Below are 72,089 nucleotides of genomic sequence, written 5' to 3'. Positions count from 1 at the left end.
AAAGGACCCCCCTCCCATTTGTCCATGTAACAAAATACATATTTTAAAATGTTTTCCCCCCCCCACCTGCTCATTGTTCGTCACCAGCTTTGCTGTGATACTGTCCTGACAAATGGTCTGTATCCTCAAAGGCGACCAATTTATTTTTGTGCATTAACAATAATCAATAAAACAGACAAAATAAGCAAATGGTGAAAACAAATATGTATAACTAAATCATATGTCTGGATAGTCACTGAAATTAAAAAAAAAGTTTTCAGCAGATGTGTAAAGCAGTATAAGAAGAGTCACATTTTTAGTATTCACAAACACTGAGCCTCACTGTATTCTGGATGTGGCTTGATTTTCTAGTTGGATAGCTATGGATTTATTCCTATATATTTGTGTCTCGAACGCATATACCTCACTGCTATGGATGAACTAGGGGAAATAGCTATTGTTTGATCAGGGAAAGCTTTCCAGGCGCCCAGCCCTTCCCAGCCCAGCGCAGAATGAGAATCGGAGATTCCCAGGCTGCTATTCAGATGAAGGCGTCAGAAGAATGCTGAAAGGCTCCCCCAAACAGGCGCGCCCCGTCTTTCTCCCGGTGCTCAGAGTCTGGCGGGCGAAGTGAAAGAGACAAGAAGACCTTCACCAAATTCAGCGCGGAAAGAAGGCGCACTGAGGGAGCGAGCGGGAGAGGGGTGGGAGATGCGATTCCCTGTTGGATCGGTGGGGTCACTGAGAAGGGCGATCCATTCCCCACTTCCCCGCCCCCGCGGAGTGCTCTGAATCCCGGCTGCCGTCGAAGAAACGTGCCGTTTGTTCCTTGCACCTCGAAAAAGGTTGTCTCCGCGGAGTCCTTTCTTTCGAGGCCAGGCCCCGAGGCACTGCTTCCGCTTACCCTCAACGCAGGCCCTGCCCAGCCCAGTTCCGAGGGCAGCAGCATCCCACTGATAGGGTCCACACGTCGGATCCGAAGTCACTTCCTTTCCAGTTTGTCCCTGGCTGTGGGCGTCAGACGTGCTCTCGCTCGCTCGCTCACTCGCTCGCTCTCACGCGCGCCTAGGGCGTCGGTGGGGCTACTCTGGGCTTAAATGTTTGCAGGATCGCCGCAATATGCCGCCGGAGTTCCTCCGATCCCGGCGAAAGTCTCCCTCCCTCGTACCGGTTTCTCTGCTTGGGCAGAGCAGGCGAGCTGTGTAGGCGAGCGGCGCCCCGAGGGAAGGCGGGGAGGACTTTTCTGCGCCCTCCAGCATAAGTGAGGCGCTTTAGGGTCCCGCTGGCTTCTACGCCGGCTTACCTTTTCCATTGACTTGGTCTGGATCGGGTGGCCTGTGTTTAAATCTATAGGGAAGGGCTCTCCGTAAGAGATAAATTAGAATAAGAATTAGTTATTGTTCCACTGCGAGGAAGCGGGAGACTAATCTTCTTCTTAGCCCACAATGCGATTCAGCCGGAATAAGCCTCACTGAATACGACGTGAGCTGCTGCCGAGTAAACGCAATTTATTTCGCGGCTTGGTGGGATATGCAGCGCGATCCTGCGCCTATTTCCTAAGTAATAAGTCCCAGTGACTTCATGAGACTGGATCCCAAGCAAGCCTCTTCATTTCCAGCACAAAGTGCTTTTAAAATGCGTGCCAAATGGTCCGGTTGTGGCTAGCCCGCGGCTCCGTCTCTAGGGGCTCATCCCTAACTTAGGCTGCTTCGGGCCTCGTTTGCTATTTGGAGAGATTTCCCACCCGTCGAAAAGAAAAGAAATTTTAGCTGATCTCAACAGCTCTGGGCAAGCAGGTTTCCTAATCTTTGCGCCCGCATCTGCGTAAAAATTGTCTGCAGTTTTCAAACCGCGAGGCGTGAATCCTTACCCAGGCGACCCTGACCGCCTTTGGAGAGCCTCGCTGGTTTAAATGGAAGAACGAAGCAGCTGCAAATACGTTGTCCGGCGACCCAACCCCATTAAACTCAGTGGGAGTGAATTGTGGATAAACGTGGACGGCAGGGATGGCCAACGTGGCGCCCGCGAGATGCTTGCTGGACTCCCAATTCCCATCAGCCCTGGTCCAGTATGGCCAAGGTGATGAAAGTTGTAGCCTAGCAATATCTGAAGGGCGCCGCGTGGCGACCTCGGATGCACAGGATCGCGCTGCCCGTCTCCCCCAAAAGCCCTGTCATTCGACGGGGCTGACTCTCCAGGGAAGTGTGCTTAACCGAACAGCGCAAGCATTTCCTCAGAAAACAGTTCCGTTGATTTCAGGGAGGCGCAAGTCGTATAGGATCGCAGACAAGTGCATAGGATCACAGCCGAAATGTACTGAACAACATGGGTTGGATCCTGCTCCAGGATGACCTTGGAGAAGAAGGAAAGTCTTCCCTGGAGGGCCCGTTGCATTTGAGATTCCTCAGCCAATAGATGGTGCGTCGTGACCATACCCCAAAGCCCAGATCACAAAATTCCCTCCAAAAAAGTTTCCTTTTCAATCTGTTCACGCCTGCGCCTGTTCCCCCTCCTGTGCCTCCGACCTCGCCACGTTCCCCACCTCGCTCTCGCCTCTGCGTGTCCTTCCCAGCAATTCCAGGTCTCTTATCTTCCAAGGAAGGTATATTGCAAAAATTAACATTACAGATGTCCTACACACTGCGAAGCCCATAAAAACGCGTTTACAACGGTGACTTTAAAAAAAAATCACCTCGAAATTTATAACTTTCAGATGGACCTTTCTGGTGCAATATGCAACCTCCATATGTTTCCTACTTTCATAATTCAATTCTTCTTTTCTTTCTTTTTTCCCCTCGGCCGTTCTTTTTCTCCCTTTGTGGGTTTCTCTCTCTCTCTCTCTCTCTCTCTCTCTCTCTCTCTCTCTCTCTCTCTCTCTCTCTCTCTCTCTCTCTCCCCCCCCCCCCCGGACAGCTGGAGCAGGTAGTGCTTCTCCAAATCGATCTCGTGTAACCCGAGAACCCGCCTTGCGCGCCGAGCGAGGCGCGCTCGCAGCAGCAACCGGCCCAGCAGAAACAAACCTCTCCCGGCCTCCGCCTCGCCAGCGCCCCGCGCGCTTCTCATCCGCGGAGGCGGCCTGGTTCTCCGGAACTCGCGCAAGGCAGCGCCGCGCACATCCAGGGATATGGGCATTGACTGAGTGCCTCCACAGAGAACTAGGGGTGTTTTTACCCAAATCGTGCTTTTCTGTTATTTTCATTTATGGACAAACACACTTTGGCGGACGGGCCCTGCCTGTTACGTTTAGAGTTTGCCACTGAAGCAAGGAACGAGAGCAGAAGTGGTACTGCGCGCTCCCGAGTTTGTACATAGCCAGAGTTGCAGTGAAGTGAAGTTTAGACTCCGGATTGGTCTTTCTAAAGGACACCACCTCTTTCTTGTTGCATACTTGTGCCACTTTTGCTCAAGGTGACGTATATGGTTCTCCTCTGCCCGTGTTATCCTCACAACAGGGGTTCTAACTAGAATAAAATATTGGGGGAGGCAGGTGAGCCCCGCCCTGCATAATCGATCAAATGACGCGGTGCACGAAGACCATTTGAATGGCAATGGCCATCAACTTTGGCTTGGGTGCAGCCCCCTCAAATATTTTATTGGGGGAGGGCGAAGACCCCCTCTGCCTCTAGGAGTTGGGTCCTATGCCTCCCGACAATCCTGCGAGGTAGGCTATGAGGCAGGGACTGTCCCAAGGTTACCCAGTGAGCCTCATAGCTGAGGGGGGATTCGATCCCTGAAGTCCTAGTCCAACATTCTAACCAAACTGGTAGCATAAGGCGCATCACTTCGGCATAAGGCGCATCACTTCGACCAGCCCACAGCTCCTTCTGGGTGAAGGCTGGTCTTCCTGTCCCAGAGTTCTGCCTTGATAGGCACCCCAATCCTAGATACGTCGGCTGAAATCATTGCATTTAGAGGAACCGGCTTCCGTAATAATAATAATAATAATAATAATAATAATATACCCGGATCCTAAAAATGGCACGGATCAGAGTGGAAATACCACCCGAATAAGAATTAGAGTACAGGTTCACCTATACCATGAGGGAGAATAAGAGTTATTATGGCCATACAGTAGTGAGTGGTTAGATAATAATAGTTTTCTTATCTAACTTTCTAAGCTATGGTTTTCCCAGTAGTGATGTATGGAGGTGAGAGCTGGACCATAAAGATGGCTGATCGCCGAAGAATTGATGCTTTTGAATTATGGTGCTGGAGGAGACTCTTGAGAGTCCCATGGACTGCAAGAAGATCAAACACACCCATTCTTAAGGAAATTAGCCCTGAGTGCTCACTGGAAGGACAGATGGTGAAGCTGAGGCTCCAATACTTTGGCCACCTCATGAGAAGAGAAGACTCCCTGGAAAAGATCCTGATGTTGGGAAAGATGGAGGGCACAAGGAGAAGGGGACGACAGAGGACGAGATGGTTGGATAGTGTTCGGGAAGCTACCAGCATGAGTTTGACCAAACTGCGGGAGGCAGTGGAGGACAGGGGTGCCTGGCGTGCTCTGGTCCATGGGGTCACGAAGTGTCGGACACGACTAAACGACTAAACAACAACAACAAATCTAACTTTCTTATCTAAGTTTTTTTATGTATTTCAGTTTGTAAATGAAGTTATATCTGGGACTTTTCACCCACGAAAATCCTACCCATGCCACAGTGTGTATGTGTGTAAACGGAAGGAAGGAAGGACGGACGCCCAACTGTGCTCGGTGGTGTTCACCTGTTTGTGGATGGGTTTAGGATCGCAGCCTTTAGAAGATACCACCACGAGGCGCTGGGATGTGACATCAAAAGCAGCAAGAAGCCCCGTTGAGGGGTGGTGAAGAAGGAGAAGGAGAAGGAGAAGCAGAAGAAGCAGCCTTTATTAGGACCAACGAAAATTGTCCCGAAACGTGGCAAGCTTCCCAGTTCTCCAAAGCTCTTCAGATGCTCCACCAAGCAGCGAGCGAGCTTGGGTGTGGCAGCTGGGAGGTCAGCTCCAAGGTGTGCACTGCAGCCCACTAACTCGGCTTCCTCCACTTTAGGCGTCCTTGGTTCCAGGAGTGCCAACCTGAATAAAATATGGGGGAGGGAGGAAGCAGGTAAGCCCCGACCAGCATAATTGATCACAAGACCCATGCACACCGTTTGAATGGCAATGCCCAACAACGGAGCGGACGAAGGGACCTCGGCCCCTAGGAGTTGGCTCCTATGCTTGATTCTGATGTCCAGAAGTAGTATTTAGGGTAGGTGCCGGTGGCTCTCCTTCGAAGCAAGCTCTTCTGGATCAACAGAGGTTCCTTTAAGGGAGGCGCATTTGATGTCAGGAGCGTTGAGCAGGAAGATACCCTGAATCCAAAACCTAGCGGAGGGGCCCGGTTTACACAGGAAGGCAAGATGGGTTTCACACTGGCGATAAAGGGAACTCTGTAGGGGAGAGGGTTGTTGCTGAGTATTCCCTAATCTAGATCTTAAAAGAGGGGGGCTCTTTGCTGAACCAGCGCCATTCACACAACCGGTGGTTCTCAGTCCTGGCTACTAAGGAGCTTGAAAGCGGTTTAAATTTGTCGTCTAAGGTCAGAACAGACTGGATCCCCTACTGAGACAACTTGTCCACCGCTTCCTTCGACTGGATTGCGGGCAGTGTCTCTGAAGAGTTCGGGGTTTGTCTGGTTGGTTCTTCTCCAGGGCAAATTTATCTTCTCAAGAGGGTCAGCCCACACCTCCGGACCCTCAAGACAGGACTTTGGGGCAGAGGGCCAAGGCCAGGGCCCCTCTCAGCGGAAAGAGCAGCACTTGCGTTTTGAAGGCAGAGAAACAAATAACACGAGATGCATTGCCAACTAAAGAGCGGAGGGCGTAAGACCACGAAGCCCAAATTTGCAAATGTCAGCGATTTCACCCTCTGTTAGAAATAAGAGATCGTATTTTGCCTTGATAGCGCTGGTGAATTTCCACCGCCAGAAGCTCTATTAATTCCATTCCTCCAGAGTTTTTATCAGCCAGGAAATGCAGGCGAGAATAAAGAGTTTATTTCCATCCTACAACCTTATCCCGGTCGCTTTGATCCTTTCCCACGGAAGGACTCCCGCGGCGCGGACGGGTCTACTTTTTGAGTTCAGAGTGTCAGGGAGGAGGCAGCCGGCCGACCTTGCAGGAGTGTAGCCTCGGAAGTCAGTCCCGGAAATTGCGAGGCGGGTTTTCCCCCCAAGTGAGAAAATCTGCCCGACAGAAGATTGCTCCTCGGCAGAAGATAGCCCAGGCGGCCAAGCCCCATTGAAGCCAGCAGGGCTTAAACATTCAAGAAGCAGGCAGGGGCTGGCTCAACCAATTGCAGCAACAAGGCACGATATTTATTATTATTATTATTATTATTATTATTATTATTATTATTATTATTATTATTATTATTACAATTATTACACCGCTCAACGCCAAAGTAGGCTCCTAGCAGATTTACAAAATTGATCAAATCTCCTCCAAACTAAAGCGAGCTTCCTGTCACCCGGCCCCACGTCCATTCTCAACAATGCCCAGGCAGAAAGATCTTGCATACTGTATTTGCCTTTTGCACGGTGGGCCTCCGCTCGGTAGAGCAGGATGAATCCCACTTGCTTGGGGAAGGGGGTTGTTTCTAAGCAAGGGTAGGAGGAATTAGGAGTCCGGGCTGATTTTGAAAGGCAAGATTCAATCCTAGAAGACATGAAATAATAAATGAGTGGTTTCTGAGCATGTGCAAAGAACCGTTCCGTCAGCAGGCACTCCGCCCCTCCTTGCCCACTCCTCTGCAGCTGAAATGGGAGAAGGGCGGCAGGGCTTGTAGTTCATTCCTGGGGACATTCCTCGCCTCGCCTCTCCTTCCTTCCTTCCTTCCTTCCTTCCTTCCTTCCTTCCTTCCTTCCCTTCCCTTCCTTCCATCATTAACGGGGAATCACCGTTTCACCTCGTTCATTTCAAGCGGAAATGGAAGCTGAAGTCCGTGTGGCTCCAAAGCCCTTGTAGGGTTTGTGCCTCGTTTAGCTGCCACATTGGGGGGCACCTGTGCCCCTTCCCTCCGGGCGGGGTCTTTGCCCCAAGCCGCGGCCAGATCCATGTTTGGGAGGAAGACGAGGACGCGCTTCTCTCGCCCCTCCCTTCTTCCTGTCTCACGTTTGTTGGGACCTACACTGCACCCCGACTCCACAAAGAAGTTAAGGGGCTCTGTTGTTGTTTAAAAAACAAAACAACAGGAAGATCCAGTAGCCCAGTCTGGGCACCAAATCCACCCGAAAAGCCTTCGCACCCATTTGCTGCTACAGTGTTTGCCATGACTTCGACGGGACGGGGCTGTGCTTTTGAGGACCCTAATGTCCTTCGCGGCTGCAGCGCCCGGTTGGACGCAGCCGCGGCCTTAAAATTCATCGGCGTCCCTCGCATAGATGTCGACGTTTCCCCTTTTTTAAGGGAAATCCCCTTATTCCGAATTGGATTCCTCGCAAGAAAAGGGGGAAGTTGACAGCTATGGTCCCTCGGAGCTCAGCGGGACGCAAACATCTGCAGGTGAGAGAACCTGCAGTGTCCATCATCAGTGCCTATCGGCCATGCCGGCGGGGGCTGACGGGAGCTGGAGGGTCACAGCAGGGCTGGGGAGATCCCGGCACAAATCCACCCCCGCTCAGCCACGAAGCTCGTCTTGGCTTGGCTTGGGGTCAACCACTGCCCGTTTCTCATTCTAATCTACAACGCACGGTTGTTGCGATGATAAACTGCGGGGGGACAGGGAGGGAAAGAGAATTGCGTGTCTTGCTTTAAGCTCTGTGGAGGGGTTGAAGAATGTGATCAGATAAACATAATAATGAATCCATCGCAACCCGGTTTAATTGGCTTCGAGGGGTTCGAGTCAGGGTGATCCCCTTGCCCTGGCCAAACGTGAGCACCTCTTTTGCCTCCTGCTGAGCCCGGGGATGCTAAGAAGCAAAACTCGCCGCCGCCTCCTTGCTGGTTGGTTGGAAGGAAGGATCTTCGGATCTTTGCGCGCGTTTCAAAGACCTCCGGGGGTCTGCCAAGAGCGTCGCTCTCTGGCCCACCGGGGCAGAGAACGGCTGAACCAAAACAACTGCCTGGATCAGAAGGCAGGGCTCCTGCCAAGAGTTACTCATTAGCGTCGGCTGGTTAGGGGGTTCGGAAGTCCCTGCGGAAATCTGCGGGACGCACCTCCACTGGAGCGCAACCTGGAGGAAGCCAGGCGACTCCTCTCCGAGTCCTGTTGCTTAGCACACACCGACTCCACCACCCGCAGAGTGCACGCAAAAGACGCGTTTTGGGGTTAGGCCCAGCCAGTGGCGTAGCATGGGGGGTGCAGGGGGGGGGGCGGCCGCACCGGGCGCAACATCTGGGGGTTAGGGTTAGGGGGCGCAAATCCACGGGTTAGGGGGAGCAAATTACTTGCCTTGCCCCGGGTGCTGACAACCCACGCTACGCCACTGGGCCCAGCGTCCTCAGGATTAGGGGCTGCCTAGGACAAAGGGCTGTGCGGAAAATCACGCTGCTGAAGCTCGCCGGCCTTTCCATGGGGCTTGCGCAGGAAGACTGACCCCGCGTGCTTTGCGCAGCAGCAGTCCTGGGATCGTTTGTTTGGGAGTGAGGGTAAGGACGCCTAGGATCGCATTCATTCCACATCTTGCAGGGCAGTGGACCTCACTCCCAGTTGAGGGTGGGCCCTTGGAAACACACACACACACACACACACACACACACACCAAGTACACCCTTGGCAAAGGGATGCTTACAAGCACTAGATTGTCTTCTGCTTATTGGACGCAGCAGGCGGTCTAAAGAGATCCAGAATGATGATCCTGAACATGGACGTATCCAAGGGAGGGGGAAAGGGAGGGGCAGCTCCCCCCCATCAATAAAAAAATATACACAGCAAACTGAGGTTCTGAATAAATGTATTGGAGGAACCAGATGTGATTCCTCTTAAGCCCGCGTATCTTATGGAGGAAACAAATCAGAGGTGATACTCTTATTCCATTTACACCGGCGTTGTAGAAACTTTCCCGGGACCCTTTTGTGATTCCCTAAACAAAAGGGAACTTTTAAACAATCTTTCGGCGTGCTTAGTATGAGTCCTGTATCTGATGCAGCCTGTGTATATAGTACTGTACTAGGAGATAAGCCGCTCGCACCACGAGTCCTGTCAAAGCCTCGGTACAGACGCTGCTTGTACTGCCTGCGATGAACGCAGCCGAAAGTTGGTTGCTGTTGCGGTTCCGATGAATTCATAGAATCATAGAATCGTAGAGTTGGAAGAGACCACAAGGGCCATCGAGTCCAACCCCCTGCCAAGCAGGAGACAATTCATCCTCGTACAGTTCTCAGATGAGACTGGAGGTGAGAAGACAAAGTTCGAGTTCACCTTTTCCTCCCTGCTCCCTCCCAGTCATGGAAGTAAATTATATTTTATTCCAACAGATTTGTTTATTAAAAAAACACAACCTCAAGTTCCAATGAACTCAAAGCGGTTTCAAAATACGCTCTCAGAGCATATGTCATTGACTCGACTGCAGGCGGGTGACAGGGGTTTGCAGATTGCGGCCTAACCCGCGGGTGGGAAGTGTGCAACGGGACTTGCTCGCGTGTAAAGCGGGTCCCGCTCAACGAGTGGGAATTAAGTTCGAGGGGGCGTCCTGCAGATGCACTCGCGTCCCTTGCCGGAGATGAAAAGCACTCGAGCGCATGTTAGATTTCACGCAGACCGCGAATCTGAAGAAGGGGGGAGGGGAGAGAGAGTCCTCAGAGGAAAAATCGTCCACCAAGAGAAACCGACCCCTCCCCTTTTTAATTTTGATTTCCAATATGTTTCTTCCAGCCTCACGATCTTTGAAGTACCTTTAAAAAAAATGTTAACATTCTACCATTGCTTTGTTGGCTGATAGTGAACGTGCAACAGGGGAAAGGAGGGGGGGAGGGAGTGGAAAAGGAGAGAGAGAGAGAGAGAGAGAGAGAGAGAGAGAGAGAGAAGCGCTAAAGAAGCAAAGGGGAAGGAGGAGGCTTAAGATTCCTCCTTGTTCCGGAGTCTGATTTGGCCCGGGAAGGCGAAAAGGAGAAAGTGTCCTGTTTTCAGAACGAGCCACGCCACGTCTCCTGTCCTCGGTTTTGCAGCAGTCTTGCGCGCTGCAGCGCTTGATAGGCACGGTCTACTCGGTCGTAAGCGCCACGGACTTCCATTGGACACACTTCCTGGACACTTGCATACAGGATTGCAACTCAGATTTAGCTCCCCGTGACAATAATTCCAGAGCAAGCTATAAAATAATAGCTTAACTCGTTCTCTCTTACTTTTACTTTTTTTTTAGCTCAACACAAAATAGACAGTACCCCTGGAAATATTTTGATTGAACTTCCATAATCAGCAGACGCTTTACCTGGGAAACACAGGAGGCAAACAAGGGGTTTGTTTTGGAACTCAGATCCCCCCCCCGCCATTAAAAAAAATCTACGCGTGTATAAGATGTATAAATAACAGAGGTAATGTCTGTCGATGGATTTCAACAACATTTACTTCCCAGCCAGTATATTTAGGATGTCAGAAAAAGGCACGTGAACGGGAAATAACATAACATCCTTCTTTTCTTTTTTTTGCGGAGGGGGAGATTTATTTCTTTTTACCAACAGGTTGGCTTCGGCTACAGTCTTGTGCCCCCTTACTTGGGACGTGACCCGAACTGAATAAAGTGGGACTGGTAAAAACCGTAGGATCGCGAGCTACACGATGCCCTTATACCGATTCTAAGCTAAACGCGTTTCATAGGAGATTTCTCGTAACGGATCAATAGTATTAGTGATGGAATCCTGTTGATAAAAGTGACTACCCTTCTTATCGAACTCATAGCAGTTCCCCTCTCAGCATTTCATCTCAGTTGTTAAGACACTCACAATAGGGGAACAGATGCAGCGTTCACAACATCTCATATCGGCGTCGCGCCGCAGTTTAAAGCTACGCGCGTCTTTGCAGGTTCGATCTGCATCAGCAGCTTAAGAGAGCAGCGGATGGGTCCTTAAAGGTATAACTCGTCCCCATCCTCTATAGCAGCCTCTGCAAGACTCTCTTAAAACGATTTTTTGGAAACATTATTTTTTGGGCAGCTCGTCTGCCTGAAACCATGAAGAGGAGAGTCCGGAGGAATGAATGACAACCTTGCTGGTACTTGCACAAATTGCTTGGTTCCTGCGCACTCTCCCAGCTTTTTTCTCAAAGGGATGCGGAGGTAGAGTTCACCTCCCGTTGCACTTGTAGAAAGCCCGGCGAATCCAAGCATCTATCATGTATTATTTTAAAGACAAGCAGGACACTGACAGACAGCTGCGGAGCACCGGGTGGAAAATCTGGGCTCCGGGAGGGAGCAAGTGACTGAAAGATCCCAGCATTTTATTTTGGCGAAACGGGACTCTCCTTAGTGGCGGCGAGAGATGCGCCAAGGTGCCTTTCGTACCACCGAGCAGCCGGATCCTGTGCGTGTGGATTTGGAAGCAAGCCTCCTTGTGTCGGAGGAGGCTGATTCCCAAATAAGTGTGCGTGGGACTGCCTGCCCCCCCCCCCCGCGCCACCTTTTCTGTTCAGGACCGCAGTGGTGAGATGCGAAGGTCTATTCTAAAGCCTTTCCCCCTTCCTTTTTGCTCAGCGCAGTTTCCTTTGAGATTCTCTACGTTCTGTCACACTAACACGCCGCATTACACGACGGGACACACTGACCTGCCTCGCTGAGTACAAGGTGCAGGGGGTCCTGCTATTTTTTTGGGGCGGGGGAGGACAGTACCCCGAAGCTTCATATCTCGGAACAAGGTGCCTCTTCAGCCCTGGAGGGCAAAGTCGGTGAAGAAGCCAGTTCAGCCTTAGTTGTTGAACGGAAATTCGCTTTAATCGTGCCCTGTCAAATGCTTTCCCCCCCTAGTAACTACACACACACACACACACACACACAGAGAGAGAGAGAGAGGTACCTCGGGTTACATACGCTTCAGGTTACAGACGCTTCAGGTTACAGACTCCGCTAACCCAGAAATAGTGCTTCAGGTTAAGAACTTTGCTTCAGGATGAGAACAGAAATCGTGCTCCGACGGCACGGTGGCAGCAGGAGGCCCCATAAGCTAAAGTGGTGCTTCAGGTTAAGAACAGTTTCAGGTTAAGAACGGACCTCCGGAACGAATTAAGTACTTAACCCGAGGTACCACTGTATCTATATAAACACGGGAATACATATGTTTCAAAGTTATTTATCTCCCACTTCTCTTTCTTCTCTCCTTTCCTGTTAAGGGGTCTTGGTAAGTCAAACAACTTTAGAGAGAGAGAGAGAGAGAGAGAGAAACAAAGTTGCGTTCAATTGACATTGCTTTCTGCCGATAGAATGTGTTTGTTACCCATTGGGCCGATAGCTGAATGGTTAAACGGGTGGAGAATTTCTTAGATGCCCTTAAACACCAGCAAGAGAGACCCAGGAAGGAAGGAAGGAAGGAAGGAAGGAAGGAAGGAAGGAAGGAAGGAAGGAAGGAAGGAAGGCTCAGAAGATGTATAATCTGTAGCCTATTTCTATTCTGTCTCTCTCTTCCTGCATAAAGCGAAGCGTTTCCTTGGCACTCGCCTGTCTGCTTAGAGTCACTTTGACTTGCTCCCAAGGAAGCGTGCACAGAATTGCAGCCTGTACAGCTAAACTCTGTTGCTGATCCCCGCTCCCCCATCTCCGGAACGGCCCTTTATTTCTCCAAGAAAATACTAATAATAATCAACCCCCCGATTTACCCCTCTGGACACAAGACAAGACCGAAGAGGAAAAGTATTTTCCCCAGGAGACCCGTTGCTGCTTTAGGTTCCAGTGGAAAGGGCAGACTGCCATTGGCAACTGCTTGCCTGGGTGACCCCAGTCGAAAAGAGCCGCCCCACCGAGACCCACCAGCGACTTCTTTTCTCTAAGACTCTCGCAGGAGCTTTAAAGCTTAGCGCTCCTTGGGCGTCAGGGCCAAACGGGCTTAAATCTATGGGGCAGGGCTTGGAGCGTAGCTTTGTTGCTTGGCTAGCAGTATTAACAGCCCGATCCATAGCATAACTTGGAGGAAGCTCCACGTTAAAAATCAGCGGCACTGACTTTTAACCAGGTTTGCTCAGGAGAGTAGTGGTTATCTATGCATGTGTGTATGTGTATAGATGGGGAGCGAATTATCACCGAAGCTTTTGAACTTCCAGAGTCCCCTTCTTGTAAACGCTGACCTCTCCAACTGCCCCGGCCGCCAAGGAAGCGACAGATGGATTTACATTTTTTGTGACACGTTAAATTCCATCCTCCAAACGTTCCCATTCGCTCTGTTGCTCGGGCTCCCGAGATGCATCGTTTTAAGAGGAGTAAGAGCAACAATAAGAACAATATTATAAACGAATAGGAGGGAAACACACGCGCCCGCATTCAACTCTCAAAAATGTGCTCGGGGAAAGGATTGCTCGCCCAAAGAGAGTAAAATAAATAACTACATCGGCACACTGTGTAAGAAAACTGCTCCTCCGCTGTGGCTTAAAAGTGGGACAAAAACTGAAACACGAATCCCTCCTAGATTAAACTATGAAGTTCATAATTCATTGTAGAATAAATTGAGTTAAAAACAACAACCCCAAAAACCGACCTAGGTTATTTCCACGGTGGGTTCCAACTGAGTGTGTTTAGGCTGTGAGATTACCTGCTCCAGAGTAATCCCATTAACAACCCTGGGGCTCCTTCGGAATGATCACTGTGTGCGAATGGCATACTCAGCCGCGTTCCAATTGAGTGTGTTTAGGCTGTGAGATTACCTGCTCCAGAGTAATCCCATTAACAACCCTGGGGCTCCTTCGGAATGATCACAGTATGCGAATGGCAAGTCATGTGTCTGAGTACCTCTAGTTCCAGGCGACCAGAATTATAACCTGCTTAGTTAAAGAACAAAGATGTCCGCCCAACTGCAAAGGTAGCCTTATCTGTCAAAGGGAGAGGTGATATTTGCTCCTGTCTCGGTCTCCTTTGGGGGAAAGGGAGGGAGAGAAATCGAATAAAGGAATCACAATAGTAAATAACAACGTAAGGCCAAGCTGGCAGCGGGGCGGGAGAGTAATAAATAAATATTTAATAAATACAGTTTGGATCTGAAAATGATTACTGGTGAAATAAATCAGGTAAGGATGTCCCAAGCTCTGCCAGGGACATCTCCCTCTCTCTGGTGTGATGATTGTACCTGGAAAAAGGCTCAGCTGAAATTAGCAGTATTTTCTTCTAAGAAAATGCATATAGGGGTGTAGAACTACCCGCCATCAAGGCACACAAGTTCACAAAGAGAGCAGAGCAGAGGAGAGAGAGATGGTTTTGAAGCCTGCTCGCAGTGTTGGGATGAAGCCCGCTTGTTGCTTATATTTTAAGAATTTTAGTGAAAAAATTAAATTGGCACTATAAACACCCTGAGCAGGAAAAGAACACACACAGACACACAAATACACATTCTAGGGCTGTTCATCCGACTGGCTTTCTCCAGAGGCGATAAACAAATAACTTTTTAAATGACAATATAACAAAAAACTTATTTTATCTTCGCTTCTGAGAATGTTCGCAAAGATAGCGTACATAATTTTGAATAAACATACCGAGGTCCACAGTTCAATTTGGAAAGTGTATACAGTGTGGTTAATTTGTATAATCTGCCCCAGGTTGTATGCTAATCGTTTGGGAAATTATCAATTGAATCGCAAAAAGGGGGGGGGGGTTAAAACAGAAAAGGTGGTGCATGGATTAATATTTATTTACCAGGCACCATCAGAAACAAATTCATATGAGATTAAAATTATATTTTAACCTTGCAGTCGGTATATTATCCGATGAATTATATCTATTATTTGATTAAAGCTTTCAGTCCTAGGTCATTAGTTAGACTCTAAGGAGGAATATATGGGGAAGGGAGACAGTGGGTGGCACTATACCCGCATTGACTTTATGGGAGTCCTAGACTCCTGGGAATATAACTGATGGAAATAAAAAGATCCTGCTTTCACTGAGGGGGAAAAATCCTTATGTTTAATTCACATTTGAAAGAATATAGGAACAACGGTCTCTGCTCTTGCGCAGGAGAATTTCCCAGTAGATGGTGCGCTACGTCTTCAGTGCTGGGGTGCAGTTTTAAACATGTCTAAAGATCCCTCTATATGGAGAATTAAATATGTAGCTCTTATTCTACACATGTGGTGTGTTTTTTACTATTAATATTTTTAAAAACTAAACGTTCACTGCTCAGTTTATGCTGGAAAGGAACAAAACAATTGTCCTTAGAAAATATATCCATAAGAATGCATTAATTATTCTCTCCGCCTCTAAATAAAAAATTTGCCATACTTTAAATAAGTTTATATCTCAGTTTATTTATTGTTTATTTTGGGGTTGGGGAGCAAAGTGAAAAACGGTTGCAAACGGCTTGCGCTATACCAGCCTGAGCTGTCTGTAATTTTGTAAAACATTCTGAGACTTCTCCTTCTGCAACATTTACACTGCTTGAGCACACATTACCCAGTCGCGGTTATTTCCATTTTACGGATGGAGAACTGAGGCTGAAAAACCAGGACTCTCCCAGAGCCACCCAACGGGTCTCCCCAAGGAGGTGGCACTAGAACCCAGCCCCCCCCCCTTTCCTCCTGATACCACCCAGATCTGAATTTCTAGATTTAGTTGATTTTTGGTTAAATGCTAGATAAATCCAGCACCTTGCCTGGAGAAAGCAAAGGGCTGTAAGAATATGAAAGAGACGGCGTTGCTTTGGGGTGCTAGGAACGGAAGAGAGGGTGGCAGGCACCCCTTAGATTGCTCCCTCGCTCCCCATCCACTTGCATAACCTTCTAAGGAAGAAGCAACCGGTTTTTTGGGGGGGAGGGTGAGGGGACCCGTAATTTCTGATTGGCCGAGGGCACCTCCTGATTGACAGCCGTTCCGGTCCTTTGGGCTCCGCCCCGTCGCCGTCCCTTTATTGACACTAATGAGCAAGTTCTTCCCACCGGTCTCCTGCCTGGAAGTGCTGACAGATCAAGGCAACAAATTTCAATTACAAGCCCTAATTTGTGTCCGCAGAGCGTTTGTTACCCATGTCAGAGCTGTTTGGCCCCTCAGACGAAGCAGAGCTTGCAGGAAGAAGAGGAGGAGGAGGGGGAGGAGGGAGAGGAGAAGAAGAAGAGAAGCGCTGCTTTTCCAAAAAGGAATAGATCGGGCTTGGGAAGAAAAGAGGAGGGAAAAGGAGAAGAGGAGGAGGAGAAGGAACCCCAAACCTCTTTGGGCTGCCTGAAGTCGGATGTAAAAGAGAAGGAGGCGACGCGAAGGCGGACGGCGCGGCCTGGAAGGAGGCGATCAGGCGCCCGGGGAAGAGTGGCGGAGGGCTCCCAGCCCGGCCCGGGCATGGCGGAGAAAAGGCGAGCGTCCCCGTGCGCCATGCTGAGCCTCAAGGCGCACGCCTTCTCGGTGGAAGCCCTCATCGGCGCCGAGAAGCAGCAGCAGCAGCAACAGGAGCAGCAGCAGCCGCCGAAGCGGAGGAAAGTGGCCGGGGAAGAGGCGCCACCGGCGGCCGCCGAAGGCGCGAGCAGCTGCGGGAAGGGCGCCGCCGAAGGCGCGGACGCTTTGGCGCCCAGCGCCGAGACGGGGCCGGCCGCGGCCGAGAGGAGCTGCGGCGTCCGGGCTCTGCCTCCCGGTGAGTGAGCGAGGTAGCGCCCCGGCCTGTGTTGTTGCGGGGTGGGGTGTGGGGTGTGGAATGCCCCTCTCGGGCTCCCCTTCTTTCCGTGAAAGCCCGTCTCCCCAGGCGCCCCGCTTCCGAAGGCTTCCCCCCTCCTCGGGGGCGATCGTACTCTCCTTGTACCCAAACCGAGCGGCCTCTCTGGGGACAGCTGTCATGGCCCAGAGCTTGCCCTGGGTACCCTGCTAAAAACCAGGAGATCTTGACTGTGCCCAAGTGTGTCCCGTCCCCCCCCCCCCCAGTTTTCCCAGGTCTGAGTGGGTGGGCGAGTGGGGGGAAAGATCAACCCGCTATTGTTTAAGAATACTTCCGATGGCGTGAGAATAACACACCCACCGTCTAACGATCGTTTTCATTATTCAGCATTAATTTTATGCACATTATCTGTCCTATGGGTTTCCTCATCTGGTTGAGTTCAATGGGACTTGATCCCAAAGAAGCGCCCAAAGGCATGCGAACACAAGAGTCCTGTGACGCTAAACCAAACGGGTTACAGTACTTGGTTTCAGACAGTGGGCACAAAATCAGGCCTGCGTAAATCTTACTGGTACCGAAAGGAATTATATACATGAGGGGTTTATCTTTAAATTACTGGTTGTGATAGGACTATTAGATGTTCTTAACTTTATCAGATAATTGCAGATGGTTTTAACCCTTATTTAGCCTGACATATATGGCTCATCCTATTTTATTTTAGAGCTAATATCCATTAATAAATCATTCAGTTTATACAAAATCCAGCCTTAACGATTTCTAGCTGACATATTTTTTATTCGTAATAGGAATGCTCAAGCACACCCACTTATGTCTTAATTGTTCTGTTTAGGTGCCAAACTAATGAACAGATACTTTAATAACATTCTCGGTCTTTTTTCCACGCTATTGTTTTCATATCTGCTTCAGCTTTAACTAATTAGAAACACAGAGGTTTTAAGTGCACCCAGAGTCAGAAGATGTTGGGTGTCTTTTATTAAATATCAAATAAACATATAGGAATAATAATTATACGGAACAATACATTCCATATAATTTGTTTCTAGTCATTCATTTTTATTATTTTGGTGCCCTCCCACAAAAAATGGAACTAAAATGACTAGTATATTATCTTAGGGATTTATTTAGCGAGAAAATGGATTAACATCCCTTATAAAAATAAAGAAACCTGTTCCTTTTATATTTAATCCATTTTATATTTAATCCATTTCAAATCCTTAGGGTTTATTTTCAAATGTGTTTTGGATTGGAATGCTTGGATATCTATTTTAGACTGCAATCCTATGCCCACTTATCTAGACGTAAATTCTATTGACCTCAGCGGGTCTTGCTCAGTAGCGTCTAGGGTCGCACGGGCAACCTGGGTGTAACCCACAGAAATCTTAAGAACGTCTCTACAGTATAGTTGAAACGCCGATTTTATTGCTACGATCATGTATACTTTTATAGCATTTGGGCCTGCGCAGTTTTGCACCTCATAATCCCCGAGAACTGTTGCAGAACCTGCCCAAAAGTCCCCCAGCGAAAATGCATGTGTTCATCGTTCAGCGAAAAAAATAGCCGTAGTTTATGAAAACTCATGCCATCATAAAGATGCTGCAAGACTCTAATACTTGCAGAAAAACCGAGGATCTTAAAACTGCTGTTGCGCGGAGTTGCGCTATTGTGGAGGAAAAGATGAACCTCGAACGAGACTGGCAGCTCGATCCTGACCCTGGTTCGGGACTTCCACTGACACCGACGGGCCTTCCTCGAAGCGAAGGCCCTCGACCTCCCAGCAGACGGGCTCGAGGTGGCCGGCTTCCTCCAGGCCGCCCTCGTTGACCCAAACCGGGGCTTCCTTCTGCTCGGAGGAAGGGCCACGTCTTTCGCAAGGACGCGCTTGCTTGCTACCGAAAGACCCCCCCCCCCCGCGCGGGGCTCGTCTCCCTGGTGTGGCGGTGAGGGAAACGGGCACTTCTTCTCTTCCCGCCTTCGGCGGGGCCCGGCGGCCTTTCTGCAAGCAAATCCCTTTCCCAGCCTTGTGCGTTCTGGCTGCGCCCAAGCGAGCAAAAAACGCGGCGCGGGGGGAGGCGCAGGACGCACGTGCCGCTGGGAGAAGGAAGGGGGCCCCGGCTTGGCCCTTTCCCGGCTTGGCCCGTGATCCCTAGAAGCGCCGGCCTTTCCCGAGAAGGCGCGCAAGGCAGCAATAAGGGCACATTGCGCCCCTCGCCTCTCTAGGTTTGGCGCCGGCCTTTCCCGAGTAGCCAAAGACGCGCAAGGCAGCAATCAGGGCACATTGCGCCCCCCGCCTCTCGAGGGTTGGAGCCTCCGGGCCTCGCGTTTCTTTGCCCGGCGCTCTCTCTAATCCGTCGCCCGCTTTCCCCCTCCTGCAGGTGGCTGCGAGGACAGCTTCCTGAGCGCTGCGTCGCCACCGCTGTCCCCCGGAGGCCCCGCCAAGGCCAAAGGCTCCTCCCGGCCTGCTTCTCCCTTGCTGGCCCCGCCGGTGCCTCGCGTCGACCTGCAGGGCGCCGAGCTCTGGAAGCGCTTTCACGAGATCGGCACCGAGATGATCATCACCAAGGCGGGGAGGTAAGGAACGAAACGCGAAACGACACGAGCAGAGCAAGGCCTCCCGGACCCAGCCAGAAAGACTGGCCGAAACACTTTGGAAAGAGCGGCAGGCCCGCAGCGCCCTTAGGCGCCTTTCCCGCTTTCGCCAACGGCGCTGCGCCACTTGGAGACGGGCCGAGGTTTTGCGTTTCCTCTCCTGGCAGAGATTTGCCTCCGCGCGAAATTTCGTTGCGAATGCCATTTTGCGCACTCTTGGCAGTTCTCTCCCTCACATTCAGCCGGAGGGGATTGCCTCCAAACAGTACCATTCATCCCTTAATAGCCTTTGTTTATCTGCTTAACAACCCTAAAAGGTGTTTTATTTCCTTCTGTGTATCTGAAGAAGTGTGCATGCACACGAAAGCTCATACCAAGAACTAACTTAGTTGGTCTTTAAGGTGCTACTGGAAGGAATTTTTTTATTTCCTTCTGTTACTCTAAACTACTCGTGAGCAGGTCTTTGTAAACTGTTGAGTTCTGTGTCCTTTGTTTAAGGTTTGGTTATTAGATAGGTCATTCTGCCCCGACCTAGACATACTGATTTTAAAGTAAATGGCAATAAGGCTTTGCAAACTAACAGGAGTACTTGAAATAAAATCACTTGATTTAAAATTGAATTGTTTACAAGTGATGGAGTCATTTTAGAAGTGAGCCATCTGCCTCTTGAGAAGTCTGTATTGACTCTGTAGAAATATATATAAGACATGTTTATAATTACAGTGGTACCTCGGGTTAAGAACTTAATTCGTTCCGGAGGTCTGTTCTTAACCTGAAACTGTTCTTAACCTGAAGCACCACTTTAGCTAATGGGGCCTCCTGCTGCCGCCACACCACCAGCATGTGATTTCTGTTCACATCCTGAAGCAAAGTTCTTAATCTGAGGTAATATTTCTGGGTTAGCAGAGTCTGTAACCTGAAGTGTATGTAACCCGAGATACTACTGTACAGTGCCTGACATTTTTAGCATGATTAAAACTATACTAGATGTTTTCTGAGTAGAGTATTGCAGAAGATCAAGTCAAATCCATATATACAGGAGAACCCACTGATCTCTTTTGGTTTTGCAATGTGGATGGCTTAAGGTGTTATACGTATGCTGCAGCATGTTGTTTCACAAGATAGCTTTCTCCACCATCTTAATTAAATACAAAGTCTTTATGCTGCAGAAGCTGGATGTTTAAATTGCCTCTTAATTTCTATAATGCTTAAAGTTGAGAATACGATCCCAAATCTGTCAATATGTCAAAATGAATTAAGCAAATTGATTTATAAAGCTGGATAGGCCACAGTCATTTCAGATGATATAGAAATATGTGGACTTCTAGGTTTCCTGTTCATTATGTTAAAGGGCATGAATGCTAGGTTCTTAAAAGAACTTTTTTTCTTCCCTTTCCAAAGGATACACATGGTAAAAACCTGCACAGTATAAAAGTATCTGAACTTATTAGAAATTACAGAAACATATTTTATTGAATCCATATGTTACCTTCTACATTTTCAGAGGGGCTTTATTAATGATTGAAGTGCAGTCTTAAACAGCACAAGGCAACATTTGTCTTAAAAGTTGTCCTGTCAAAATTTTTCTTTTTTATCTTACAGGTGCACTGAAATAACAGCAAGAACTAGTTAGCAGCAGCTAGTTTTGCCCTCTTTTTTAGTTAGCCATGATGTCAATAACTCCTTTCCCCCTTCCAAAATCTAACTTTGATTTCATGCATTTCCAACAACATCAGTAATACAAGAAAATAGCAATGCACATTCATTTGTACAGAAAGAAAAATATAACATGCCTTTGTGAAAAATATCCTTCAAAACAGATGAATAGAGACAGGTATCGGGTATATGTTAATTTGAAAATAAAATGTATTTTAAACTTCTACAACCTGTAACCACTTCAGCGTGATTCTAGCAAAGCTTCACCTTTGTATTAGTGTAGATTTGATATCAATTCCTGTCCCTAAGAAAATGAACTTTATAATATCTAAAAATGAAGATTTTACATATCTTCTGAATTCATAGAACACATCCCTTGGCTTAAACGATCCCTCTGCAAGCCCAATTGAAATGAATGGGAGCTGTGCTCTGTGATTGTACTTTGTCTATACTAGTATACTAAATCCTATGGCATTGTCATGATTCAATATTTAGACTGTCATTCCATAGAATTCCATTATAGAATTGCTAATTGTTTGATATTGTTAAATAATAAAAAGGCTGCCGTCCCAAGCATATTTATGCGATCTGCAGAGAAACCAGAGTATATTTATTAGAGAGTAAGTTCCTTTGAAGTTAGTGGGGATTTCTTATGAGAAAACAGGTTAGAATTGCAACTCAAGTAACTAATTCACCTTCTAGTGAAATCCTGTTCATGTCTACACAGAAGTAAGCCCCGTTGAGTTTAATGGGATTTACTTCCAGTTAAGTTTGTATAGGACTTAGACTTAAATTGTAGCCCAATCCTGATTGCATTTCTGCAGAAGTAAATCCCATTCATTTGAATGGGACTTGTTTCTAATGTCATCTTATGCATATAAGGAAAGTCCTACTGGATCAGACCATAGACCATTTAGTCCAGCATTCTGTTTTCCCGCTGGGCAACTAGATGCCATTGGGAAACCCCTGAACAGGCAATGTTCACAACGACACTCTCCTTGGTTCATGGTTAATACTCTCTGAAAAATACTTTTAATGTGATCTAGGTAATCAGTACAAGCCTGCACTGGAAATAAGAAACAAGCATCACCCGTGTGGCTGCTGCTCATTCAATACATAGTTGTGTTCATGGGGAAGATGCTCATTGCATACAAAGCGAGTGCTGGATGCAATGATCTATTTGGCCCGTGGCTTAGAAAATACTTCAATTTGTTTAGAATCCAAACTGCAATCTCTGAAAAATCTGTTCCTTTGTGAACTACAGTTCCAAATTAAGCACATGTTTTCATAGAATTACCTTTTTTTTTAAAAAAAAAAACCTGCTAAAAGAAAATCTCCATTGAAAAATGCTTAGCAATTGCATCTGAATAATTTGGCAGTTTGCTCTTTGAAGAAATTTCAGGGCAAAAACACAAGTGTTGTTCAGCAAAAAAATTTAAAATCCATGGAGGTGTGTGTCATAAGTCTATTTTGTGAATAATTATTTAGAAATAGAAACTTCCCACAAATAACTTTAAATGAAAAAGAATTGGAGGTAGATTCCACAAACATGTTGCTGTTTCTGTATTCCATGTCTGTTTTTTATTAAATGCTCTTCTTTTTCTGTGTTCAGACGGATGTTTCCTGCAATGAGAGTGAAAATTTCAGGCCTAGACCCTCATCAGCAATACTATATTGCCATGGACATCGTCCCTGTGGATAACAAAAGATACAGGTAATTGCGGTATATAAGACTTTGGGATATCAGGAACTGCAAAAGAATATTGCTAGTTTGGAAATTAACAGACGGTTGTGCTTAACTCCCAAATTCCTATCTTCATCTCCCTGCATGAAAAATAAGTGCCTTGTGCCAAGCACGTGAGAACAATCAAGGCTTGTTTTATTGAACTGCTTTGTACATTGGCTCATATTTTGAACACATTCTACATTATCCGAATCGTATTCCCCCCCCCCCGCCGCCCCCCATCACAAGCTGCTGTTCTTGAGCCCCCTTACTTGGGAATACGTATTGAAGCTGGGAAGACTGGGGTGGATTGTCCATAACCTTTATAAATCACTATTCTAACCCAGTTAAAGAACAGCACTATAAGAGAATATTGCGTATTTTCAGTGGCTATTCAGATAGCAGTTCTCTGCATAATGTTATTAAACATTGATAAGTAAGTGCAAAAAAACTTAAATTCTGTGCTAAACATATAACTTACTTGAACTATTAAATTATTTCAAGAGAGTGCTTGTACGAGGCACAGGTTCGAGTATAATTGCAGAATAGCACTTTTGGTGGCTTTCTTTGTTTAGTTATTTAACAGTGTTTCTGTCTGTGCAGCCATTTGCAATAATTGGCTAGTAGCTATCAGTAATCACTCCTTAAATGCTTTAACATAAGGTCTTGATCATGTAGACCTCGACCAAGGCAATGCACATCTAAGTAATCATTTCCCTCTAGAACTCCTGGCATGAATTTGTAGGAATGGGAACACAGTGACTTCTTTTAGCAATTTAAGAGATGACAGATCTGCATCCCAAGTATATTTGCTGTTGCATTAAAGAAGGGTTGCCCAAATGGTTCTCTGTGTTCTTGCCTATTAGCACTTTTAATGATACCATCATTAGAACAGTTTTTTTAATTCTTTCGTTAAGAAGCCCAAGTTATCAAACTTAAGGAAGATAGCTTCCTTATGCTTAACTTTCCTACTCCCAGTCCTCTCAGTCTTGTTGTATAAATAGGTTCAGTCATGTCTTGTATATGATCTGAAGTTTTTGCTCCTTTTTTAAACCAGTCATCTTTCTGTACAGTACGTATTATGTGCAGTTATTATTTCTGTTTTACGTTTGACAAGTTTCTCAGCAATTTGACATTTCAAAAGTGAGGGCAAGCTTGCAGTTCTGTTATAGACGGAATGATATTAAGGAACAGAGAATGCTTTTTGGTCCAGGCTCTGATATGGACAGCAAAGCCTGTGTCCATTTTTTTTTCTGGCAGAGAATGTTGTGTACGCTCATACCTCATGAGTTTATGGAGCATTAACCACAAGTGTTGTGAAAACTGGGGTGATTTTTGTTGTTGTTGATGGCTTTCTTATATGCCCTTCAACATAAGTGAGCTATGTCAATTTAAAAATGTAACATTAAAACAGTTTAAAGCAAATTACTGTTATAAGAATAGGGTAGGTACTGAAAATATCTCAGGTGTCATAGGCCAATATGTGTGTCTTGAGCATGTGACAGATGCAAAATGAAGGTGCTATGTGAGCTTTTGCATTGACACAGAGCTCTGTATATTCATTGGAGAGTGCTACCATTTTTTGCTTGTAGCCATTTCATGAAAGTACCCATGAGACATGCTTCCAACATAATTTACTCATGGTTGTAATACCAGGCTGTGACTCCAGCATTAATTTGGGAAAAGAATCTATGCAACTCTCTGATACTTTCTTAATATATGGAATATTGCTGCTTTCAGATGGCCTGGTTCACTTCTACGTTTTGACAGAATATCTGGATTTAAATAGTTAATTTAAATGTGTCAGAATAATTAGGATCATCATGGTTTTACTTTATTTTATTTAGGTTGTGCCTTGCACTAGCAGGAGCATGGCATAATTACGCTTGCTTTGTGGGATAGTTGAATTTGTTTGCCCTTGCCACATTGTTATTAAATTTCCATCAAATATTTGTCCCTGTATATAAAAGGGAAACACTGGATACACTGTTTAGTGAGTCTTAAAATTGTATAACTGGCTGGATTGTAGTCTGTAATCTTTCCTTTGGCTCAACATAAACTAGATTGTTTTTTAAAGATCAGTGTCTTGGGTCTAAATTGGAGTCAGATAACATTTGATGAGTTAGTCTAAGCGTACAAACCTAAATAAGGCTTTCTTCAGAGGAGATCCCATTGAACTTGATAAGTATTCATGAACGCTCATACATTTGGCATATTTTTTGCAATGGCATATGTCTAAAGTTAGCAGCAACATATTTCAAGATTGAAATTAGTAATGAAATTAAATCACCAGTAGATTGGTTTGACTGAATTTTATGTCCGCGATTCACACACGCAGATGATTTTGTTGTACATTTCAGTCTTTCTATATGTCAGACGGCATACTCATTTCCTCCCCCCTTTCTTCTTGAACTCAGGTAGAAAGCTTTTCATATAACGGATTTAATTAAAATTAAAATGACTAATATTATTTTAAATGGTTTAAATGGGACCAGCGCTTTGAAGGTTGTGTCCCAAGGATCAGATTCTGAGTTCTTGTGAGCAGAACATGGGATGTTTCCTCTGTATGTGGTGTGGGGGGGTGAGACAGATAGGTGTTTTCCCCTGATTTCTCCCTTTTTCCTGCTATCCCCTTCACCTCCTGAACATCTGCTCTGTGGGGTAGGGGGCCATCTGGAATAGGTAGTGGTGGTGCTGGATCTGCAAAGGGAAGGGAAATGGATGAATCAGCCAGCAGGAGTGTTTGCTAGGACTACAATCTTTCAGCAAACGGTAGGAGCCTTTCCATTTGAAGAAGGGAGACTTGGAATTCAAGCCAATGATCCCAGTTCTGCTTCTTTTGATGTTAAGGCCATTATTCAACTATAAACAGTTTAAAATAAATTTCTGGTATTTAATAATTCATTATTTAAGCCCAGTTAATGTTTAATGCTGTTGTAAATATAAGAAATGAAATGTTGAGATAATACTTAGGGCCATAGTACAGTATAGTTTGCAAATAGAAAAATGACAGTGATTTTAAAAAAAGTTTCTGTAATAAAATAGATTAGGTTATGACTGCATCACTGCAATAGATCTCCCCATTCCAGTAATTGTGAGACCCCAGTGACCAGTTCTAGTGCCCTGAAGTGTTTTAGTATTCACTGCAGCCCAGCACATAATTGCAGCTTGCAAGAATTCTGTGTTTGCAGTTGCATATAGATAGGCCTTTGGCTTGTGTATAGGTGTATGAAGGCATCAGTTTTCATTCTGACCTGTGTTTGCTGGGGGCAGTGCTGTTTCCAGTCTGCTGCAGTTCGGCTTCTGACAAAAGCTTCATTATTTGTCTTGCTTTCTTCTGTCGCAGAATTTTACATAGATAATTATGCAATTAATTTCGTAATTGCGTTATGTTTACATTACTCTGCTCCGTTCATTTCAGTGCAAATGAAACACAGTGCAAATGAGATGAGGGCAGTTATCAATTACATATCATTTTCAGACTGAAAACAAGAGCGACAGTGAATACTGATAATTATTCCTGGATTGATTTTTGTTCCAGTCATGGGATGAATAAGTGGCCATTGCCAAGTTCTCCCATTTCTGTTGGAATTCTCTGACATCCTTAGATTTTTAAAATACTTTTATAAGACAAAATTTCCATTTTGTCTTGATTGTGTCAGCTGTGATTACTTGTGCCACATTACAATTAAACAATTATATTTTCAGTGTGAGAGCAAATAGCCCTTACAATGTTTACTCCCTTTTAGAACTAAATGTCCTAAAATTTAAATGCACATGAAAAAGTTAAGGCTATTTTAGAATGCTTTAAAAAGTTTCACCTTACAGAGGTTTTAATAACGACTGAAAATACTTCATAAATATATTCATCGGCTCAGTTTTCAATAAATTATTTTAAATGGATTGACCTATAAGTGAAAATATTATTCTGGTTATAAGATAAAGCTCAGAATTATTGTAATTTTGTGGCCTTTAAAAGAGATCTTCCTAGAATTTTGTTTTCAGTTGAAACAATCCATTTGTAATGTTAAATATTAGGCTACAACTTTTCCTGAATTCCTCCTGATATTTAGCTAATTTGTGCAACCCCCAGTTGAAGATTTTCAACAACTAGTTTAATTTGGGGAAAAGGGCTAAATAAAACAAAAATAGTCAGTACCAAACTGTTTTTCTCCTTTATAAATAAATACTGCTGCCTAGAAGTGAGTCGCTCTTTCTCCTTCCCTCATCTATTTTTTCTCCCTCCTCTTGCTTCTCTACAACGATTAACCAATGCCACCACATTATTTCCATTCTGAATCTCATGCATATTGGGTTTCTTTCTACAGGTATGTTTATCACAGCTCCAAATGGATGGTAGCTGGGAATGCTGATTCGCCAGTTCCTCCCCGTGTGTACATCCACCCAGATTCACCCGCCTCAGGAGAGACTTGGATGAGGCAGGTGATTAGCTTTGACAAACTGAAACTTACAAACAATGAACTGGATGACCAGGGACACGTGAGTATATTATTTTCTACAGTCCGCATTTAATCATCAATTGTATTTTTTTTAAAAAAAACCCCAACAACAGTTCTTTTTGACCTACACTCTCACATTAGCAAAAATTGATTGATTTTGTGAAGCTTAGGGCAGGTTAGATACAGACATGTTTCCCTTCCCCGCCACAACAATTCATCCGTAACTGTGTGTCATTTCCCCTTGTAGAATGATTTGGATTGTTGGAGAAGCAGAACTGAGCTTCCTAAGTAAGGGCTCATCTGCACTTCTGCTCTTCCAGCTGCCTTTCCCCTAGGGAAAACTGCTCTTTAGCGCTCAATCAGAACAAGTGAAATCGGGTTTTCAACAGATTTCTGTTTGTTCTGATTTAAAGCTAAAGAGCGGGTTTTCCCTGGGAAAGGAACAGGGCAAGGGAGAAACTGCTTGCATTCTTGCCTAGAAAACCGCTTGGATCTGTGCTTCCTACAAGCAGAAGTATGGATAGGCCCTAAATTAACTTAACTGAAAGTGCAGTTCTACCTGAACACATTGGCATTGTATTCATAGTCTTCAGATCCCCCTCTGTAAGGTGAAACAATATGTCTGTACTTAATGTGAACATCTTCAATATCTAGCAGCCTTAGCTGGGCAAAATAAAATTCAATTAATGATTTTTTAGAAATAAAATCATTTGTGTGAAAGCCTCGTGAGGTGTTAATAACAGTATTTAAAAGGAGCAACACGAGATCTACGTTCCCTCTGATAGTGATTTATTACCTACCTTATGGAGCAAGACCTTTTCACAGCTGAAGCTCATTACTTCTGCAACACTGGCAGGGAATTGTGCAGTTAAGTGTTCTGTTTGCAAGCTCCAGATTGTTTAGCTGTGACAACACCTCACATGACAAAATACACTATGGTAATATTTCATTTTCTCTTCAATGCTTATGAGATGGAAGATAGACAGGCGAACTAATACCTTTCAGTTAATCCTTAAAATATCCACGTTTCCTGCCTTGGTAAAAATTATATAAAATGGTTTTGAGACAGGACTCTTTGAGCATTTTGAAAATTCGTTAATAAAGGAATACATTAACCTCTTTTAAAGAGAACACTGCTATGGATTTCTAAAAACTGAGGGATGTGATGGCCATCCTAATATTCTTACAGACATGACCACACTCTTGTGAGAACGCTTCCCTCTTGGGCACATGAGGGAAGGATTTGCATGCTATGATTTCTTCAAGGCCACCTCGGGCTGTTTTGTAGCCCTAATCCATACTGAATACTCTAAGCACTTGTGAGAGTCTGTAATTTTGTTTAATGAAGTTATGAATGAATCTGCTACTTCTTCTTCCACGAGCAAGTTGTTAGCCAAATTGTTGGGAATTACTTGTACAAAATCAGCTACTTTTGAGTTCTAAGGAAGGATGAAATTACAAGGTAAATGGCCAGTTGTTTTAGAATGTCTGGCAATACAGTGGTGCTGACTTTAGTTCAATCAAGGATGTATGGAATTTTGACGCACATAACTATGTTTTGCACTTTGCCTGAGTCTCTCCCCCCCCCCCCCCGGCATTCCACGAGTAACAGTTCAGAGATAGGAGTTGGAAATTGGAATGCCTGGCCAATTGTTTTGTAAACGTCAATATGATGTTTTAGAAAATAAACGAAGCACCCCATAATACATTTTTGTAAGCCAGCTGAAAGCTAATTTTAACTTTTTGTCTCTGTAACTTTGAGCACTAGTTTGTCCCTAGGTTGCTGGGGTTTGATTCTGCAATCATCAGGTGAATTAGATGGAAGAGGAATATTTATTTATTTAAAAATTATATATATCCTGTTCTTCCTCACTAAGGAGATCAGAACAGTGTAAAGTAAAAACAGTAAAATATAACAGGCAATATATACCCAGCAGACTATTTCAGTTTCAGTTCAGCGAGCCAAAATATCTGAGAGAGCTTATTAAAAAGAAAGGCTTTAATTTCTCTCCTGAATATAATCAGCAAGGATCGGAATGCATTTCCTTGGGGTGGGGTGAGAGAGTTTCAGAAGTGAGGTCTGCTTTTTTCTGCACGGTCACCTTATGAATACTTGTAGGTTCAGGAACTGTCTAGAATGCTTTACTTCTAGGTCAGAATTATATGGAGAAAGACATTCAGACAAACTGGTTTCCAGCCACTTAGAGCTTTTTAGAACTCACACTTCAGATCGTATTCAGAAATTAATAGGAAGCCAAGGCAGTTAGTACAAAAGTGGTGCTTGGAGTGGGAAAAACATGAAGCCTATATTTCACCTCCAAATCAAGTCTGGTTGTTGCATTCTGAACGAATTCACATTTCTTAACTGCGTTCAAAGGCAGAGCGCCATGTAGAAATCAAGATATGAGAGGTGACTAATACACAGATCACCATAGCAAGTTTGAGGGGTCCCAGAAAAGAGATGCAGCTGGCATGCCAACCTTAATTCTGCAAAGGTGCTTCTGACTGAAGCCTGACAACCCAGGTCCAAAGCTGGGTCCAAACACATTCTCAAGCCGTGTTATCAGAGGGAGTGTAGCCCCTTTTGTGGCAGCAGTTGGACACTGAAACTGATACCTTTTGTACTGAAGAACCTCTGTTTTGCCCAGATTTAGCTTTAGTTTGTTAGTCCTCATCCTGCCCATAACTGACATCTGAGCTAGCACTGGTCTAGAACATCTACAACCTCATTGGTATCATTAGAAAGAGAGATGTAAAGCTGAGCAATAGATACAGGTGAATTAACTCTATTTCAGGAGCACTGTTGCATGCCTACGGCTACTATGAATAGGAGTACAGTGGTACCTCGGGTTACATACGCTTCAGGTTATATATGCTTCAGGTTACATACGCCGCTAACCCAGAAATAGTACCTTGGGTTAAGAACTTTGCTTCAGGATGACAACAGAAATCGTGCTGCAGCGGCGCGGCGGCAGCAGGAGGCCCCATTAGCTAAAGTGGTGCTTCAGATTAAGAACGGACCTCCGGAACGAATTAAGTACTTAACCCGAGGTACCACTGTAATAGGATTGGATATTAAATAATGAGGCACTTGTAAAGAAATAAAGTAGGGTATAGGGTGCAGTTTATCAGGCCCCATCATTTCAAATAAACTCTAAGAGCCAAACATGGGAGACTCCTATTATTGAGTTTTATTCAGCAAAGGTTCTGGAGTCTGCAGTTGACCCTGCATGAATTGATTGCTTATAATCATTATTTTCATTGGACGCAGCAGGTAGACAAACCTCTGTGAGTTAGATAATGGTAGTCTACAAACAAAGTCTCAGGATGGAAAGAGCAAGTTTCCATATTGTGTGATAATGAGGTTTAACTTCTTTCCCCGCTGAATTGAAAACTCTATCGTGGTTGGAATTCTTTGAGCACTCCACTTTAATGAGTACTTCAGCTTGGAGGAAAGTCAAGTAGCTTTTTCCTAGAGTATTTCAAAATACACATTGAACTGATTCAGTCCCGAAATGTGCCTTGAAAATTAGAATATAGGTTTTGGAGACAAAAGATTTTATAAGAAATTCATCTTTCTAAAATTGGAAAGTTTGCAAAGAATGTCATTTATTGTTACCAGAAAATGCAGAAATATAAACCAGAGAACTGGCTGTTCCAACGTGTATACTTTCATTCTTTTGCTTTACAGCAGAATGAAAAAGTGTTTTGAGATGGCTGAAAGATTGCCCATGCAGAAACACACAGGGGAAAATTTTTCTTATATAAATGCAGGGAGGAAAGTTGGAGGTAGAGTTATACAAGCTGGTATTCAGAACTGTTATACTCTTGCAAAATAAATTACTGAAACATTCTTAGCACAGTGCTTATTCCCAGTTGAAGCAATGATGAGTAAGGATGCATAAATATTTTGTGGATGGCACCCTGTTTGCTCACATTTGGATGAGACAAAGAATATCACCACATTTACCTTACTCATTACTACAGTTGCTCCTTTCCCTAATTTAGTACAGAACCAGAGATGCAGAATATAGATAATTTAGTCTTTTTGATACAAAAGGTGCCTCTAGTTTTCATTATTATTATTATTATTTTGTGTTTTTTTAAAGGCAGATCTGTGGCACAAACAGTCCCGCAAATAAGTAATCAATTTGTTAAGTATTACTCTTCTCTGTACTGTTCTTTGAACCAGACATAGTGTAAGAACATATATGCCTGAGTGGTGGGCATGCCCAACTTACAGGAATTCTGAACTGGTTTTTAGGGGAATACAATTAATAGTGAATTTAAAAAAAATCAAAATAATGCAACAGTTAGCCCTTCTTAATATAGTCACTGATGAAAATAAAGCTCTGCAAAACAAGATTTAGTTTGCCTTCACAGCAGTTAATAGGCAACAATGCTAGCACGGACTCTGAACAATTTAGAGGGGCTTAGTAAAGAAAAGTAGTATACTCTAATCTGGCCTTATTTGAAAAATTGGCAGAAAAGCACTGACTAGCAACCAGTCAAAACAAACACATAGATCTGTTTGGTATGACCTTATTGCATAAACAAATCAACAGCAAGTTGCCTAAAGAAGCCCATTGATTATATACGTCCGTCCACTTACAGATGATATAGCAGCATCACGGAACACAGGGAAGATGAGGTTATTTTGCAAAGGGAAATAGGGAAAGATTAAATTTTAGATTCAAGACTTTAAATTCAACATTTGAAGTTCGCAGATACTCTTAATACAGGCATCCCCAAACTCAGCCCTCCAGCTGTTTTGGGACTACAACTCCCGCCATCCCTAGCTAACAGGACCAGTGGTCAGGGATGATGGTAATTGTAGTCCCAAAAACATCTGGAGAGCCGAGTTTGGGGATGCCTGCTCTAATATTAAACTCCACTATGTATTGGTCCCATACTTTCACAAGCATTACACACTCTTAAGACTGTTGCTTAGGTATTATTTTCTGTTACTGACTACCAGCTGTGTGTTTTCTTGTTATTTAAAACCAAGGGCAGAATGGGAAGTTTGTATGCCTATATTTTATTTGCAGATTTGGAATTTAAATGGAGCGTTGGTTGCAATATTTGTTAGTTTCCTTTTTCTTTTTAAGACAGGTTTATGGATAAGATAATAAATAAAAACAGGGAATTGTGTTAACTTTATTGATACTATCTCCGTACGTATAGTATGTATACTTTATCATGTCGTTTAATAAAAGAAAGTTTGAGAACTTCAAAAGAAAACATTTTTATATATTGTATCTGCACTTGTTCCAAAAATTTCAACAGTATTCTAAAATAGCCTCTTTTTGTCATGCTTATGAAATTACAGCTCAAAGCATGAAAGCATCACTAAATAGAACACAAAAAATCCTGCCAACATATTAGCATTTTTAAAATCTTGCAATATCTTAAGTCTGTGATTCAGCACAAAACTAGTCAGGCTAAGCTTACTAATCTGTTGCCTCAGCTTTTAAGCGGCTAAAAATATAAACTGACAACATTTGATGATAGCAACACCTGTTGGTTGTCATTGACTCCAGCTGGTTGGATGTATAGGTGAATGTTCCAGGTGCAACTGGGGTTCTAAATGTGGATTAACTGTTAATGATCCATCAGGTTTTTCATGTTCGGAGGCTACAAAAATGGGGGTGAAATTATGGCCAGGATCAAAAGATTAACTCCTGCATGGGAAAGCTGGCAACTGTAACTGGAGCTAACTGTTTTCTATTTCAAGACATAAACAGAGATCCCCTTCTATGTATCTTGCACAAGACATACCCACAATTTAGCTGAAGCAGAGCAATGAGAGCAGTATTTTTCTGCATGTAATCCTCTCGATCTTAACCACAAATTATAGAGCTGTAAAGTGCAATTTTGACCATTTGCTGTTGCAAAGCTAAATGTTTGTGGGTGATGGATATTTTGGGTACATTTTGCAGAATATCTATAGTAATCTGTAACCACACCACTGGATTGGCTAGGTTTTAGCTGATTTAGGTTACAATCCTGTTCTCGTTCACCTTGGAGTAAAACTTGGTAAACTCAATGTAGCTTACTTCTGAGTGGGAAAATACAGATTTGCACTAGTAGACCCACTGATCTCAAAGCTTTCTTTATAGTAAGGGTGCATCTCTATGCTACAAGGCAGGAACATTGGAATGAGAAGTAGAAGAGGGAACACAAAGATTCACAATATATTTCTCTCTAGTCTTTGTTGCTAATCCAAAATTATTGTGTGTGTGTGTGTGTGTGTGTACGTGTCTGCGTACTCAAATCTGAAGCTTACTAAAGATTGCCTATCTGTAAAACTGTAGGTGTAGGGGACTGGTTCTTGATGCTATGAAAGTGGTGGTGAAATCTAGCTTTACAGGTGCTTTACAAACACTTTAGAAATGTTGTATGCTTTAATAGAAGCTCTTTGTAATTTCGGATTTGGAATCCACCAGGCCACGCACAGCTGATTTTCTAATCTTGCATTATATCATTTATATCATGTATCAGTGTAAGAAAAAATTCAGTGTGTTTGACAGCACAATGCTATGCATTCCTGCTTAGACACTTCGTTCGGTGAGGATTATTTCCACGTAAATGTGTATAGAGTTGCAACCTCAGTCAGGGAATTCATCTCCCACTGATGAATTTCATTGTGAAGATAAAAGCTATCCGTTCTCCACTTCCCTGAGCAGTGAGAAATTCCAGAGATGCAACGTTTTCCTAGGTTTGGCGTTGTTTCAAAAGAATTCGCTGTACGTTTTTTAGTATTTGAGTTCATTTGCAAATATCCATAGGTGAGTGGTGGTGGTGGAGGATGGTTTGGTGTCACCAGCCATGGGACCTTTGGTCAGTCATGTTGTTGCTGCTTCCCAGGAGAGGGAGGGACAACACATTGGGGAGGTTGGCATGGTGCTAACATACTGGCCAAGTCAATTTGGCACTCCTGCCAGTCCATTTGCACCATAACAACCTCCCTGCTGCCTTGCCCTTCCATTTCCTGGCAAGCAGCAGTGATACGACCAACGAGAGGTCAGGTGAGTGGCAGTGATGCACCACACTGTCCTTTATTGTAGGTGAAGTAGAAAGCAACAGTGCCCCACTGCCCCATAGAAGCTATCCAGAGAGAGACAGCTCCCAAAGCAATGTACAGTGGTCCCTCAGTTTACGAACTTAATCCGTTCCGGAAGTCTTAAACTGAAACCATTCTTAAACCGAGGTGCACTTTCCCTAATGAGGCCTCCCGCCACCGGTGCCCTTCCACCATTCAACTTCTGTTCTTAGACCGAGGTAAAGTTTGCAAACTGGGACACTACTTCCAGTTTTGCGGAGTTCATAAACCTAATAGTTCGTAAACAGGGCTGTTCTTAAACCAAGGTACCACTGTATTCATCTGTTTCTCACTCAGAAAACTGCAGCCTGCTTCTCTCCATCTCGTGTTTCCTTCTCTCTCCCCGCTACATACACTTACTTAGATGATATCATCCTTTGGGGAAAGGAATGGGATATATATATATATTCCCTTGCCCTTCTAGTTTTTTTCTTATTCAAAAAATGCCAAAGAGGTCCTGTGTTGACAAGCAGTCTGATCCGTGTTCATCCATGAAGGTCATTGGGTGATATTGGGCTGGTCACTGCCTCTTTGCCCACCCTACCTCACAAGGTCATTGTGGGGGTTAAATGAGGAGGGGGAGAACCGTCTAGGCCACCTTGAGCTTCTTGGGGGGCAAAAGTGGGATATAAATGATAATAATCATAATAATATTCATGGTGTGCATGTGACTATACACAAAAAGGCATGCTAGGTTGAAGCCAGTGTGTTCAGGATTGCAGCATAATTTCTTACTTTTCAGGGTCCTTTAACAAAGCATAACGTAAAGATCAGAACCTTTCTCGAAATGTAATATGTAACCCAGCAGAAAACTTTCTTGTATCTTGCTCTGTATTAGGTACAGAAGTCGGGAGATTTTACCTAAGCATACTTTTTGGTGTTCTTCTGATGTAATGGTCTGACTTCAGTCTAGTGAAAGTTAAGTATCCAGAAAGCTGCTTATCCAAAACAGTGTCATGTTCCCCAGTGAGGAATTAATTCATATAAAAGCATCTCAGATAGACAATACCTCATTTTTTTCCTTTTATTTGGGTAATTACGTTTCATGGTATTTGGTGTTCAGTGTGATGCCAAAAAAGGAGGGCAGCGGGAAGGATGACATGCACTGCTGAATTTGGTATTCTGTGGCTAATAATGAAACAGGAAATTAAAAAATTCCCTCCTTTTTAATTAGATTTTCTATCGCCTGGTGCCCATGGAACTGTTTATATATAATGTCCCCATGGGCTTCCAAAAGTAATAGTTAATGTTTTTGATTCTGAACTATTCACAGTCAATTCATATGCAACATAGAATGAACGCAAAGCTTTCTCTAAGTGAGTTTGAAAATCATGATTCATGCAGCATTATGAAAATATTTAGGCATTTGCTTCTTTGCACGTGACTCGTTTTGAAGCAGAGAAGGAAAGAGCGGAAGTTGCTAATTCAGGAACGAGAGAGGAGACCTCACAGATTCCCTGGAAATGTTTTATTTAGTCCAAAGCATTTCCAGTTTTAATTATTTCTTTCAGGACTCTGGTTAACCAAAACTGTCTTCTATACAGTGTCAGTGTAAACATTTCTGATTCTCTGAGATCTTCTCTTGCTCTTTCTACTTCCAGTTTTAAACAAGGTAACTAAGCATTTTGGGGGCCATTTAGCTAGCTTTTGTTCTGTTCAGCCTCAGTGATTATCACCATATGCCTACATGTAGACGAACCCACATATACAAATGAACAATGGCCGTTCTTCATTCTCTGGGTGGAATCCAGTGTTCCTTCTACTATGGGACGCCACCTTCCTCTCATTTCCTCCATCAGTTCCCTTGTCTTGCATAATCTGCTCAAGTGGGTCCTCCAACCCTTTGGAGCAGAATTTGAGGGTGTTCAGAGGGTTTCTGGGAAGGAGAAGAAGACAAAAAGGCCTGTTGCACAAGTGGAAGTTCTTTCTGCTTGCTATCTAGAATGAGGTATGTCTTAAGTGCGATCCTATAGTGCAGCTGAACTTGGTGGGGAGCTTTAGGATTTGGCAAAAGCCCCACTCCACCAGCAAAGCACCAGTTACACTACTTGCCACGACACCTTACACTGCCATAGCCTATCAGGTGAACTTTGGGTGGTGCAGCTTGGTCCTGTGGGTTCCTAGGGAGAAACTACTTGGGTCCTGAGGTGATTGTGGTCAACAGCATTGTGTTTTCCTTTCCTTTTTCTTTTGGTTTATTGTGTATAGTAAGCAGCCATTACACACATAAAACAACAACAACAACAGGAATACTGCTACTAATCACAGTTGACATTTCTACTCCCCGGCCCCTAGTGGATAAATCATTTCCCATTCACCCCTCAAGTTTTATTAAGGCTTTACAGATTTGTGTAACAAGAAATTTAGATGTTCTAAAGCAGGGGTAGGCAACCCAATCACCTTCTCAATCCAGCCTGCGGACGGTCCAGGAATCAGCATGTATGTTTACATGAGTAGAATGTGTCCTTTTATTTAAAATGCATCTCTGGGTTATTTGTGGGGGGTAAAAATTCGTTCATTTCCTCGCCAAAATATAGTCTAGCTTTCACATGGTCAGACCATTTTCACATGGCCCATCACATGGTCTGAGGGACGGTGGACCAGCCCATGGTTGAAAAAGGGTTGCTGACCCCTGTTCTAAAGGGTATATCTCTCTCAACATCGGACAGCAAAAAACAAGAGACAGCCTTCCCTTCTGTGATCTTAGCAACGGGTGGATATAATTCTTTCTGAAATTGTCATAGAAAGGGCACCCAAGGAGTACATGAGTTATGCCTTCTACTGATATAGAGTTGCAGCCACAACTCTATCCTTCTTAGGAACTCCTTTATGTCGGCCTGTCCAGTCTGCTAATGAAAGGACGTTTAGTCTTGCCTGTGTAAAGGCTATCCTCATTTTAGCATTTGGTAAATCTGCCAGATATCTTGGCAGGGATAATGGGATAAAAGGAGCATACAATTTATTAGACTGACAGATGTTGGTGTCGGCCACTTACAATTGCATCTCGGTGTCTCTCAGCCTATGCAGTATTCATTCTTTAGCTCTCTCAAAACCCTGCATCACAAGAAAGGGGGCAGAGAGTCCTAAGCTCATGGCAAGCGTTGTGTTTGGGGACTTGAACCTTTTTCCTGTAGGGAAAGCTGTGCACTTGCTATGCTGTGGTGGTTTGGGGGCCATGCCCCCAGATCAGTCATGGTGGGTTGGCTCTGTTCCTTTCATTTCTGTCCAGGTGGCGGGTGTTATCTCTGCCCCATCCTGGGAACTGGCAGCCATTGGTGGAGTTGCCAAGGACACTGGGGTGTGACTGGCATTTTGAGGCCTTTTAAAATGTTTCTATCATGTTTCCCATTCCCCTCCTGGGCTGAGCTCATATTGGATACAGCAGCTGTTGGGCCTACATAGTGATGGTGTATCCCCGTCGCCCTTTGTTAGTTGGTATAATTGCAGTATAGGATTGCTCTGTCCATGGTCATTGTTTGGCTGTCCTTCTGTAAATATATCCATGCTACATATTTCAATAATAACAGTAGTAAGGATTTAAATAGAAAAATTAAAATATTGTGTACATGCAATACATGAAAAACAAAACATAGTAACTAATATTCTTTGTAACTATTTATATGTTGGGCGTATTCAGCGGTTGAGTTTTCATATTTTTTCATGATTCAAGAAACAGAAAGTTCCAGAGTACTTATTAAAGGCTTCGGACAGATCTGGAGGGAATCCATCTGCAGTCTGGCCACATAAATTCCCCTTTAGCCTCTGATAACATGGGTACAAAACTATCTCTCATGGGCACTTTGTTGAACTGAAGCCAGGCTAATTTTGAGGTTGCTTATTTATTTCTTTAAAGCATTTTTCCCTTGCTCTTTTGCCGAAAAAGGCTCCAAGAGTAGCTGACGAATATCAGGTATAAGACCAGTTTTGATATGTGTCACATTGCCTTTAGTTAGTCCTCAGACAGAACAAAACAGGAAGTGTTTAAAATACAGGCATAGAAGAAACAGAGAGTATTTTCTTGCAAAACCAATTCTTTCTCTCTTTCTTTTTGATGTAGATTATCCTCCATTCTATGCACAAATATCAGCCACGTGTCCATGTCATTCGGAAGGACTGTGGGGATGACCTCTCCCCAGTCAAACCCATTCCTTCGGGAGAAGGAGTGAAGGCATTCTCCTTTCCTGAAACTGTTTTCACAACTGTCACGGCATACCAGAACCAACAGGTAACTTTTGCTCTCCTTCCTTTTCAATGCTCCTGATTTACTGGATTTTCATTTAATTACAAGCAAATGGCTGGGGAAGAAGGAACCTCTGTCTTGACACTAGGTGAGAAAGAAAACCATCTAATGTCTATTAAGCTAGCAGGTCCCAAACCATTTCCCCCTCACAGACCACTTCAGAATTCCTGATGTTCTTGACAGATCACTTGAAGATTTTTGCTGCCTGTTGTAGCAATTATAACATGCCATACTAGGCATGGTATTATTTTAATTGTATTTTATTTTTTGCTGCTTCTTTTATTTCTTATATTGCATTTCATTGTACTACAATTAGCATTTCATAGAATGCAAATTGTAATGTAAAAATATATTATAAAAATACAAGAGTCAATACAAATGCGATTAAATAACAATATGAGTATTTAATGCAGGCATGCCATGGACCCTTGATGGTCCTATGGGCCACACCGTGGGAACCCCTGTTTCAATTTATTTAGTGGCATTTTAGTGCTTTGAAATATAGTTGTGATTTAGCAATTCAGCAGACATTCAGTATTAACAGAGTGGCTTCTAAGATGTACTTATTTATATCTCTGGACCTTCGTCACCAGCATATTCTGTTGCCCTTGCAGATTACCCGACTCAAGATTGATAGGAATCCATTTGCCAAAGGATTTAGAGATTCTGGACGCAACAGGTGAGCTTTGGAACACGTTGCAATTTACAGAACTCTTGCCGTTGATGATGGGGCTAGACTGTTTTAAAAGCTTTAGAGAAATTTCACTGAATACTTTGCACTTCCTTTTATATAATGCCTTGCTTATGACTGGAGAGAGTGCTGTGTGCATTATGTTTTTTTGGCATGTGCTTTTGTTGCATTGCTTTAATGAGATTTTATGAGATTTGGAACATAAAATCTACAATGCAAATTTGAATCACTTTTGTATCACAGGTTTGCTAACCCAAAGCAAATGCTGGCTTTAAAATAAATTGTTTTGTAAGAGAAACAATGGCTTTGTGCTTTAAAAGCTCTCTCTTCCTGTTGAACACTTGCTAAGTTAGAATTTATATTCTTGAGAATACCTTAGATTCTTCACGTAGGTCATAGAAAACGATCCTATAAAAATCTTTACTTGGGGGATATGAACATTTCTCTTTCTTAAGTACTTCAGGAGAAAAATACGATTGCTTTAGTTAAAGAAAATTGGCCATTTGGTAATATAAATTGGAATGGCGGTAAAATGTGAAAATGATTGAAAGCATCTTGTATAAATTATCACCTTGGCTACGCTCCTCCAGGAGGTGGGCTTTTATCTCTACTTCAACTACAAATGAAAAGCCTTCATTAGCACGCGGCGGGGGCAGACTATTTTTTAAATCCACATTTAAATCCACTTCTGTAACTCTTTCCTGCAAAATTTATTCAATGTTTCTGGCAGCAAAACCTTAGAGAAGCAGCATCATTGGACTGCTTTCAACTGCTGTGCTGAAATGCAATTCCCATATTGATTTAACTTTCCAAAGAAAGCAAATCCCATAAGTTAATTGTGCATTGTATGAAGAAGTGTTGTGTTTTGTCTTGGCTATCCAATGTCTACTGCCAATCAGTTTAATTGAGAGAGCCCCAAGCTGCAGGTGTATTAGAGAAATTGAAGAATATGCCTGTTATCACATCACTCATAATTCTCTAAACCTCTATCATGCCTGTCCTGCCATCATCTTTCTATCAGACTAAAAATCCTTTAACTTCTTCTCATAGGAAATGTGCTCCAAGTAACCATTTATCATCTTGGTTGCCACTTTCTGGACTTCTCCCAGCTCTATAAAATTCAAAAATAGTTTAAAACTTGTATACTTAAGTCACATGTGCCATCTGTGCAGGCTTTTAAGTGGGCTTTAAAATTATTTAATTACTACTCCTTTTAATAATGGTAAGTATTTTAATTGGGCTGTGGTTATTCTGATTTTGCTCTTTTTATGATTTTATAGTTTTATGGATTGCACTGTTAAAAAGGCTATTTATTGCTGGGTGTAGTTTTGTGTTGTGGTTTTATGCTTCTGGTTTTAAATACATTGGTTATTATATTATTATTAATCTGTTTCCAAAGAGTGGAATGAAAGTTTTCCTCAAAGGCAGGGTATAAATTTATTTATTAAATAATTGTAAATATTTGGGTTTGGGGAAGCATATGTTGGCCAAGAGAAAATGTTTGTATCAAATTTATAAAGAATGTGTCTGAGAACTCTCAGCATTCCTGTTCATAGTTTCCAAAAGAGATCCAGATCCCATTCTTTTCTATGACTATGTTGATCTATTGAGTTGGGAAAACTGTTGTTGTTGTTGTTTGCCTCTATGCAAAAGATAGCAAATGGACATTCTGGCAATTTCAGCAAGTGCTTACATAAAGACGCAACATTCAGGAAGAATTTAATGTATTTTTAGCTTTTAAAATATTTGATTTAGCAGCAGCAACAAGGAAGAAAGCCAAAATCATGTGTCTTTGGCATATTCTTTGCGGGTCACAAGCAAGTTTATTGCAAATGGCTGTGAGGTCCAAACAACCACAGCTTGGCTGCTGTTTGGTTGAAAATATTGTCTTGGAACCAGATTGTTTTAATGTAATACTTCTACTATGTGTGTGTGTGTGTGTGTGTGTGTGAGAGAGAGAGAGAGAGAGAGAGAGAGAGAGAGAGAGAGCGCAATCATAAAGTACTGTGAAATATAATAAGAAATTATTATTTAACTCATGATTTTGTTATGTTGTATAGGATGGGATTAGAAGCTTTAGTAGAGTCTTACGCATTCTGGAGACCTTCACTGAGGACACTTACATTTGAAGATATACCTGGGATTGCAAAACAAGGTATGAATCTCACTTGGGAACCTGAAGAATGCTAACAATTACTCACTGAGGGTGCAGTCTTCCTCCCATTTTGGTCATTGGAAAAATGTACATTGATTTGAACAGATTTCACCTTTAATCGCACAATGGCACAATAATACAATACTCAGCAATTCCAGCAATTTCATACATGAAAAAAAATCAGTGATTATCATTAACAATGCAATTCTGTACATCTTCGGAAGTAAACTCCATAGAGTGTAATGGGGTTTACTCCTAGGCAAGTGTGTATAGGACTTCAGACTAAATATAATAACAGTGCTCTTTTCACTGTTATGGGCATAAATATAGTTTGTACTCTTATAATTTAATTTAAAAATTATTAATCCATGTTTCAGGGCTTACTAACTGATGTGCTCGTGCATGTGGGCCAAACTAGAGTCAACCAATCACATTCTGTATGTGGCAGCTGGTGAAAATGTTTCTTGGAATGCAAATAGTACCTTCTAGAAGAGGACTTTTCTCTGGACTGTGGCAGGAAGAGAACTTCTCCCTTTCCAGGCCACCTCGTACATCTCTGAGGTTTGCATGCTTTTCCTTAGCGGCTATTTAAGCCACCAAAAATGGTCCATGCCAATTGCATTATTGCACGTAACCTCATCTCAAGCCATGGCTAGCTTAGCTGCAAGTCAAATAAATGTAAGGCTACAGTTATGGCGAAAATCAGAAACAGCATGACTTGCAGTGTGTCCCATCTACTTCAGAGATTGGGTACCAGAAGTGGCCAACCCTCCATGGGCCACTTTGACAGTTGGGTGTCCTCATCCACATGTCAGTCACCTGACATATGATATTACGAGATTTAACATTCAGGCTGCAGTTGCAAAGGAAGAATTGGGAGTGCACTTCATCTGCACTCCTGATTCTTCTTTTGCAAGAAGAATATGATGTCAGGCATGGGAAAGTTGGTGCGAGTCATCCAAAACAGCCTGGAAAACTAGCCACTGAAGCCTTGTGGACTTATTTACACCTGGTGCAAGAAGTCTTTCTCTGCCCTGCACCATGGATCTAGTATGTCAGGGTTTCTTCCATTTCTGTCTTGCAATTGCCTCTTCAATTGATACTTGCAGCTACAGCTACAGCTGTGGTGGTACAAGAAAGCCAGGTATATGCAACTTAATCCCAGGCTTCATTGCTCCATTGTAAAATGCTAAGCACCTCACACTTCTGGGGGGTGGGTATGGGATCTATAGTTTTACTTACTTATATAAAGGAAAAGGGACCCCTGACCATTAGGTCCAGTCGCGGCCGACTCTGGGGTTGCAGCGCTCATCTCACTTTATTGGCCAAGGGAACCGGCGTACAGCTTCCGGGTCATGTGGCCAGCATGACTAAGCTGCTTCTGGTGAACCAGAGCAGCACACGGAAACGCCATTTACCTTCCTGCCAGAGCGGTACCTATTTATCTACTTTGACATGCTTTCAAACTGCTAGGTTGGCAGGAGCAGGGACAGAGCAACAGGAGCTCACCCCGTCACGGGGATTCAAACCGCCGACCTTCTGATTGGCAAGTCCTAGGCTCTGTGGTTTAACCCACAGCGCCACCCATGTCCCATATATATTGGTACTCTACAATAAATAATTCAGGTCTCTGCCCAAAAGCAGTTTTTAATCTGAAACTAAACAGAAAGAAGGGAAAAGGGACAGTAGGTAAATGGGACCAGGTATATACAGATGTGGTTCACCCAATTTGTGATACTAGGCTAGTGCTGAACTTGGGAAGATGCAGGCTCAAACCTCTCCTTATGGGGTGAGCCTGGCCAGTTGCTTGCTCTCTTTTACCCTAACCTCTGTCAACTGTCCTCAGGGATTTTGTAAGAACTAAAAGGCGGCAGTGGGGGGAGAGAGACAGAGACATATTTACCAGTCTGAGCTTTCTTAGATGGAAGGGTAGAATAAAAACACAAATAAATTAACCATGGATTTCCAATCTCCATTTGTATATTTTGAGAGCCTCTTCAGTTAAACAAAACAGTGAAAAAGCTAAACTGGCCCTAAGCAAATGGTATGTTCAGAGTTCATTAGAGGCCCCCCTGGATTAATGTTCAGAACATGATGAGATGAGCAGGAAAAATTGCTGTCCATACCAAATGCTGAAAATTGATCTGGGAGCAGTCAGAGCACTGCTTCACTGTACTGGTAACTTGTACCGTGCCTGGAGTTTTCCATGTGCTTTGGGTTAGTTTTTTTGTCATGGGTGTCAGCCTTTAGTCATATTGAGCCACTTACCTCCCACAAGAAGAGGAAGATATAAGGTTACCTTTATTTTGCCAGCAGTTGACTCAAGATGCAAACAAAACAATTCCTGATTGATATTTTAATTTTTATTGTTGCATTTATGATTAGGTGTCAGAGTCAGTATTATTTCACTCTGGTTTTAACATTCTCAATTTAGTATGTCCAGCTTAGCTTGCTGGCTAGTGGAACAAATTATGAAACTTTGCCAATTCTAAGCCTGAATTGCTACGTAATTCAGATATTACACATTGACTTAAAAAACAGGTCTGAGCTGAAAGTTCAACATTAGTAAATGTGTCTTCAGTAAACTGCAAAAACTGATGTACTGCAGATCTTATAAAGCCCTTTCTATGAATTTTGCAGTGCAGTTCTCCAGTCAAGTAATGCGTAGAAAAACGTATATACATGGGTAAAGTGTCCATAAAAATGTACCTATTTGTGAAATAACATACCAGAATGCAATATTTTAAGGGAACTTGCCTGGCAAAAATGTGACTATTTAGCAGAATTAGTACTATAATGCTAATAAATATTCATGTGGATTTTATTTCATATAAAAGAGCCACAATATGTTAAAAACTGAAGATGGGGAAACGTGAAACAGAAAGAAACCAAAATTGGCATATTCACCCAACCCTACATGCAACAAACAAATTAACCTAGCATACATTCATACATCCTCATCAAAATTAATGTGACTTGAAAATGGAAAGTTTGGCTGGACATTTTTGTTGATAGCTGTTTTGGCACCAGACATTTTGTTGATAGCGTGTCAGTCCCAGAGCATACCAAGATAATTTGTGGTATACACGCCCACACCCACATATATACATACATATACTCTTTAGCCCTGTAACAACCCTCCCAACACCTTTTAAAGACAATGCTCTAGTCTTTAACATAACCAGAACTCCAATCTTCTGTTTTCCATGCTAAGTCATTTCAGAGTTATATTCAACAACAGCAAAATAATAGACAATAAGGCAAGAAGTTATTTTCTTCTTCTAAAATCATTTGCTTCAGAATTTCCATAAAAATCCTGCACTAGAATATAAGCATAGGCAAAAACTCCAGGGTGATTCAATTTTGTGAAAACTATGTGGGGAAAATGAGTGTGCCAGAAGTATTTTTTTGATAGGAAGTTAGTTTTGGATCTGAAATCTGCATTATAGAGATACTGATGTAGACGTCCCTTAGGACTTTGCTTGGTGTTTTTCATTCCATATTAATTGCCAGGGATTATGGTGATGTAAAATAAATACCCCTCCTAAATACCTAAAGGAGCAGAGTTAGAAGATAGATACCATTTTAATAAGTTTCCTACTAGCTATGTATGGCTTTGTGAAAAAGAATCTTCTCTGTATTTCCTCCTCTTGCTTAGGGCCACACAAGCTGGTGTTAGCAGGTGTTTAGCATTAGAAAGAGAGCCCAAGAAAACTCTTCCATATGATACACTTCCCCATCTTCTTGGCTTGACATCCCCTTTAGAGAGTGTACCGGTGTCCTGTGGTCTTTAAAAGAAATAGGAAAAAAAATTCTAATTGCCCAGGCATTGGGACTTGGGAAAGGACCTTTGACTCCTCCTTATGAGATGCACTGATCCGGATTCCAAAATTAATGAGAAAAACATGTTCATGTAATTAGTTCTAAGTGCTTCATGTGACTTTGCATAGCTGATACAAAGTGTAGCCTAAGGCAGACGTGGACAGATGCAAGTGGAGTTAAGGCTTTTAAAAAGTAAATTAAAACAAAAAAGTACCCGCCACTGCCATAGGAAGTATCCCCCTCTGAATAATTTCTGCCACCTCCCCAAACCACTGGATTCCCCTCTCCCAAAAAGAACTGTCCTTAGCAACAATAAGTGTGTCGCCTGTGAATGGGCACTCCGTGTTGAACTTCGAAATTCACCAGCTGAGGCCAGGTAAAATTGCGCTGATTGGGCTGGAAGACGACTTGGAAAGTTTGCTCAAGGGCAGGTTACCTAGCAGAACCCATGTAAACACACCTTGGTATGAATTACACGTGTGAGCTAAAAATAGATATCAGAGTTGCTACAGGTTGGAGTCAGCACAGAGCTCCAAAACTGGCCAGCAGTACTGCACAAGGGGAGGAGACTGACAACAACTTGCTAATGACTTGTATACCAATCTAAAGGCAATGTGGCCAGTGGACTTCAGCCAGTTTCTTTTTAGTGGAAGCTCCCCCCCCCCCAGTCCAATCACGTACGTGTGTGTGTGTGTGTGTGTGTGTGTGTGTGTAGGATTGTGCTGAGAAGCACCATGAAAGCCACCCAACCCTATAAATGCATCATAGTTGCAGCAGTGTGAAATGGTGTGACTAGCAAGAGTTGGGCAGCTCCGTGACCCTGCTCGACAAACCCTCCAGCCTCAGAATTGATTGATTTATGACATATGTGTACCACTTAATCATTAGAATTTCTAAGCAGTGTACCTAAATATAATAATTTTAAAAATCTGCTGGATTTGCCATTTGGATTCATGGATTCTTCTATATGTAATTTTTTTTTTAAATAAAAAAAAATGCATGCTACCCCCTAAGGGGGCAAGCTTCCACTAAACAGAAACTTACTGCAGTCCACTGGCCATATTGCCTTTAGTGGACTTAAAGCAGTGTATAAAATTATGTATTGTATGAACAGAGAGGTTTTCTCCCCCTCTCATAGTTCCTGAGATGCTGAATCCAGGAAAATTCGGGCACACAGAATTTTTTCCATTTTTAAACTGTGGAATTTGCTCCTACAAGATGTAGCGATGGCCATCATCTTGGATGATGTTTGGAGGGGGTTAGATATGGATAAGGCTAACCATATCTTTGAGAAAGGCCAGAGGCACTATGCCTCTGAATACCAATTTCTGGAACCCATAAGTTATCCTCCTTGTGGCCTTTTCAGAGACCTCTGGTCGGCCACTGTGAGAAGAAGATGCTGAAGTAGATTGGTGTGATCCAGCAGGACCCTTCTTCCGTTGTTTATTGTCAGTCATCTTGCTTGGAGCTTCAGTATTGCTCTTTGAGAATTGCATTGTAGAAATATGTGGGTCTGCAGGGGGGGAGAAATGGCTTGCCTTCAACGAAAGTAACTTTAATACTTATGTCCTAACGTATAGTTGTACTGTAGATGTACCATTTGAAGGGGGGAAATCTGGATTCAAATCCATCCTTAGACAGGCAGTTTGATGGGTTACTTTGACAGATCTATATCAGTCTAACTTACCTTACAGGGGTTTTGTCAAAAGAAAAAAGTGTAATCCTATTTAAGCCACCTTGAGGTTTGAATACGTATGTAATAAATAATTCTCTTTTCCTAGGATGCCATTTTATACTTGGATATTTTTCTTCTTCTAGGAAACGCTGGCTCTTCTACTTTGCTCCAGGGAACCGGAAATGGAGTACCAACCACTCACCCCCACCTGCTCCCGGGTTCCCCTTGTTCTTCTCCTGCCTTCCACCTTGCTCCCAACACTAGCCAGCTCTGCAGCCTCGCTCCAGCTGACTACACAGCTTGTGCCCGTTCCGGTCTAGCCCTTAACAGATACAGCACTTCCTTGGCCGAAACCTACAACAGGCTTACAAACCAATCCAGCGAGACCTTTGCAACCCCAAGGACTCCCTCCTATGTTGGTGTTTCGGGCAGTTCGACCGTGAACATGCCTGTGGCAGGCAGCGACGGCGATGCATTCGGCTGTCCTCAGACAGGCTTATCGATGCAGATTTCAGGGATGTCTCCACAGCTGCAGTATATCATGCCCTCGCCGTCGGGCAACGCCTTCGCTGCAAATCAAACCCACCAGAGTTCCTACAACACTTTCAGGCTGCACAGCCCCTGTGCTCTGTACGGATACAACTTCTCCACGTCCCCCAAACTGGCTGCCAGTCCTGAGAAAATCGTTTCTTCCCAAGGAAGTTTCTTGGGGTCGTCGCCAAGTGGAACCATGACCGATCGGCAGATGTTGCCCCCTGTAGAAGGAGTGCACTTACTTAGCAGCGGGGGGCAGCAGAATTTCTTTGACTCCAGGACCCTAGGAAGCTTAACGCTGTCATCATCTCAAGTATCTGCACATATGGTTTGATAAAGCCTTTTTAAAACAAAAGTACATTGGTTTCTACAATGTATTTCCTTTTCGGGATTATGCTAAGGTGATTAATGTGCCTAGTAAGGTGTTTATGCTTTTAAAAAAAAGTCATCAAGGGAAGTTTGACTTAATCTTTTGACTTGCCTATCGGCAGATATTTGAATATGTGCTCGTGTTCAGAGTTAAGCCGCGTTTGTTTGCAGAGCAGCCCATTTAGTTTCCTGGTAGCAATAGACTTCATTTTATAACACGTTTGGCCATATGCAACAAATTAAGAAGGGCTTCCTGCAGCACTCTTTCCCCCCACATCTTTCCCTCTTTAAAGAACAAAACAACACTCAGGTCTGATTTAGATGAAACAAAAAACACTTTTAAAATATATATAACTACCATTTCGTAACAGCTGTCCTTAAGGCGTTCTTACCACAACGTGCTGGTGCCACAATGCACATATTACTTCTCTGTTGTAAGAGAGATAATAAACATATGTGGGCTTGCATTAGGCTTATTTCAGAAGTCTGTCAAATCTTCTAAATAAAGGGACAGGATGATCTCCCTTCTCAATCTTTGTGGTGTATCTGGCTTTTCATGGACACACCATTGCTTTGCGAACTCCAGGGAGCACTATGAAGAGACAACGACCTAAATTAAGCATTGGAACAGGCAACACAGCCTATTTTTCTGTACAGAATGAATTTAAAGGAGGCTTGCTCCATGTGAAGAGAGTATAAAGATGATAGAGATTTTTATATTTTAAAATATTAAATATATGTTTGCAAATAGAAAAGACAAGGCAGGACTTCTACATATTTCCATAAGCTTTTTATTTAAGAATGGTGTTAGGAACAGTAGCAGAATGGTGGAGAGGGAGGGTGGCACTGCTTGAGCTGGTAGGTCGGTCACTGTTGCTTAAGAGGAAGGAGAAGCGGAGGGGCAAGGTGCTAAGCAGGTTGGCACTCTGCAGTTTGTATCAGCAGGAACACCATATTGGCTCCACCAATGCATTTGCCCAGTGGCCTGCCTGCTGCCTTACCCCTCCCTCCTGGTAAACAGCAATGATCTACCTGCTGGGGCGTCAAGTAAGCATCGCTACTATTTCCCACTATCCACTCCAGGGTAGGGTGCTGTGGAAAATCACCCTTTCTGTTTCTGTAGTTCTACAAATCATTTGCTCACACACCTTTGTCACAATATAGCTAAGGCTGCAATCCTATATGGTACACCCTTTTCTACAAGGACGTTCCACTGCACAGTGGTGCTTACCTCTGAGTAGACATGCATGATATCACACTATAAACCTTACTGCTAGCTTGTTTTGAGTGTGTTCCCAAGAGCAGAAGAACATACTGCGTAGGTTTGGGTCATCTGAAGCCTCTTCTTTCCCTGCAGTGCCCTGCAGTGTGTTGACAGACTTCTGCCACATCTTGTGGTGACACTGGCAACTGGTGTAATGCAAGGAGCTTCAGTCAGAATGGAAAAATGGCCATGCTTCAGTAGATGTGCAGAAGCGGCAGTGTGCATTTCTTATAACCTCTTCGAAACCCTGCAAGTATGATTTTTCTAGTTGTGGGGTAAGAAACCTAAACTGTACACATTTTCTGCTTGCACCACCATGGGCAACAGTTGTTCCCCTTCAATACACAAAACTTTAGCATTTCCCTGCCCCCATCCCAACAAACACTTGATTATAATTTTTTTCTCCTGATTGTTTTCTGAATATTTGTTTTGCCCGTAGACCTTAAAAGGAAGAAAAACATCAACGAGACACAATTAAAATAACTATACCGCTGTGCTATGTAGAATACTAGAACTGCAACTGCAGAAGAAACTGTTCGTTATCCTTTTAGCAATCTTACATCTGCAGAGCAGTGAAACGAGAGTAGAAGTATTCAGGTCCAGAAATATTGTATCTGGCTATTCCAATTGCAGGTAGGATTTGTTCAGACTTAAGCAGCGGCTCTTGTGAGATAAGTTCTGAGAAGTTCTTGTATCCTTTATACCTGGTATTTTGAATTTGAGTGCCCAATTTTAAACTCAAGCCACATTCTGGTATAAGAGGTTGGGATCCAAAAAGCCTTGTGAATGAAGAGGAAGTGTTTCCACAGGTGCATAGGGCTGGTGTTTCCTTTCAGCAGCATCTTTTCACAACACTTTGGACCCTACTCTGGGGAGACCACCAGCTTCCAAGATTTGCTTTCTGAAGGCTGTGAGTGGCTACAGTGGGAAGGGCAGGAAATATGCACAGGGTTCTATGCACGGCTCTTTGGATCCTGGCCAATATTGTATGCTTCCTTAAACCCATAATATCAACCTTGCTTGTGAAGGTTTCTGTTTCACGCATTAGAAGTCTACTCGGCTAACCTGCATAACTGTAAATCTTGAAGTATATTGTGTGAACACTCAGCAAGCACAATGTTATAAAAGCACATTAGGTTTATAGTTCTGGACCCTCTTACTGTAGCAGCAAACCCTTGTTTCAGTAGGATTTCCTATTGAAAATGTAGGATCGTAGTTCTAAAAGTGTTGGCATGACAAAAATGGTTGTGCCAATAAGTGGAAGCAAATATGGCACCGCAAATGATGTTAAACATGTATCTGAATTGCAAAATTTGAATTTAGGATTCTGGATGAGATTCTCCTTGAGTTTGGATGTCTCATATCAGTGTCTTACACGTTTCTAATCTAAGGTTGTCAGATATCCTGAACAATTGTTTTATTTGTTGAATGAATGCTGTTACAAAGGCAGTCAAGTTTCAAATAACAAAAATATATTAAATAAGATCCCTGCATTGCAGGGGCTTGGATTAGATGATCAGCTCTACAATTCTGTGATTCCAACACAGTTACAAGGAATCCTGCTATAATTGAAAACATATTTAAGTTACACGAAATCTTAAATGGACATAATGCTATATTTAATTTTTTAACGCAAATGAATTATGTGCTGCCACCTTAAAGGAAACTATGCTGAGAAGTGATGGGGCAAAATGGACCGTGAAGGTCAAGGTCATGCTGTCTTGTAGCAAAAAAATGCAGCACAACCGAACCCCCTGGATATATATGCACAATTATAACAGTATCTGCTTTGTAATTTCTATTGGATTTCCATTACCCTGCCTTTTTTGCAACATTTCCCCCCTCATATATTAATAAAGCCATGGTATTATAATTGAAACACCTTTTCTCTTAAAATGCAGTTGCTGCTGTACATAGTAAATGGTGTATGATCACAAAGTCCAGCTTTTCATGGAATATAATGAATGCCAAATATGTAGTATATCTGTAATTATATATAGCTGTATTTTGTTTTTTAAAGCCACAGAAATGATATTAAAGTGTGTACCTAAAAACACTTTTTATTAAATTTTGAAAATAAAAATCCTTTAAAACCAACAACAACCCTCAACCTACAGCCGTCCTCTTCAGAAAAGTGTCGTGCATTTTGACTGCGTGTTACATTTCTTCTTGAGGAACTCTCAGTGGGATATATCTTCCTGTCACTTTCTCCCTGCAGGGTGTTAACATTTTAATATGGTAAACGTAATACAGGAGTGGAACTGCCCGCCTCCTTAGCTATCTTTAACATGGCGTGAAACAACAAAACCTTAAGCACCTGGTACAAGCTTACCTTCGGAGGTGGCAATTGGAACTCATAACAGGAATTATGTACAAGGAAATCATGGTCTGACTCTACAGACTTCTAGGCATGGGCAGTGGAAAATTCTGGTGTAAAGAAACCATGCAGCAAACCATGGGAGAGGGTTTTTTTTCATAATCCGGTCTCAATATGCTACTAAAATTAGGGTATAAATGCAACCAGCTGCAAGTTGCAGTGGAATGGGGGTTTGCAGTCACACAAGACAGGAAAACCCCCATGTTGCTGTAGAATATGTAATGGCTGCATGATTAAAGGTCTCATCACGATCCATTTCCCTCAAAACACTTGTCCCAGGTGTAAAAGTTGAGGAAATAAGTACCACTTGGATGTCATTACGCACACAGTCGGTAGGCTTGCAGAGTGAGAAATATATGTGGAGTTCTTTTACGTGCTTAAATTTAAACCTGTTGCTATCTGTCCCCTCTTGTCATTTGAAGGTGAAGGTTGTGATAAATGTTGAGCACATGAAGAGTCTAATGCAGGCAGCCAACCAGCGACGTTTTTATTTTGGAACACAGGAATGAATGGCTTGCCGAGCTGAACTAGCCCCTGACAGACCCTTGCTATTTTGCCACATGCCTGAACTCATTCCAAAAGATGTGACGATAGGATGAGAGCTGTTTATCGGCCAGATCTAGAAAATTAACACATGCATGTTCCACTTGGCTTCTCCCTCCCTCTGCACCCCCCAAGTATATGGTCTGTCTTTGCTGCCTGATAAAAGGAAGGAAAGATATGACTCTGCTCTCCAGATGTTTTAGACCACAGCTCACATCAGGCCAAGAACATGGTCAATGGTGATGGAAGTTGTCCTCAACATCTGGAGGGCAACATGTTGACTACCCTTGACTTAAATGTTGCAGAATATATTGATTCACTGGCAAATGTAAGCAATGGATGATTGCACCACACTCAAGGAGGTAGAAAATGGCATGGTGGCAGCCACATTAGCAATATCTGCTATAATATGCTGGAAACCCCTTGAAAACACAGCTATTGCTTCACCCGGCTAAACCAGGTGGGGGTAGCCAATGGGTCTCAAATTCTAGGTGACTTAGGGACTTAGGATAGGTTCCCATGGATTGAACAGATGAGACCAATAGTGGGCCCAACACTCCAGAAGGTGGTTTCTTTACATGCTGTAGAGGGAAGTGAGGGGCAGATGGGGCTCATCAACCTGGAGAAGGAAAGCTCTGATCCTAAACTTCTGTTGCCATGCAGAATATCTTCAGGAGAAGAGAAGGCTAAGGCGTAAACCCTACACTAAATATAGCTCTCCTGAAATCTGGCAAGATTCAAACCCCACTCCACCCCCCATCAGGCAGGGTGAATATGCCTGCAAATTTCAAACAAGTCTGCCAAAAACAAAGGTATACAGGTAGATTGTTCCTCTATATCTAATCTCAAACTTTTTCTTTAAAGATTGCCAGCACAAAAAAAGCCTGGACCTATTTGCTTATAATTTTGTAGGCTTTATCCTACCTACTTGATGACCTGCAAATTTCATTTACTTCTGCAAAAAAAAACCCCCACCAAATACTGAAAGTGAGGATGAAACTTCATCCCCGCCCCCCAAATTGGCCTTGGCCCCCAAGCCAATTTTTCTAGCCTCCAAAGTACTCAATATCAAGGTGAGCCATTTCCCAAAGTGCTGAATCAAGATCTTGTGGTCTCTAGTGTAATATACAGCACCCAACTTCTGGTCTTTTGATGACACATCTTTCCATTTAGTTTTTTGTGTCTGCTACTACTGAGTTATAATATTAGACTGTAGATTTCAAATTGTATTTTCTTTTATAGTAAGCTGCTTTGGACATGGGGGGGGGCGTGTATCTAAATAATTTAACAAATTAGTAGCTAGTAGAGGTATCCCACACTGGGTAAATAGGTCTGATGCTGATAGGAATTTCTGCACATGATCATGTGTCTCATAGAAGGCAGCTAGCAAACCTCAGAGATCACTTTGCTCTGACAATATTTCCTCAAGTCTTTTATTGCTTATCACTGTTTCTGACATAATCATTATATATGTGTCTCGGTGCACTACCTTGGGGGCCAAAGGGCCTTTTGGTCAAAAGGTAGGCGTAAAAATAAACTACCTACCTTTATCCTCCATGGTAGCTGCTCTGAGTCTGCCCTGCATCACCAAGTCCTTAATATACTATGTGTCATATGCTGCATCGCTCCATTCCCTGCTTCACGAGTGTATGGGATGGATAGTGTGTATTACTGACTGTCACAGAAAATGGAAGGTTTCCTTGAAGTTGCTTTCACCTATGCAATAGGAAAAGAGACATCAGGCTGGGGAGAGTCCACTCTAAGAGTTCAGCAAATTGGCCTATTATTTTATTTCCCTCTCAAACGTTAATATTTTTGCCTAGGTTTGGTAAAGCAGCTTAAGAGGAAGAGGTGTACAAATAAACAGATTCGTGGACATATCATGTTTTGCACTATTATTGTGGTAGTTCTTGTAGACTGGTAATCAGGAAATCTACACAGTCACAACAGAGGGGGCAAAGCACACTAAATGGTTCTCTTCAATAGGTTTCACCATCCTGGTGCACCCTGATGTCATGGACTGCAACTGCCTGACCATTGGCCATGCTGTCTGGGGCTGATGAGAACCGTAGTCCAAAGCATCTGCAATAGAAGGGCAACTGGAGGAACCCCAGTGTGTTGCACCAGCTTTACAAAGTGATTCATGTAGGATTGCATGAGGCAGCTACACTCATCGTCCTTGCTGAGTTTCTTGTGCTTGTGAAGCGAAGAACTGGGAACAGAACACACTCTCTAAATTTTCCACAACCGTGCTCCAATGGACTGTGCTTCTGGCAAGCTTGCTTTGAGCCAGTGGTCTCCAATGTGATGATTTCCTCATGCTCAGAGAACCTCTGAGCCGAATCAAGTTGGTGGTCACAGCTACTTTTCCTATGCTGCTGACTGTCGCGTAGGCTTACAGTAGGTGAGTGCAGCAGTGGAGCACCAGGAATGGATTCTGGACAGCTTTCCTGGCCTGTTAATGGTTGGCAGAGTATTTGATGACAGTTGCAAGAATCCGATGCACAGCAGTATCCTTTACAGCAGTTTAATCTTTGTCATCAAATCCTCCAGCAGCCATGATTAATAGCAGCACTTGAGCCTAGTTTGAAAGTTGTATATTTGGCAGCTATGAACTTTGATCTATGGTTTCACTTTAAAGAATCATTATGACACAAACGTCTCCTGTGATCCTTCCCTCTAATTAAACCACACACAAATACAACATGGAGAAATCCGATGCTATTGATATAAGCTCTGTGTTTATTACGATATTTTAGGCACTTTATTAAAGTGGACTGTCCTTCCCAGCAAGATAGTAGATAAGCTCCCTAAGAACAATAATATCAACCAGAAGCATCACAAAAAGGAATTTCCCAAGGCCAGAGTTGGCTTGAAATTGGCTCTGTTGGTTTATACAGCACCCAAAGCTCAGTTAAAGGCTCAGGCTTTTTAACCCAAGCTGACATTAGTTTAATTCAATGATCCCAGCTCTTGGACAGGCTTTTCTACAAACCATTTCCCTTTCCCTGACTGACACACAGTAGCTACCCACAGAAAGCAGAACTGTGGCCGGGACAAATGTACAAATGCATCCAGCACCAAGCTGCAAAATGGCTGCTCACAGGGGTGGACTTGCAAATATGGCAACTGTTCACAGCAGCTGCCCACTAGACAACGCAAAAGAGAGGCCCACACACTGCAACTGCTCACCAGCCTGGAGCCTGCACAACACAGTTTTGCAGAGAGACGCAAGCACCGACATGCAGATCACCGACATGCATACAGCTCCTACATGCAGAGGTGTGCACAGAAGCAGACTACATATATGTGCACACAAGATGCCCACACCTATTTCAACCAACCACAGCATGCTGCTCAGCACAGCGTCCGTGATAGACAGCTGCACAAACATGCTTGGCAGCCAGCTGGACAGATGCACACAGCAGCTGCCCCACCCCAAGGTGTGCAGCAGCAGCTCACACATCCAGTGACCCACAAGCATCTACCCACCTACAGTAGTTGCCTGCAGAATCAGGCATAGGAGTTGCCCATGCACACATCTACAAAGCCATTTCCGACTATGGGGAGGAGAGGGGGTTGCGGTCTAGCCCCTCCTCCCCAAGCGCGGGGGCTAACCTTGGCCCCCGCGAGAGTTGGGGGAATCCCTGGGCGTGCTCGCGACCCCGCCCGCCTATCGGTTAGGCATTGGCTGGGGTTCAATTGTTATGCAAATGGATGGGGGGGGAAGGAACGCCATCACCTTCCCCCAGGAAATGGGGTAGTCCGGTACAGGACTCTGAGGGGCGTTGTCTTGTCCGAAACCTACCTAGGTAAGGGCCCCCGGCACGCCCCAAGCGGTGACACCCGTGGGATCCTAGTTGGTGTACTCCAACGGGGGCCTCCCACGGTTAGTGTTAACCCTTCCCGGACATCATGCCGGGTAGCGGATAGGAGCCAATGCCTAGGGCCAATACCTTCAATTCTCTAATCAATAAAGTTGTGGCCATTTCATGCCCATTAAACTTAAACATCGTGTCCTGTGTCTTTCTTTCTGGGGGAGGGGTTTTGACACGCAACAGCAGCTCAAATGAATGCACAACTCCATGCGGTGGCTGCCTGCACTACTGCACTCTGCGGCTGCCCATAGTAGCTCCCCCACACAGATATGCACAACAGCAAACAAATGCATCTGGCTTGGCTATCAGGAAGCATGGTCCATCCATATAAAATACTAGGCTCTCCCATTCCCCCCCCCCTTTTAACATTTAATAATTAATTAAAGTGTCTGTTCGTAACTGGCCCCCTTCTTTAAGAAGACAACAGAAGGGCATGCTCTGGATTTATTAACCATATTAAGATGCTTGCTATTTTATCTTCAACTCCACTGTAATTATTCTAGACTCTGAGTTGTTCCTCCTCTACCACCATGGAGAGAAAAAAAGGAACACAGCAAATCAGAAGCGCGCCCAAAGACACTGAAAACAAACAAACATAAAAGTGAAATATGAATAAGATCCAAAAATGCACAATAAGTTCATACAATAAAATGCATAATGCAAAAATAACTACATTCCCATGGAATCCTCTGCATGTTTAGTTGGATACAAATCCCACTGTGTTCAACTGGGCTTACTTCCAGGGAGTGTGTATACCTCAGACCTGGGGCCAAATGCAGCCCTACAGACCTCTATATCTGAACTTCAGGACTCTCCCTTGGCCACACGCCCCTCTCCCAGGCTACAGATTCCACTGGTCTGTTCTGCATTGTCCTTGAGTGCCTCTGGCTGGCTGGGATGTGTCTCATTGACCTTTGTCAATGCCTTTTGTTTGCCTGGATGTAGAGGTGTGCATATGGGATTTAAAAACAACGGCAACCTGTGACTTTTGCATGACCTTACTGTACAAAGGTAAGAGTCACATCTGTTTCTCCACCCACTTTCGTCTTCGGCTCCACGCAATATTGGCATGCAGTCCTCAGAAGACTGACTGGCCATGAGGAATGCAGCCCCTGTTCTGAAATAAGATTCACTGCTCCATATATGTATGACTGAAGTCACATAGCAACTGGCCTAAGGTCACCCAGATTGCGAATTACGTGGGGCCTCACGCCATCCATTTATTTACTCTATAACATTATCTGGACAGTGTCCATGTGACAAGAGAAGGATGAAATTACAGGTACACATAAGTAATACAAATTACTGATAAGCCTCCTCTCCCAGTCAACAAGTTCAGCAAAGGTACAGAAGTCCCATTCACCCTTTTCTTTGGTTGAATGTGACTTAATATTTTACCATTGCCTATTCTATTTTTTTATTTGAGCATAGCTTTTGTATCATTACTAATTAAAGTTATAAGCCAGTCTTTTAAAAAAGAAAAGTACCTTAAAGCAACTTACAGCAATATAGCACAAAACAGAACAGAAAACCCCCCAAACATTTTAGGTAATAGGGTGTCTTTAATTTAGAAGAAAGGCACATGCAGCTTTACAGGATATTTTCTTTGTCGCAAGTAAATTGTTATGTTACAGTTTAACCTTGTCTGGCAAAGGAATGGAAGTTCTGGCAAAAAGAGGCTTCCTGTGACTTTCCCCACATATCTGAAACTCGATCCATTTGGTCCAGGACCAATCAAACCCACAGATTTTCTCCAGTGACCTCAGTGAAGGGTAAATTAATTGCACTCATCGGTGCCCGTAAGTGGTGTGTGTGCCGCAGGTGCTTCTCCAATCACCAAAATGACAACATATACACGGCATGAACGCAGCCTTTTTCTTTTCTGACACCTCTGTACAATCAAAGTTTGAAACCCGGCTGGAGCTCCTTTAAGACATCCTGGCCCCAGTGCTGTCAGCCATATGTTCCTCCATCAACTGGAACTACAAACCCCTGTAACTGTATGACTTACACTGCGCTCCAATATAGCCTGTTCTGCATTGGCTTTGACTGACAATCTTTGGTCATTGCTACAGATGCCAGAATTTATTTCTTTGAAGTCTTGTGTATTTGGGGCTTGGGGGGGGGGCTGAGGTGGAGGAGGGGAGGGGAGGTGCTTTCACGTTATGTTTTGCATAAGCAGGTTTTGCGCAACATCTGTCACAGCTGTGGCTGATGCACTGACGTCCACTTTCCGTTGTAGTCTATCTTGCTAAATTAAAATCAGTGATGAGGTAACTGAATACACAAATCATGCGGCACAGTTGTACTGACCTGGAGCTTTTTGTGGCTGGCTTCAGTAAATGCAGCGGGAGGAAAGGAGGAAACGTCAATGTCCAGACCTCTGGATTTTGGGTCAGCAGACGATTCTGTCACTTCAAGGAGGAAATACAGGATGTTGCAGGGCATGGCTGGCATTCTGCCACTCAATGTAGCAATGGCTTTATAAGACGGTAAGAAAAATTGCTGGAGGATAAAGCTATCAATGGCTTCTAGTCACAATGGCTGTATGTGAACCTCCAGAATCAGATATGGTATGCCCATGAATACAAACTGATGGGGAACAAGAGTAGTAGTAGTAGTAATTTATTATTTATACTCCGCCCATCTGGCTGGGTTTCCTCAGCCACTCTGGGTGGCTTCCAACAAAATATTAACTGGGCTGCCTTCAAATGTCTTCTAAAAGTAAGATAGTGGGGGAGAGTGCTATTGCCCTCATATTCTGCTTGTGGTCTTCCAATAGGCAATGGCTGGCCACTGTGGGGAAAAGGAAGCTGGATTAGATGGGTGTTTCCTCTGTTCCAGCATAGTTCTTTTTATGGTGAGCCATGGCCTTCTTCTTTAAAGTGGTCTAGTGGCAACACACAAGCACATGCACACCATTGTAGCAGCATCATTTGAAAGATATTTTTGCATTCAGAACTTTCCAGAGATATGTCTAATCATTTCCTGGCCATTAAGCACCATCAAAAAGCCATCAACCACTCACCAGTACTGGTTTGGCCAATGCCAGCATTGTTTCAAGGCAATATTTTGTGGCAGCTGCAAAGCAATGGCTTTGGTTCACATCGTTTCCTGAAGCAGACACTCGCAAGTACAACAGGACCTCTGTAAAAATTCTATTACCATCCCAGGGTCAAAATTATGTAAAACCGAATACCAATTAACCTCTCTTCTGATTTCTTCTCAAAATCATTCCCCAAGCTGCCAAAACCCTGCAAGGGTTCCAGATGTTTGTTTGCAGTGTCAGGTGCAATTTTCTTGGGGGGCAGGAAATTACCAGCAGGAAAAAGGTTAAGACACTTTTCCACCACTGCATTTCAACTGAAATCCATAGTCTTCTGAGTGTGCTTTTTGATGTAAAAAAAACAAACAAACCCCAAACTGTTGGGACTTTAATACATGCATGCATGTAAAGGGCAATTTACATCTTAGGGCCAAAAGAGAGAAAATGACAGGAGATCTATTATCATGCCTCCCACTTTTAGAGCCAGTGTGGTGTAGTGGTTAAGAGCGGTAGTCACGTAATCTGGGAAACCGGGTTCGTGTCTCCGCTCCTCCACCTGCAGCTGCTGGGTGACCTTGGGCCAGTCACACTTCTCTGAAGTCTCTCAGCCTGCCTCACCTCACAGAGTGTTTGTTGTGGGGGAGGAAGGGAAAGGAGAATGTTAGCCGCTTTGAGACTCCTGAAGGGGAGTGAAAGGCGGGATATCAAATCCAAACTCTTCTTCTTCTTCTTCTTTTATTTAGAGGGCAGATAGTACTCACAGGGTGTGGGCGTTGATTTGGATCTGGAAAACTAGAAGGAGAAACATATTAACCTTCCCCCAGCAGCACAACCCTCATCCAAATCGCACCTTGCCCTTTTGAAAAAAAATGTGTGAACTCCCACTGTCTTATCTAGTTACACCCTTAACATACTTCACTGAAAGGAAATATCAGAGTTGACCTTTTTGTTAATTAAGCTTCGGCAGGACAATCCTGCAAATGTCTGCACAGCTCACCTACCAATGGTTGTGTAGATATCACTGACTTAAAATTCAGCTAGGGCATTCTTTCTATCAACTTGTATCAGAACAGGTTTGAGAGGGAGTGCATCAAAACATGGTTTTTCATATAAAACACCTGGACAGATAAAGGGAAGAAATGAATTGTGACTAACATTGTGTATGTACACCACTTCCTAAATCAGTATCAGGAGCACACTGGAGTAAATAGGAATGTGTACTCAGCCTGTGTGTGTTCTAACCAAGCCACCAAACTGAAAACGGTGCACTTTGATAGCACTGACAGAATCATTGAAATTTACTATGTACATGGAAGTCACTCACACATAATGACCACAACACTTCATGGCAGAATTTCCATGCTGGAGAATAAACACAAAGCTACTTTTTGGTGTTAGCTTGCTGGCAATTGTTCCACTGTTTACAGTAACACAACTTGATTGTTCATGTGGTTGTGGTATAAAATAGATGTGCAGACTTATAAATGGTTCTAGTAATATTGGAACAGCAAGAGTTGCTCTAAATTTGAGACACTGAGGCTAAACCTGAACCTTAAATGAGGTGGGAAGGGCTGGACAGAGTTGTATAGTTATATGCTGTATGCCAGAACACCACCTCATACCATTTGTTGTCAAAAATTAAGAGCCATAGTCTGCAGCAATGGTCACCCTTGCTCAACCTAATAGCCTTGAGCATTACATATGAAGCACAGAATTGACTATGTCCCACTTCAGACTGGCAAAAGACCTCATATGTCATAGATGTGATGAACAGAGAGGGAAAGGCATGTGCCTCTGGCTGTTCCTGGGTTACTAACTAGAGCTGAATTGGATTCCACTTACGACACAAGGGGGATTCTCCCACCCAGTCCTATGAGCTGCTTGTGAAAGTGGAGTGCCTAAAAGACTTGGGGTTTTGGAGAGACTGACACTTAAGTAAGAATAGCTTGGCCATGCTCCAGAGTTTGCAACAAAAGGGAACAGCAACGCACTATGCTGTCTGACAGAAGTAAGAAAGCAGAGCTGTTGAAATGACAGACATGATTGCTAAAGTCTGCTAAAGAGATAACAACACTTCCACATGAGAAGGAGGGTGAGGAGAGAGAGAGAGAGAAAAGAAAGAAACCCAGAGCAGCTGTTTGACACAAAAGGATCTTTGGCTGTGATAAAGAATTTCTCAGCAGGCGGATAATTAGACAGAATCCAGGCACCAGTCAGCAATCAATGCCACATTACATGAATAGAAAATAAAGAAAACCTAAAGAGAACCTGTTTTCTTATTTTAATTTATTGCCCACCCTTCACCTTAAGGGCCTAGGGTGGATTACAGCAATTTAAAATACAACACAGAAGGGACATGAATGTTTCCCCCCATAAATACAGTTCACGTCATAGTACAAAGCATGTTTGCTATGGCTGCATGTTCTGCTGTATCTTGGTTATACTGAAGTAAATGTTATGTGTGGCTTCATAGATACACCTAAGATGACAGCTGTGGGCATGGGATGTGCAAAAGGTGTGCACATTTGCACCATCCTTCTTGCTACCTCATTACACCTATGCAGTCACAGGAATCCAAAGACCTCCGCAAGTATCACAAGGGGTTTGTTTGTCTTCATTGAGAGCACATTTATTTCATGGATGGGCGAATTCTTAAGGCCACAGTCTTTCAAAAACTGTCAGACATTTTAACCATCAAAAGATGTGGGAGAAAGATTGCTACTGCTGGCATCTGTCTGTCTTGAAAGACAATGGAGTGTGCCTCTGGGGTGAAGCCAAACAGTTGTGTACAAGCCTGGGTAATGTGTATGGAGGTCCTGGCTGCCCAAACAAGACTCCTCTCTTGGCCTTGCTGATGTGGTCCAAAGGACAGTAGAAAAAGATGTCTGGCACAAGCCTGGCTGCAGGAGCTGCTGGAAGGAGGAGTACAAGGCGCCATCCAACTGCCTTAGAAACTTCACTCTGGATTTGTGTAGGGTTTATTCCTTTTCTTCTGCCAAAGATAGCCCACAAGACAGTGAGGGTTAAGGTCAGGGTTTTCCTTCTCCTAGATGGGCTACCTTCCCAGGTTGATGAGCCCCATCTGCCCCTGACTTCCCTCTACAGCATGTAGAGAAACTGCCTTATTGACCGTTGGACCCACTATTGGTCTCATCTGCTCAATCTGCCAGAGCCTATCTTTGCATGCAGGGAAATGCAAGTGTTTGAGACCCATTGGCTCCCTCACCTGGTGCAGATGGCCATTCGGAGGCATTTCCCAGGGTGCAGCCGCTGTTGCATGCTGACAACTTCTAGGAGCCACAGTAGATTCTTAGGAGCATGCTTTCTTACAATCTAAGCCAATTATGCTTAACACATCTACATGAAACAAGAGGCACTGAAAGTGGCTCTGGCTTCCTGGTACATTGGTTCATTTCAGAACTCTGAATGTTCCTGTGCAGCTAATGTCTCTGTGTCTCTCATATAACTCGTGTCTGCATATGTATTTGACAACATCTCATCAACATTTGGAGAGAGATCATGTTCATACTGAGATTAGGATGCACTGTCCCTGCCTGGAATGTCACTTGATAGGTTCCAGCAATGCTCTTCCCTGCCCTGCTTCAAGCACTTCGACATTTGCTGATGACTCTGTGGATAACTGGCATGATTTGCGATGTGCTTCTTAGCAAGCTGAGCAGCAGAATACACTAATGTGGAGAGATTTGTCGCCACCAGAAATAGAAACTTCTGCAGACAGCCCACTCATCTTGCTGCAGTTCCCTTGCCTTTTGCCTTCAGCACAACTCACTTGGTGTTAGATGAATGTGTGAAGATATAGTGGAGATTTCATGATTCACTTGAAAGATTCCATTTTGACACTATCTTTCGGCAATTTGTTTCAGAGTGACACCCAGTATTGCTTGTTAACAGCATGTTTTGTTAAGAAGCATATCTCAAGAGAGGTGTCCATCTCCTTGCTCAAACAGCTTTTGAGTTTTTCGGAGCATCTAGGGACCCCCGCAGACTGGTGTTTTTGTGGGTGCATTCTGCAAAAGGGCACAGATACAACAACAGTGCAGTTGTGGTGGATTTAAGCTGGCTCATTCAAATGTCATTATGCTTTATTAGTTGCATTAGCGATGCTCCCCCAGCTTTGCCACATTATTGGAACCGGGACGGTCAACAAACGCAGAGGGGGAAACAAAAAATTCCAGAACGCTTGTGGTATAAACAGTTACAGGATTTCAGCAGGAACATAGGGAATGTGCATTCATTAACGTGCATTCATTGAAACAAAGTAGTATATCCACCCTCCAACTTTTGCAAGCACAAACAGTATTGAAAGTAGGGTAGTGCTTAACCTTTCTGAAGACATAACTACCATCATGAGTACAAATAATCATGAACCCACAATAAAAAGGATGTCCGGAGAGGCTGGTTGTAGCTCAGGAAAAGAGCTTTTTGCTCAATCCTGAAGCCTGTGTTGGCATGCAAAAGTCCCAGCATAAGGTAAAAGGTAAAGGACCCTTGGACAGTTAAGTCCAGTCAAAGGCGACTATGGGGTTATGCCACTCATCTCTCTGTCAGGCCAAGGTAGCTGGTGTTTGTCCACAGACAGCTTTCTGGATCATGTGGCCAGCCTGACTAAACCACTTCTGGTGCAATGGAACACCGTGATGGAAACCAGACCACACGGAAACGCCGTTTACCTTCCCGCCATAGCGGTACCTATTTATCTACTTGCACTTTGACATGCTTTCGAACTGTTAGGTTGGCAGGAGCTGGGACCGAACAATGGGAGCTCACCCCGTTACGGGAATTCGAACCACTGACCTTCTGATCAGCAAGCCCAAGAGACTCAGTGATTTAGACCACAGCGCCACCCACGTCCAGGTCCCAGCATGGAGCTGGGAGAAACCCCTAGAGAACCACTGCCACTCAGTGTTTGTGGACAAGGCTGACTTTAGATGAACCATTAGCCTGACTTGGTATAATGTAGCACACTATGTTGTGCATTATATGGGGAGATTATCCAAAGCATGGACAGATAGGCATTTTCCTGCAGGGCTGTGCTTCCTTGAAGGAGCTCCAGAAGCAGCAAGTAACTCCTGCTTTTTCCAATGCAGCTTTGGCAAAGTGTCCACGCAAGATACATGCAATCCTATATGGCGTATTGAAGTGGCCCTGAAGTTAGTTCTGGTTGCCTAATGAATTACTGAGAGCACAATGCCTTCTATTCTGATATTAAGAGATCAGTGAGCCTTGCTCCCAAGGAAGTGGAGCTAGGATTGTATGATAAAATGGTGCATAAGCTAAGACAACCCTAAAGACCAAAATGGTAGAGCCAAAGCTTTTTACACTTGTGAATGCCATTTCCTTTTACAAGAGCTCTGTCAGAAAGAAAGAGTTGCCAGTTAAGGTGATAAAACTCTCAATTAGGTTAGCAGAACAGGGTGGGGGTGGTCTACAAGCCAGTGGAGTTTCGTTCTTCGAATCAACTCTTTCTTTCTTTCTTTCTTTCTTTCTTTCTTTCTTTCTTTCTTTCTTTCTTTCTTTCTTTCTTTTTCTTAGCTTACTGTTTTCTTATGGGGAAAAATTGACATTAAAAAACCTGAATACAATAGATTGTGGGTATTTTACACTCATAGATGTCAGAGCTCTGGATGACTTTGTCCTGTCAAGCTATGCAGCAGCAGCGATTCCAGAGCTGCAGCAGCACCACCTTCTCCTTTTGGAAAAGGATAATCAATACCCCTCCCCCTCTACCTCTCCCCATATCCTTTTTAAATATCCAAAGGGCCACCCATGTAGGCAGCTGCCATGTTTGGCTGTCAATCAGAGACATAAAATCTGAGCCAGAGCAGGATAGAAATCCTTTGCAGGTTGTGTAGAGACAACTAATTTTAGCCTTGGGATGATATGAAGAATGATTGGGCCAGGCACTTGTCCAAAGCACAGCAAGGGTTGTGGCAGCATGATGACCAACAACTGCATAAATATGAGATGGGCCATGGCTGTGGGAAGAGTCACCACAAATTATTTGAAGTGAGAAGTTACCTGCTCTCTCTCTCTTTATTTTTCCAGCTCTTGGGTCTAAGACTATTGAAATGTGGTGCTTACTGTCAGTTGCTTCCATGTCTGGAGTGATTTTTACAAGCCCCTCTTTTTCAGCATCAACTTGATGAGGATATGGTCGTTACTTTTTGCAGGGTTACTATTACCGGTAGTTTAGTAAAATATGTTCAATGCAGCTAGTGCTGGATCCTGCACTAGATGGGACATGCCTGATCCAGGAAGCCCTTTTTATGTTCTTATTTTCTAAGTAAAATGGCTACATTTGGAAATATTGCAAATTGCTCTACGACTGAAAAATCAGAGCATTTGGAAATATTGTAAATTACTCTGTGATTAAAAAATTAGAGCCTTCCTATAAAATAATCAACCGAGACTCTGATGATCAAGCCTTTTTTTTTCTTCCAGAGCTCATTGGAGCTCAACTCTGGCATCTCTCAGGTGGGCACATTTGCCATTCAAAGAAAACAAGGGAGAAGGTCATTGTGAGCTCCAGCACCATTTCCCCCTAGAAAAATAGCACTGCTGAAGATCAAGATGGCAATAAATGGGTCATGTTCAAGTTTCTCCAGTCCTGAGTAAAAACTGCATTTTAAAATAGCACTAAAACTGACTCTACCTCGTCATTATTCCAAGCACGGTACCTATTGTTTACAGGAACTTCATTATATCTGCCGCCTTAAAGGTTTAAGGATAAGGCATTAAAGCACCCAAGGAAGAAACTTCCCTGTATTTTGGAACAGATATCCAGTTTAAATAAGGCATCCCATTCTTAGAATTAAGACACGGCAAACCTAGTGACCCAGACGAACAAGATCCCTGGGCTGTCACATACAGCTGTTGTAGGCTGATATCTATCCATCTCTGTTTACCAATGTGGTAAGGCAGAGTACAGAAGAACTGCTGAACTGTGGACTTCATCTTTCAAGTGGGAGTGCAGTCCTGTATAAGACCACAAGTAAATCACCATTTGCTTTCCCAACTCACAGCACTCTGGCCTCAGTTTTTTCACCCTCATCCACTCCAGAACCACCCTCAAACACTACTTTAGCTCAGAGAATGAAAATGAGACGTAGAGTAGAAATCTCAACTGTAATGAATTCAAACAATTTCCATCACCCCAAACCACCCAAAGCTGAGGGAAGCTACCACCTGCTCCAGCACTCTGTTCTTAAATGGCAGGTTTGAAACTAGGCAGAAGCAAAGTTTGGTTCAGCATCGTTCCCACAGGTCATTCCACTGTGCTGCTCCTGAGGCTCAGCAAGTAACAAAGCATTTTTGTTAAGGAAGCCATGTTGTCTTCAAGATAAGTCTACCTCCCAAAATGAATTCAACCTTGGGGGATATTTTCATTCAACACTGAAAAGAAGTCTGGGTTAAATGCTTTGGCCCAATCCTCAATGCTAAATGACCAATGGCATGGAGAGTGGTTTCATAGGATATATTAAAGTTTTCAAATACTCAAGCACTTCCGCCCTCACACCTGAAAAGGAATGAAAAATCCTGGATGACCAGCCAAGGCGGAGGATGGTTTCATGAGCTGTATCAAAACACCCGAATACTGAGGCAATTGATAACTCCCTCCATTTTTTTTAAAAAAAACTCTGGGCTGAGTACACTGGCCAAATACTAAGCAACCAAGGTCAAGGAAGGGTGGTTTCATGAGATATATTAAAGCACCCAAATACTGAGGCAATTTATGTGTCACTCACAAGGGTGGTGAAAGGAATGCCATCATTCTCCTGGGCTGTCATCGAAACATGGCAGCCTGTCTCCATAAGCCAAGTGTCCACATGCCCCCTGATGTGGGTCAGGAAGCCTGTTTTGCTTAACTCCTTGCGCTGCCAGTTCCCCTACACACCAGTCAAGATAGAATAACAGCTGATTCACGCATCACTGTCTTGCTTGTACAAGATCTAATCCTGATAAACTTTTGTTACTTCGGTTCATGTGCTGGGCAGAAAAAGTATGGAATCCAACAATTATTTAGAGCCCTCAACAGGGCTCCCCGCCTTTCTCCTTGTCAGTCATATTTGACATGCATGAAATTTGGGAAGTGGGCCTAAAAGCAGCACAATGGATGTTTTCGTTTGACAATCCCTTTATGAAAGATTACAGGTTTAAGTTCTTGCTTTCATTTCATGCAATACTGGCAGCAGATGGAGACATACAAAGAAATCAATTTCAGCTTACTTGCTCTGGTTATTTGGATCTCTTCCCAACTCACTGTTATAGTCCAGAAGCCTAAGGAAAGAAGGAAGAAACAAGATGTATCACTACTCTGCGATCCCTAAATACTGTCTTGGATCTTAGTGACCAGAATTCCAGCTTGCTCACAGCTCATTGACATTTGACGCAAAGCTGTTAAGTTAGAAACTAGCAACTGAATGACTATGTTACTTCATCTATTGCAGGCACGTCCAACTGATTCTATTGGTATCAGTTTAAGCTTGCCTCGAGGGGCCAAAAAAATGTTCTTAAATTCAAGAATTCCCCAAGTTCACCTGGTATATAAATCTAAGCAATTCATCTGTTTGGGGCTGGAGATGTTGTAGTTTTGACACATACAAGAACCCCAATGAAAAAGGTCGCGAGAAAAATTTGTGATATGGTGAGGGAAGGAGTGAAAAGAGTTGCAAACAGAAAGGGGCTGTAGTTTCTATCATCCAAGGGAATCATTCCAAAAAGGCTTCTGGGTGTGCTAGAAATAGTGTGCGTCAATTCCCTGCACAGCAGGAAACCTGGGTTCAATCTGTGACTGGGAAAGAGTAAGCTCTTGAGTGTAATTATAGCAAAGTGGAACAAAAATGTATTACCGTTTTCAACAGGCAGCCCTCTGGAGGTAAAGAAAGAGCACTCTTAAAATTATGCTGGGCAGAGCCTATACCCTGCACATATTTCCTCTTTGTCTGTGGCTGGGTCCCAAGGATGAAGTGCTGGCTCAGGGTTCCATGTGCTCATAGGTTCTTCTCCCAGGTCTGCACTCAGCAGAGATAGGTAGGTTCATAAAATACTTTCCTTTGCATTAGAAACAATCCAGAGTCTTGCTGCAGGAACACATACGGTGATCCCTTCACTCTCATATGCACACAAAGGTAGGCCAAATAAAAGCCACACTCACTCAGTGGGACTAAGATGTGTAATTAGACGGTTCCATTACAGGCCCCTAAAAGGCACATTTGAGATATCACACAGAGCACAGAAACTAGCTTGGCTTTCATTGCTGTAAAAAGCGAATCAGAGTGTAAAGGAGAACATGAAGATGTCTGCTGGAGTCCAGCAGAGGCTGGTCCTTTAGGGTGAAAGAGGTATTGCCCCACCAAATTCATCTTTACTTCACCTGCGTACCTTTCCCCTTACAACCAGTCCAGAGGGTGATGCTGCCCATCATTAGCTCTGATTCTGCCTATCATTAGCTCTGGCTCCACCCACTGTTGAGTGGGGCCAGACTGTGGGAGCACATACATTTAAAGATCAGATCTGGGGGCTGTTTATGCCCTTCTGGCAATGGTCTACAGTCTGATCCTGGGCACCCCATGTTCCATGACAGAATATAATGGAAACGCTGAGGCTCTGCACTCACAGAGATCCCTGAGAAAAAATGGCCCTTCGCTGATAAGTCATGGAGTCCTGGCCCAAAGTGGGGGAGAAAATGCCACCCAGGGTTTATTTTTAGGTTGGAGCATAGACAGTGCTTTGGAAATCCAGGCATTCCTCCTAATGTTGGTGCTTGCTACATCCTTGATCTTCGATAGCATATATGGTAAGGTTGCAAGTTTTGAGCACCAAACAACCACATTTTTTCCATAGATAAGAGAAATGCTCTCTGGCAGTCATTATATCTGTGATTTACAAGGAACATACAGATCTGCATTACCAGTGTCAAAGTCCACCAATACAAAGCACAGCAAATGGGATTTTTTTTAATCTTTCAGCACAGTGCATAGTGGATACATATGATACATTTCTTGGTCTGCATGTAATCAATCTAATGCAAACCATCAACTTCAGGACAGGAGGCTACACTTAAACTGCTTTTGCACGGGCTGGTATCTTAAATATGTTTGACAGTCACAGTTCTCATGGTCTTTTGCAAGCTGCGCATGACCACAGCAATATGTTTGTCTCTCTGTAGTGTGAAACAGTTACCCGATGGGGGAAAGGGAATATACCTCCAATGAGCATGCTGACAGGCCTAGGAGTGAACACTTAGCAAATATCAAAGTGCCTTTTTAGTGTGCATCAAAACTGGTTTCAGAACTCTCCAAAGATGAGAAAAATATGTCCAGAACCAAATCCTCAGGTTGAGTATAAATTGCTGTTGAGCCACTGGAACAACAAATAGAGCCTGCTGGAAGAGGATCCAAAAATAGCCAGATGCCTATGGAAAGCCCAAAAGCAGGATCTGGGCATAAAAACACTCTTCCCTCCTGCAGTTTCCAGCAACCAGTATTCAGAAGCATACAGCCCCCAGCAGCTTATCCATCAAGCTTGGTTGCCACTAACAGCATCATCCTCCATGAATTTGTCTAATCCTCCTTTAAAGAGCCACCCAAGCTAAACAATGCATTTCAATATGAAAACAATTTCATATTTGTAATAATCTTGCTTTTGTCCTCTGGAAAGAAGTGTTTAGATAGATCTGGCTTTTGGCTTTTCATTGCTTACAGTCGTTGAAGGAAGGGTCACTTCTATGTATGTAAAAATCCATCATCTTCTTTCATTAGCACTGAGAATATATTGAAGGAAATTTAGGTTGAAAAATTCATTAAAAGGCAAAATTTAGAAGGTTCGATGCTTCAAGACTGGAATTATGCATTACACTGGCAAATATCTGTTTCACAAAAAGGTAACAGTAATGTGGACCAAGGGATATTTGTGGGAGAGTTTTACCAATGAGGGATGGCAATGAAAACTTCCCCTCCCTGTCATTCCGCACGCGCCCCCTGCAACTCTTTGATGTAGCCTGACCCCCATTCCCAATTCCCCAGTTGGGTATATTTTCAGAGTCAGGAAGAGCTGTAGGGATGTGAAGAGAGCCAGTGGGAATGGTTTGAGGTGGGCAGGAAACTCATCTCCAAACAGAAGGAAGAGGAAAGATATGCTTCATGTCCACCATAGTGACATAGCTTCCCAAAACACTCATGAGAAAGGAGGTGGTTCTTACATAGGTCCAGTTATACAGTTTTTTGTGTGGAACTTTGGGTCATGACACGAGTGACTTTAAAACAGAAAACAGGGCATCACTGCATAGGACTGCCCTACTTGCCAGAAATAGGACACTTCTTCAACAACTGCAGTATAAGCCATTGTCTACCCTACAGCTAAAGCAGATCTTTATGATTGGTCACAACAGCTGTACAGTACAAACTACCAAGAACTCTCTGCTGTGGTTGCTTCTCCCTTTCATTAAATGAAACACAGGCTGTCCAGAAGCTGTGCTTGCTTGTGCTGAGCCCCTTTACATTCTTAGCACAGGGGGCTCCATTCAGTTTGTGCCGCCATTTTGAGTTATGTTCTCCTGCCAACATTTGATGAGATGAGGGAGTGTGTGTTTAATGTGAATGAGAGGTCAGCAGTCATCTCTCACTCACCATTTTTGCTGCATACAAGGCCTTTGGAGAGGTTTATGATTTCACCTTTGACCCGGGTAATAAATACACAGTATGGAGGTTATGGGATGCGTGCTTTGGGTGTTTCATCCCTAAATGCTTTCTAAAGCATTTGAGAAAATGTAAGAGAGCTATATTTGTTGGGAATCCACTAAGTTCCTGGATCTACTCAGGGAAAACTTAGGATGTTTCCAGTCAGAGGCTTAATATTATAAATGGCTAATTGGGAAACTGCAAATGAGTCACTGGCAACAGGTTTTGTTTTTAACTTACAGGCTTTCCTGCAGCAAAGGTACATCAGGGTTAAATGGGGGGAAATGGTGGACAGGTATTTTGATGGCAATGACATTGTGTGGCTGTTGCGAAAACCTCACTGCATGCATGAGAAGCATCAATTCCAAAATAAACATTCATTAGGATGTAAAAGTTGTATACAAAGGGTTTGATAAATTAAATAAGTTAAGGTGGCAATCATATGCACACCTGCCTGAAGTATTTTTCCAAGTGAGCGTGCATAAGGTTTGGCTGCACATTCGTTTGCAGAGGGAAGACACTGGACCTGATTAGTCTTGCATAGCTGGCAAAATTTGCTCATATGTTTGGGGGCTGAAGTGCACACTTAGGATCTTGCAAAAGGAACTGGTGGTGGCTCCTTGTGTGCACAGCTCAGTTCTGCCACTGCATCCGATGATTTACAGTGGCTCAGTTGCTCCTGATTTCTGCACAGTGTCTCAGAGGGATTTTGCTTATTGGAATTATGTATTCCATGACTCTTCCCACACCCCACCGCTAGCAAAACCTTGGATGGTATCATCTATAGTTACAGCTAAAACTTTCCTAAGATCTTTGGCTAGCACGTTGGCCTATCAAATATACAGTTGGAAATTATGATTTCAAGTACTCCTGTAGATGTAGACTATCAGTTACGTTTGGCAAGATTCTTCCTCCATGTTTCCCATCCGTGAAATGGGAATCCTAGTGACCTATCTGGCAGAATTACTGTGAGGGCAGACATAATAAATACTAGAGATATGATTAATAAATAACACATTAATTTAAGTTATATATAGAAGTGAAATTACATCTTAGGAAAGGGAAGGCACATTTTGTAGAAGAATGCGAGTTAAATTACTGCTTGGCTTTAAATGTTATGGCTTTGTTCTACTGAATATTTCCTGTGTAGCAATGACCACATCACTGATCTCCATTATTTCTCCATTTCCACAGCTATGATACATTCATCTGCTGACAGTAGCAGCCAGGAATGTATCTGTGCTTGCAGAATACAACCTGTGCTTGGTACTTCAAAAATCCTTTGGTGGAGATGTATGAGGTACAAGGCCCAGTGCAACTGGTTTGCTTATTAGACAATCTAGCTACATACCACAAAGCCCTTGGTAGCTGTGGTGTTTGCCCTCCTAGGTGTGTGACATCATACTGGGTTCACAAGGAAAGGGTTAACTTATTGTAAAATGACTAACCAATGGGAACCCAAGGGGGCAGAGTTACCTGTGTATAAGGTTTAAGCACAGGGAGAATTTGTGAAGAGGAGTTAGAGTTGTTGAGAAGACAGACTGGAGTTAG

The 72,089-nt window shown here is 43.5% G+C and overlaps 1 protein-coding gene and 1 long non-coding RNA gene across 2 annotated transcripts; one reads left to right on the top strand and one right to left on the bottom strand.

The window, feature by feature from the left end:
• The first annotated feature begins 15,965 nt into the window (after positions 1-15,965).
• TBX18 (T-box transcription factor 18) lies at positions 15,966-51,092 on the top strand. Its single transcript, XM_083495006.1, has 8 exons — positions 15,966-16,679; positions 19,091-19,286; positions 22,573-22,674; positions 27,012-27,183; positions 38,303-38,470; positions 39,100-39,164; positions 41,237-41,331; positions 46,972-51,092. Exons 1-8 carry the CDS (start codon positions 16,391-16,393, stop codon positions 47,694-47,696), a joined length of 1,812 nt encoding a protein of 603 aa, XP_083351132.1. The 5' UTR covers positions 15,966-16,390; the 3' UTR covers positions 47,697-51,092.
• A 4,918-nt stretch (positions 51,093-56,010) lies between these two features.
• LOC310703533 lies at positions 56,011-62,240 on the bottom strand. The gene is made up of 3 exons (XR_014524227.1): positions 62,066-62,240; positions 58,107-58,273; positions 56,011-56,372 (listed from the first exon to the last, which is right to left on the bottom strand). It is a non-coding gene; the product is annotated as an uncharacterized lncRNA (long non-coding RNA).
• Between the last annotated feature and the right edge of the window lie 9,849 nt (positions 62,241-72,089).

Source organism: Podarcis liolepis (genome assembly GCF_965112155.1).
Source record: "Podarcis liolepis genome assembly, chromosome: 3".
NCBI lineage: Eukaryota > Metazoa > Chordata > Lepidosauria > Squamata > Lacertidae > Podarcis > Podarcis liolepis.
The sequence above is the reverse complement of the archived record's forward strand: the minus strand, read 5'-3'. Positions and strand labels throughout refer to the sequence as shown.

Excerpts from the sequence above, each read along its gene's own strand:
- TBX18 (XM_083495006.1), top strand. The coding sequence starts at position 16,391 with ATGGCGGAGAAAAGGCGAGCGTCCCCGTGCGCCATGCTGAGCCTCAAG. Across the intron at positions 19,287-22,572 it reads ATCATCACCAAGGCGGGGAG|ACGGATGTTTCCTGCAATGA; the intron begins GTAAGGAACGAA and ends TTCTGTGTTCAG. Across the intron at positions 41,332-46,971 it reads ACCTGGGATTGCAAAACAAG|GAAACGCTGGCTCTTCTACT; the intron begins GTATGAATCTCA and ends TTCTTCTTCTAG.